At 38.3% G+C, this 72,089-nt stretch overlaps 3 protein-coding genes, 1 long non-coding RNA gene and 1 pseudogene across 6 annotated transcripts; 2 read left to right on the top strand and 3 right to left on the bottom strand.

Moving 5' to 3' along the window:
- The first annotated feature begins 12,797 nt into the window (after window positions 1-12,797).
- On the top strand, window positions 12,798-13,463 carry LOC105679243 (uncharacterized). The gene has a single exon (XM_012379153.1). The coding sequence runs from the start codon at window positions 12,798-12,800 to the stop codon at window positions 13,461-13,463; it is 666 nt and encodes a 221-aa protein (XP_012234576.1).
- Window positions 13,464-24,898: 11,435 nt separating this feature from the next.
- On the bottom strand, window positions 24,899-30,200 carry LOC105672077 (uncharacterized; annotated as a pseudogene).
- Window positions 30,201-38,214: 8,014 nt separating this feature from the next.
- Window positions 38,215-40,474, top strand: LOC105678711 (putative nuclease HARBI1). The gene is made up of 3 exons (XM_012378252.2): window positions 38,215-39,225; window positions 39,297-39,534; window positions 39,682-40,474. The coding sequence occupies exons 1-3, from the start codon at window positions 38,858-38,860 to the stop codon at window positions 40,387-40,389; spliced, it is 1,314 nt and encodes a 437-aa protein (XP_012233675.2). The 5' UTR covers window positions 38,215-38,857; the 3' UTR covers window positions 40,390-40,474.
- Window positions 40,475-40,863: 389 nt separating this feature from the next.
- Window positions 40,864-44,640, bottom strand: LOC105671815 (uncharacterized). The gene is made up of 6 exons (XM_067349818.1): window positions 43,086-44,640; window positions 42,636-42,762; window positions 42,320-42,559; window positions 42,044-42,215; window positions 41,882-41,979; window positions 40,864-41,221 (listed from the first exon to the last, which is right to left on the bottom strand). The coding sequence occupies exons 1-6, from the start codon at window positions 43,113-43,115 to the stop codon at window positions 40,986-40,988; spliced, it is 903 nt and encodes a 300-aa protein (XP_067205919.1). The 5' UTR covers window positions 43,116-44,640; the 3' UTR covers window positions 40,864-40,985.
- Window positions 44,641-53,441: 8,801 nt separating this feature from the next.
- Window positions 53,442-55,012, bottom strand: LOC105669661 (uncharacterized). Of its 3 annotated transcripts, none has more exons than XR_001100308.2 (3): window positions 54,893-55,012; window positions 54,354-54,775; window positions 53,442-53,953 (listed from the first exon to the last, which is right to left on the bottom strand). It is a non-coding gene; the product is annotated as an uncharacterized lncRNA (long non-coding RNA). The 3 variants fall into 3 exon arrangements; XR_010888337.1 differs by having other exon boundaries at window positions 54,354-54,508; window positions 54,893-54,911; XR_010888336.1 differs by lacking the exon at window positions 54,893-55,012 and having other exon boundaries at window positions 54,354-54,868.
- Window positions 55,013-72,089: the final 17,077 nt, after the last annotated feature.

The raw sequence follows: 72,089 nt of genomic DNA, 5'->3' as shown, positions 1-72,089 counted from the left end.
AGAGATAGCGAAAGAACTATCTCGTACCTCCTGCTTCGTTTCTTCTGTCCTCAGCTTTCCTCCAAAGGGCTGCAGGGTGTAGTTCTTCATTCACTGCACCTCACTGTCCGTCCACGTGTTCCACACGAAAGCCGGCCGGCCGGCGAACGGCACAAGATGGCCGGAGCACAACGTGGCGAATTTCCAGCCAAAGTGCCGCGTGCTAGAACGCGGGCGCGAGCACGTTCACGAGTCCCTCTCCTTTAGATGATCCGGCTCGAAGGACCAAATGTTTCGCGCGATTTCTGTTTCGCGAACTCGTCGCGACTTGCAGATGCAACACGACAGAAAGTGCCGATCAGCGAGGGGAGGAACGGAAACTCGAAGCAGCGAGAATGCCTTGTTGGAGCAAAAAATCTTTATTCGCTGGCGTAATTTAACAGTCTGTCCTTAACAGATGGCTCACGAGCAACGGGCTCACGAAAACCTTACACTCGCGTATTGAAAATAACACTCTGGCTTATAGTCGAAGCAAAAGGAGCTAGACTCGCAGAAAAGAAAAGGAGACCTTCGTCTTGAGGGACTTCCAGGAGCTCTGGCTTCGGCTCACGCGCGGCGGCTACTCGCTCCACCACCGCGCGTGCGCCTCTGCCAGGATTGCTAGTTATCACGCAGGGCGCAGGTGATAGCGGATTCGATTCGCATATGACGCGAACACAATGTTTTATTCTCTATTTATTATTGCAGGTACATTTCTCACACGATATGTGGGAAAATAATCGAGCTGATGGTAAAAGGAAGCTTAAAGCAAATGCTGTACCAACAATATTTGGAGATGAAGCAACGAACATCGTAAGTTTTAAAAGTTAAAATATGAAAAAAACAGTTGCAAATTTATGGAAAAGTATTATAAATTTATTAAAAAAATTATAATTAATAATGATCTTAAATATTTCATTTCAGAAAAATTATTACGAAAATGTCAGACGTGTTTCACTGAATGATGAGTGTTGCATTAACGAGCAAAGTATTGTACAAAGTAAAAAAGAAAACAATTGCGAAAATGAATTACAACTGGAAAGTGCCAGAAGTAAAAAAGATGAATTTAAAAATGCGTTACAAATAATAAGAAAAAAAGAACAAATTATATATGCACAATCACGTATAATTAAAAATCTCAATGCCAAAATGAGGAAATATAAAAAATGTTTGCTTATTGTACAACGTGATTTGAAAGCAAAAAAGAAACAGAATGACAGTCAATCAAATGCAACTTTATTAAGTAAGTTACAAGAAATCTTCACAGATGATCAAATTAGAGCATTAAAAAATAAAAGAAGAGTACAGAAGTGGAGCAACGAATCGGTTATAAAAGCACTCCGATTAAGATTTTCTTGCGATATAACTGGCTATGAAGAACTTCGTCGTCAGAAATTTCCTTTGCCAGGACTCCAAACGTTGCGAAGGAAAGTAGAAAATTTTAAATTCGAAAACGGAATTTCAGATAATATTTTCAATTTTTTTAAATTGAAAGTATCAAATTGGGATGAAATTGATAAAGAATGTTGCTTAGTATTTGATGAAATCTGCATTTCATCGAAGAACACTTTTGACAATTCTTCTCAAAGTTACATTAGTAATGTAACTTTACCAGGACATACAGGTATAGCGTCACACGCTATGGTATTTATGTTATGTGGTATTGCATGTCGTTGAAAGCAAATTATTGGCTACTATTTTACGGGTAATAGTTTTAATGGCGCTACGTTACAACCAATAATAATTGACATACTTCACAGAGCCAAATCAATTGGTCTTACCGTAAATTCTATTACTTCTGATATGGGACCCGGTAATCAAGCTTTATGGAAAGCGTTTGGAATTACAGTTGGTAGATATAACAGAATTGTAAATTATATCAAACATCCATGTGATCCTAATTGTAATTTGTATGTTATCGCTGATATACCTTACTTATTGAAAAATATAAAAATGTGCATTTTAAATAATAAGTTTCTCCTGCTACCTGAAAATATTGTACGCAAATATAATTTGTCAACAAATATGATACGAGCAAAACACTTTGAGGAATTAATTTTAGCGCAAAAAGAATTTCAATTTTTATTAACACCAAAAATAAGTATAAGCGATGTTGATACAAATAACAATTTTGAAAAAATGCGTGTTAATAAAGCAAAAAATTTATTGAGTCATGAAGTAAGCACTGCTTTAGAATTTTTAGCCGATGAAAATTCAAAACCAGAATACAATACTACAGCATTTTTTGTAAAAATAATAGTCAAATGGTATACAGTTATGACTTCAAGACATTGCAGCATTTCTCTGGGTATGAAAGATATGACAAAATATAAAGATACTGTTTCTTTTTTGAATTTATGGAGATATTTTGTCATCTTTATATTGGTAATAAAGGGAATTTTAAACCTGTTCAGAAGGGAGTAATTATATCAACTAAATCTATTTTAGACCTAGCAGATTGTGAAAGGAAGTTTCAATTTTTACTGACAGGTAGACTTACGCAAGACTGTGTAGAAAATCTTTTTTCTGTTCTTCGAAGCAAAAATGTAATACTAAATGCTCTACAACTTAAAAATAATCTTAAATTAATTACCACTTCTTTATATATGCGTCCAGTTTCTCGAGGTAATTACGAAAAAGATGATGTGGAATATGTAACAGATTTTTTAGATATAATTATCAAAAACAAATCCGAATTTTGTAATGAGTTAAATGCTGATTTGCCATGCGAGCTTGTAACTGAGGAAGCAAATGAATTAAATTCTACAGAAAGTAACATTTTATATAGTATCGCTGGATATATTATAACAAGCATTAAAAAAAATACAAAAATTTGTGAGCATTGTATTCAAAATTTAGGTTCCACACATCAAAATTTTTCACAATATGCAAGATTAGTACGACTGCGAAGTTATAAAAACAATACATTGTTTTATGTAAACAGTGAAACATTTGAATTATTTTAAAAAAATGGAGCATATATTTAGACAGCATCAAAAATCTACGTGCAATAATAATCCCGCTTATAAAAAGCTTTTAGTTAATAAGTTTTTGAATATTTTAAGTAATAGTCATATTTTATCATGTCATAATTTACATATAAAAATAGCAAATAGATATGCCGTTTATAGAATGAAAATAGCGAATGCAAAAAAAACTGTTAAACGTAAGAATTATGACAGTAAGTCAATGGCGATGCACAGTATAACAAAATAAAACAAATTGTTAAATTTTATTTACTTAATTTTCTCCTTCATCATCGAATGGTTAAATTTTTACTTTGCATTTGTCTTTCGTTACTCATTTACATGTTATACATCGTACACATTACATATTAAAAAATAATTTTATTAATAAAAATATAAAAATGCAATTAAAAATGAAATTTGCACGATTAATATTCAAATATTATTCGAATCGATGTTTCATCCGTGTTTCTGAGGTTAGTGATGTCTCGATTTTCGTGATCATACGCTTACGCTGAAGTTATCTCCACTTAGATTAGAGAAAAAAAGGCGGACCAATCAAAACCATATTTCTGATGGCCAGACTCTTATTAAAGGATCTCTACCCATAATATCTAGTAAGTTCATTTAATAAAAAAATTGGCGTACCAAGAGCATATTGGCATATTTAAAGTACGTACAAATCAAACAACCATCATTAATTATTGTTTACGATCGCGATGAGTATAAATATATTTTGCAGATGGATAAAATGAAAATTCTCTAGAATATCATCCCAAAAATTGGCAGCCATGAACTAGACTCTGTGTTTGACTATGCTCTTCTGCTGTGTCGAACCGTGCCGTAGCGTGTCATTGTTGGAAAGCACCGTGTCTGACACCGTGTCGATGTGTGTCGCCTAAATGCCTTGATGGAAAGCTCCCGATATGAACTATAAATTTCCAGCACTGGCAGCAGTAAATTTCGGAACGCAGCGTATGTGTAATCCTTCTCGGCAGCTTCGTGATGTGTATGCAAGCACGTGCATTTATAATCTCATATATCTTTGATTTTTGCAAGTGATTGCAGGAAGAACTTTATTGACCCCAATCCCGGGGGTTGAGCTACCCACCGGGCGCGTCTCCAAGGTGGCGGATAGGAGGACGCCCAGTAGGTGTGAGCTCTCTGAGGGGACTCAGTGCTGCTGAGTAGTGGCGGTTATAACCTGGCCCCACGGAAGTAAAACCCTGTAAAGGATAAGGGAAGACCGTTGCCGCGAACCAGCTCCCCAAGCCAAGTTGTAAGCCATCGTGGCGATGGCTGCATGTCACTGGGGGAGCAGTGTCGCGAACGATGCCTCTGGGGAACCGGGCGAAACCCCAGAGTATCCAGCCTTACCCACGCATGCGGGGCTCTGCGTGGGCGGACCGTGTAATTCCCTAGCTACTCGTGGGATCACTATGGACTTTCTTAATAATTTAAACTTAGAGGATGAAGTGGGAAATCAGGAGGGCTCGCGTGACGGGTCTCCGAGGGAAGGAGCTGGGACGGTGGTGACGGATGGGATCCTTAAGGGCTCCGGAAGTGAAGCCGGCCCGGCTGCGCGGCAGGAGGCTTCACCTCCAGTTAAGAAAAATCGGTGCGGGGCCGAAAGAAGGAGGGCGAAGCGGATGAGAGCAGGGGCTCTGGAAGGGGCTCGCTCTCTTCCCGTGGCTCCCCCTTGTACGCCGGCGAAGATGGTGAAGGGGCACACCGATGGTAAACGTCGGAAGGGCTCCAATGAAACCCCTCCATCGGGCGGCCCACAGTGGATCGAAACGTGTAAAAAGGCGGACATGATTCAATAATGGAACCAATTTTTGTAATTGTAAAATAAAAATTAGTACTCAGGGGTTTTCGAGGTCGCTGATTACGAATCTGATATAAAATGTAAAAAATTAAAAATGGCAGATCCTATATGGCGGATCGAAAAAATGAATAGTGATTAAAATGTTTGAAAATTGGTATAGTTATGTTTTTAAGATCGCTGAATTCAAAAATAAAACAAAAATTGAAATTTATAATAGTGGATCCAATATGGTCATGGAAAAAAGTAAAATTATTTTCATAACAATTCCTACACTATGCTCCCTAAGGCTAGATTGATTCAATTATTATTTTGTTTTTTATACTGCATTGCCACTATTTTCTTTTATCAAGTTCAAAGTTAGATTAAATTAGAATTAAATACTTGATCTCAGTCGAATCCAGGATCACGGCAAGGACGTGTCAAGTAGTAGATTCCGTTTTTTTCTTTTCTTTTTTTTACGTTTTTAAAAATTTTATTTATTTTTTTTTTTATTTTATTTATTTTATATTTTTTTATATTTTATATTTTATATTTTTTAAATTAATTTTATATTATTTTTTTCTGTAGTTCTGTTTCTTTACTAATAGTAGTTAATTTATAAATATTACATTAAAAGATCGAGAGTCTCTGAAAACATTTCTTGTTTTTTTCCTTCATTGAGTTTGCTCGTTGACTGGAAATATAAGGATCAGAAGTAATTAAGAGATGGTGCAAGAGGTCTTTATTCGTAGCGACTCTATTTATTTTCCTCGTATGCTCCTCTCTATACTTCCTAAATTCTTTGTTTCGTGCCTCGCTTGCCTCTTCCGACAGTTGACCAATAGGTATTAAAAAATTCGAAATAATTGCCTCTCCGTGCACCAAAAGTTTATGTACAGAGGAGGGCATGTAATACCATCCGTACATGTTAATACATTCTCTCGCTGTTTCTAGAGCAAAATGCCCGAACTTTTTTGCGTCTACTGCTTCTCCACTGCAGATTGCTTGTAAGATTATTGCAAATCTTTTTATGAGCGATTCATTTAACCCAGTGATTTTAGCAGTTGTACCTATTTCCGTAAAAAAGCGTCTGGCTGTATTCCCGTCATTTGTCGTCCCTGTACCTTGTTTTACAATATCGATAAGCAGGCCTAGCTCTTTTCTAAACTTGTCTTGAATATTTTTTTTCGTCTTTTGTCGTTGCTCTTTGAAAACTGGATTTCGTACAATCGATTTTTTAAATGATAGATTATAAGATATGTTAAGTAAGTACTCCATGCAGCGAATTCTTGCGTGGAGACTTGACAGCCCAAAATTGCATGTATTCTGATCAATGTTTCGTGTCACAACTTTATCAATATTGTTCATTTCGGTCGGTTTGGCACCACATAAATAGCAACTTGCGCTGGACAATGCTAAGTCCGATAAAGCGGTGCAAACCTTACCATCTATCATAGTAAATAACATTTCGTAAGTAATAGTCACATTTTCCCATTTCAATGCAACCAGATTCTTTATTTCAGTGTCCACTCTTTCGAATTCTTATTTAATAATTTCTGTATTTTCATTTATGAATTGAAATTGAATAGGTCGACAATATCGAGTAGAAGACGGAGTTGGATTGGTCCATAGAACATCATCACAGTCACTCATCAACTTGATGGGGACAAGACTGGTCATAAAGACAAAATTATCCAATGCTTTTTCGTCTTCAAATGCTTGCTTATATGAGCTTTGATTTGAAGATCCATTAAAGCCCCACTTACAAATTAACTTTAAGTTTGTATAAGACTGCAATTTTTCTTCACATACTTTCAGCAATTTGATAGTGGTAAGATCCAAGAGAGCTTGTAATTCGATAGAAGCATAAGTAGCAGTTGTTGGCACATGTGCTACGGGTTATGTTGCGACGAAAAGTCTTAAACTATAACATATTATAATATTCCAAGAAAGAATTTTATTATTTTTGATATTTTATTTTATTTTATTATAAGTTAATATTTAATATTTTTTTATTTTACTTTTTTATATTTAATATCTAATTTGTTACTTTTCGTTATATTAACTATTAATTTTTTTCGTGTACTACAATAAAGATAGTAAAATAATACACTACTGTGTGACCGTGAGGAGAATCTTATGACTTTGATCGTTATACGCTTCAGTATATCATCTTAGTCAGTCGTGTTTTTCTTCATTACTTCTGTTTATTTACAAAAATTAATTTATTTGAGAAATGGGCGGCTTGGGGCAGTCAAACTTTTTTGGTTTGTATAGTAACACTTTTTAAAAAAGTTATTTGACTATATTCAATCCTAACACACTTAAACATTTTTTGTTAACGAGAACTTATATGGATATGGAGATAAAAATTGCACACACATAAATTGAGAATAACAATTATCATACTGGGGTTATATTGTGAAACACAACATTTTTTTCTATACTACAGTATATCTTATTCAACACAAAAAAATTTGTCGCCAAAAATCTTGAAGGTGTACAAAATGTAATCCATTAAAGTAATGCAACGATGTTCATGGAAAAATAGCGATTCTTAGAACCCAAGATATATAGATAGTTTTGCTCTAAAAATCGAAAAGATTTTAGGAAATTTATATCATTTTCTGATTTTTTGACTATTTTTCTAACCTTATCCATAATTGGTAAATTATATATATATAAAAAAAAATTGAGTCAATGTCCGCCTTTTTGCATGATTCGATCCACTGTGCGGCCGTCCGTTGAAGAGGCAAAGGGCTTATGATGGGCACCATGCCTATGCGGACGCTGCTGACCCTCTGGCGAGGATGATTGTGGCGGAGGGCTACCTCGAGGCAGAGATCATTGCAGAGCAGTTGACTCTGTTGAGGGGTGCGGTCTTGAAAAAGATCGACGGGATCCAAGAGGATCCGGTGCCCAGATTCCACAGCACCTCTCTAAGGAGCGGTACGGCGGTGGTAAGATGCGCGGACGAGGCGTCGCTGGGTTGTCTTGTGTGGCGGATCGGTGGCATCATTCCGTGGGAGGGCGTCAAGCTCAAGGTGATGGGCATGGACGCGCTTCAAAGGCAGCACAGGGCGGTGGTTTGGGTCCCGGGACCTCCCGAGAGCGCGGCCACGGTCTTGAAGCGGCTGGAGAAGCAGAACCCGGGTCTTGTCACCGGGAGCTGGAAAGTGTTCGCGGAGGGGATAGGGGCCACCAAAAAAGGTGGGAACCTAGTCCTCGGTGTCCCGGAGTCTAGTGTCCTCAAACTGAGGACGCTGGACTTCAAATCATTCTTTGGGCTCGACAGGATTGCCTTTTGGGTAAGTGGGGCTCAAGGGGGGGGGGTAAAAGGGGATAAAAAGGAGTCCCCTAAAACAGTCTCGTAGTTAAATGGCGGGATCGGGAGAAGTGGCCTTCACTCAGATTAATCTGCATCACAGCAAAGGGGCCTCGGCTGTTTTGGCCAGGCAACAAGCTGGGAAGCAAACATGCATATCACTGATGCAAGAACCCTGGGTAATCCGGGGTTGCGTCAAGGGCTTGGCGGCTTGCGGTAAGCTCTTTAGGGCCCCATCAGTGGATCGGCCTAGGGCCTGCGTGGCCGTCAAGGGTATGGAAACCCAGCTAATACCTCACCTGTGTTCCAGGGACGTTGCGGCTGTAGAAGTGCATTTTACTGCTGACTCCGGTGACAGGAGGAAAATGGTCGCTTGCTCGGCTTACTTCTCGCATGACGAGGGGAAGGCGGTGCCGCCTGCACCGGTGATAAAACTGGCAGAATACTGCCAAGAGAAGCGGCTTCCCCTGATCATGGGATGTAACGCTAACGCGCATCACACTGTGTAGGGAAGCTCGGACACCAATGAAAGAGGAAGGAAAGTGTTGGAGTTCCTAGCATCCACGGATCTGGAAATTCTCAACACAGGAGACGAGCTCACCTTCTGCACTATAGCGAGAAGAGAAGTGCTCGACATCACTGTCTGTTCCAGGCTGTTGATACAGGAGTGGAGTGGAGGGTCTCGACGTAGCCCTCGCTCTCAGACCACAGGCAGATCACCTTCAGGATAGCTAAGGCTAGGGGGAAGGAGGTCAAATTCAAGAACCCGAGGAGAACCAAGTGGGACTCTTATAGGGAAGACCTGGCCAGCAGTCTCAGAGGCTTCCCTAAGAGGCACGGGACAGAAGACAAACTGGAGACTTGTGTGGACTACTTGCAGAGGTCTCTGGTAAACGAAAGTAATTGCCCTAAAAGGGCGGTTACAAATAGTAGAGGAACTTCCTGGTGGACCCCTGGACTGCAGGGTCTCAGAGTGGCGGCTTTTAGGGTCTGGAAAAGAGCTAGGAACACGGGCCGCCAATCCGACTGGGAGCTCTCTAGGAGGGCATAAAAAGAGTATAGAGACTCTGTGGTTAGGGCAAAACTGGAAAGCTGGAGGAAGTTTTGCGAGGAAGTGGAAGGAATGCCCGAAAATGCAAGAATCTGCAGGATCCTCGCTAGGAACCCGGATGCGACCCTGGAAGCCATCGCACTCCCTGATGGGACGGTGGTGACTGGAGAGCGATGTCTGGAGCATCTACTGGAAGTGAACTTTCCGGGCTTCCATAGGGAGCCGGGAGAGCTATTTGCATATAAGGAGCCGGGCTCACTCAGAAGAGCCCGACAAGCGGATTGGCGAATGGCGGCCAAGATTGTCATGCCCGAGAAGGTCAAATGGGCAATTAACACCTTTAAGCCCTACAAGTCAGCGGGACCGGATGGCATCTTTCCGGCTCTTCTACAAGAGGGACTGGAACAGATTGTGGGCCCACTGACTCGAATCTTAAGAGCATGTATCGCGAGGAGCTACACACCCAGCGCATGGAAACTGGCCAGAGTAGTGTTTATCTCAAAGGCGGGAAGAACGAGCTACACCAAGGCAAAGGATTTCAGGCCAATTAGCCTAACATCGTTTCTCCTTAAGACATTGGAGAAGCTGATGGATGCGTATCTGAGGGAGACAACTCTGTGGAGGCATCCTCTCCATAAAAATCAGCACGCGTATCGTCCGGGCTTTTCCACCAAAACTGCTCTACATCAGACAGTAGCGTTTATTGAGGAGCAGCTGGAAAGGAAGGGCTACGCAGTGAGTGCTTTCTTGGACATAGAGGGCGCCTTTAACAACACACCGCACGAGGTAGTGTGTGAGGAAGCCGCCAGAAGAGGTGTCTCGATGAAGCTCGTCGAGTGGATCCGGGGCATGCTAGGAAAGCGTGTGATGACTTCGCTGGGAACTGCGAAGGTTTGTGGTTGGGTGGGAAGAGACTGTCCGCAAGGCGGAGTACTTTCCCCACTTTTATGGTGCCTGGTAGCAGACGGATTATTAAAAGCACTGGAGAATAGAGGCTTCACTGCACAAGGCTACGCGGATGACGTGGCAATACTTGTGCGAGGCCCCTTTCTAGAGACGCTTCTAGAGCTCATGCAGGGGGCACTGGAAGTCGTAGAAGAGTGGTGTCAGAGGACGGGTTTAGCGGTGAATTCACTGAAAACCGGTCTTACTGTCTTTACTCGCAAATACAAGGTGGGCACCATTGTGGGACCAACTCTTGGAGGAGTAAGGTTAGTTCCGACCGAATCAGTAAAATATCTGGGAGTTATCCTGGATAGGAAACTGCATTGGGAGGAGCACCTTTGTAAGCTGGTGCAAAAGCTTGTGCCCGTATTTTTGTTTGTGCAGAAAGACCTTTGGCCAGACTTGGGGTTTGAAACCGAGTATAATACACTGGATCTACACAGCCATACTTTGCCCCAGACTCACATACGCAGCCGTAGTATGGTGGACTAGGGTGCGAAAGAAAACAGCCAAAGTTGCGCTGGAGCATGTCAGGGCTCTGATTTTGAGAGGGGCCCTGGGTGCTATGGTTACAACATCAGTGGCGGCGATGGGCGTAATGTTCGGCATCGAGCCGTTTCACTAGGTGGTGGTGGCTGCTGCAGCAATGGCGGCATACCGTCTGAGATGCGAACTAAAATGGAAGAAGGGAGCCTGGCATACGAGGCTGCCAGAAGACGTTCTGTTGGATCCGATATTCGAGATGCGACAGGACAGAATACCTATTATTCGGGCTTCTGATAAGCGCTTTAAAGTGCATATACCGAGGCCGGAAAAGTGGGAAAAGGAAGGTGGAAACTTAGGGGCTCGAGTGCGTGGAGGGGATGTCTGGTATACGGACGGCTCCAAGACGGACACGGGCTCCGGGGCCGGTTTCTTTGGCAGTCGAGAGGGATGGAAGGAGAACATTTCTCTCGACAGTTATGCCACGGTATTCCAAGTGGAGATTGTGGCTATCCTAAGCTGTGCTCAGACCGTGTGGAGTAGGGAAGAAGCGGAAGAGCACATCAGAATTTGTACGGACAGCCAGGCGGCCATCAAGGCGCTGGGGGCTCCGACAATAACATCGCGGTTGATTCAGAAGTGCAGAGGCGTTCTGGACGAATTGGCGAGAGAAAGAGAAGTCATCGTTACCTAGATGCCTGGTCACTTAGGCATCCAGGGTAATGAATGTGCGGAGCAGCTGGCAAGAGCGGGTTCAGAAATAACGATGGTAGGACCGGGGCCGGCTCTGGGAATCCCCTTTTGTCTAGGAAGGGGGAAGATCAAAGAATGGTCCCGCAGAGAACATCTAAGACACTGGAGAGTGGAATCTGAGTCCAAATGTAAATAGGCTAAAGCTCTGATGGGAGATACTCCTAATAGGGAACTGGCTTGGAGCATAAGGGCTCTGAGTAGGAGAGATGCCAGGACAGCGGTACAGATACTGACGGGTCATGGCACCTTAAACTATCACATGTACAAGCTTGGGCGTAGCGCCTGGATACATCCAGGTGCCGGGCATGTGGAGACGACGAGGAAACAAGCCTTTATGTACTCCGCGACTGTCCTGCACATGCAGTGCTGAGACACAAGATGCTGGGCTCAGCACTACTTGGGCCCAAGCAGATCAGGGAGCTGCCGGTGAGGGATCTGATTCTCATTTGGAGAAAAACCGGTCTCTCATGAGTAAGCTTATGAGGGGAGGCACAATGGACAATGTCTGGGTGCCGTGGGCAGTGCTTCGAAAGAGGAACGCCCCCCCGTTATGTTATGTTATGTTATGATAAACTAAGTACAGCACTTACGATAGGGAACTTCTCGCCATATATTCAGTAATCAAATATTTCCGCCATCACTTGGAAGGACGTAAATTTACCATCAAAATGGATCACAAACCATTGATCTATGCCTTTAATCAAAAAAGTGCTAAAGCTTCACCACGCCAACTCCGACACCTAGATTTTATCGGACAATTTTCAACCGATATAGTACATATTTCTGGACCAGACAACATAGTCGCAGACGCTCTTTCAAGAATCGAATCCATCGTTACACTTGTTATCATCAGCATCGATGACATCGCCGACTCACAGGCAACCGACGAAGAACTTCAAGTTGCTTCGAAAAGATTACCTCGCTGCAATTACGACGTATGTCTTGTGGAGACAAAATTATCCATTGCGACATATTCGGTACCAACGTTCGACCATATATACCAGCTAATCTCCGGAAGAAAATCTTTGACATTGTTCATAGTCTGTCACATCCCAGTGCTAAAATAACCAAAAAACAAATTGCAAAAAAATTTGTGTGGCCAAATCTCAACAAGGACGTAACTGCATGGGCCAAGAAGTGTATTCCTTGTCAACGTAGTAAAATACACAGGCATAACAAGAGCATTCCTGAACACATTAAGACCCCTGATGAGCGATTCTACCAAGTACATCTTGACTTCATTGGTCCACTGCCAGAATCCAATGGCTACTAATACTGTCTAACGATGATCGATATACACGATTGCCGGAAGCCATTCCAATCAAGGATATCACCGACGACACCTTGGTATTTTACACACATTGGGTATGCAGTTTCGGCACACCTACCATTATAACAACTGACAGAGGAACCCAATTCGAATCCAAACTTTTCCAAGCCCTTATCAGAATGATTGGAGCTCACCGTACAAGAACCACCGCCTACCATCCACAATATAACGGCATGATAGAGCGATGGCATCAATCGCTAAAAGCTGCTATCATGTGCCACGCTCAACCACCAGGGAACTGGACGGAAATCCTGCCCACTGTTCTTCTCGGACTAAGGACCAGCCTTAAAGAAGGCATCAACGCATCAACAGCGGAGATGGTGTATGGCAAAACGCTAAGGATACCCGGCAAATTTTTCATCGGCAAAGAACCTTCGATTGAACCGCAAATATTCCTTGAAAAACACCGACTTCACATGCGGAAGATACGTTCTGCACCTAAAGCTCATCACAACAAAGCCAAGTCATTTGTACACAAAAACCTTCACACTTGCACTCACGTATTCGTCAAAACCGAAGGAAAAAAATTTCTCGAACCGCCATACAAAGGACCGTACAAGATCATCAAACAAATTTCAGAGCGAATTTTCAAATTTGATATCAATGGAGAACAGAAAACTGTCACCACCGAGCGAGTAAAACCAGCATTTTTAAAAAACGACGTCTCAGAGCAACAATCATCTACTCCATCGACTTTAGATTCAGCAAGTCGATCTATTCTAAAGACTTATCCAAGTGCCAAAGACAAAACAACTACAAAAAAAAGTGTTCAATTCGCGCTGTGATAGTTCTAAATAAGATTAACTAACAAAGTGCAATTATATCATAAGCGTAAACACAATTAATTCTAAGAACATTTAAGGATAACAATTTAAGATAATTACTTCTAATTTTTAACCAGTACAAATTTTATACTTAGTATCGTTTATTTAAATTTAATAACTATTACATTCAAAACCATGAAGTAAGATATAAGGAGACTCCACTCATGCTAGCCAGCCCGCGGAAAATGAGTCAAGTTTGCATCGAAAGTTTAAGTTCCGATTTTCGCCACTCGCAGCGCTTGTGAACTATTAAGTGTGCGCACAAAGTGCGTCGCAGCAAGAAGAAAGACATATATGTAAGAAGAATATCTTTCTTTCTGACAAATATACGCGAATTTATTTTGCAATGCCATCCTGTGGTATTGTGCCTGGTTGCAAAACTGGGTATATTAAGAGCGTGTATCAAAATAAAATCAAGAAGAAGCTGAGTTTGTTCAGACTACGTACAGTAAGTTCATAATAATTTTAATTAAATATGTCGAAAAAATATATATTAATGTATATGAATATATATTTTGTATTTAAAAAAAATATTTACAATAATTTAAAAAACATTTTTTATTCGCAGGATGATATGTTACTGAAGTGGCGGCAGGTAATCTATCGTCCTGAAACAAAACCATTATTAAAATCCCATGGCGTTTGTGAATTACATTTTAAAGAAGAGGACATTGAGAGATACTATGTTACTAAGTTGAGTAATGGAAGTACTTTTAGAATGCTAAAAGGTAAACCGAGTCTAAAAGTAGAAGCTGTGCCTTTTGTGTTACTAAATAGTGATGCAGGTACGAGTCGTCCTTTAACGCCTGTTTATAAGTGCGAACTTGCGGTTAAAGACCCCATCGCCGAAGAGCAGCTATTATTACAAAATAATAATAAATTAAATGTGGCAGACTTCGTCCCTGAAGCAGGACCATTATCATCGGTGCACAAATGTGTCTCGCCGTCTGTGGATGAGCGATTTAATATGGCACGATGTCAATATTTAACAGTAATTCTTCCATCAAAACTATGGTTTTCACAAGTCTTTTTCGATAAAATCATATGGGCCCAGTGGAGTGACCGATGCAATACTGCTTTCCGTGTAACATTGTTACAAGATATGAGTCTTGAAGTAAGGACAGTTGTTCATATGACATATACGTATGACAAAAATGTAATTGAAATACTTCTTGCAGATCTTCGTTGATGATAAACGGATATACGACGTGCCTACAGGACTAGAAAAAGTCGAAACCATCACCGACATGTCTGAGGTTCTTCAGCGAGTTTCAACTTTACTTGCTTGTAGTGGAGTAGGAGTAGGGACTGAAGGAAAGTGAGTATATTGCCATATGCGTTGTGTAATGTTTGAAATAGTCAAGCCAGTGAAGCCGTGTGCTTATTTCGTAGGACTATCGAGTGCAGCGGTTATGTACTGAAAAGAAAATATGGTACACCCGGTCCTCAAAAACGAAGATGCAAAGTATGCACAAAAAGACGAAATAAAGTGCTGAAAAAATCAAAACATCGTTCAGACGACATTAATACATCACTGAAAATAAAACATAAAAAAAGACTGAAGCAGTTAAAAAACGCTCTTAGACGTAATTTTAGATTGCGAGAGAAAGTAATTACAAAAGTCACCACTTGTAACTCGAAAATTGACAAAATTTATCTTATCTTATTTATTTATCTTCAGTATTTCCATTCTTTCAACAGGTAAAAAAGCTTCAGTTGAGAATGAAAAGCTTGCAACACCAATGTGCCAAAGCAAAAACGGAAGCTGTACAACAAGCTATAGCAAATTTGCCGGACAATCAAAAAACAGCAGTTCGTGCATGTTTATCTGCATCACGACTAAAGAGTTGTAAAGGTATGAGATATACTAACCAGTGGATTTTCAAATGCCTCCTTTTAAGAATAAAAAGCAGAAAAGCATATGAACATATTCGTAATCATAAGATCCTCGTTCTATCAAGTAGTACAACTCTGGATCGTTATATTACGAATATCAAAGGCACATATGGTAGTAGTATGTTGGCAGGTATGGGGCGTCACAACAAACCCCCACCACCTACCCCGTCTAGGCCCCCCGCAGTGGGTCTGGCGCCAAAACATTCCCCCACTCCTCTCTGACGGGATGGGAAAAAAAGATGGCGGCTACGGGTAAACAAGATGGCGGATGTTGACAAGATGGCGGAAATTTTTATTTTTCCGAATTGAGAAAATCCAAACGGGGTTTGAACCTGGATCGCTGGATTTCTAGTCCTGGTACTAGTCTGCTGGGCTACCTATAGATCTAATGAAGCAAGTCGTAGGGTCGTATTTATAGTAGGCACGGGATGACGTAAATTTTTTTTTTTCGAATTGAGAAAATCCAAACCGGGTTCGAACCTGGATCGCTGGGTTTCTAGTCCTGGTCCTAGTCCGCATGGCTACCTATAGATCAAATGAAGTAAGTCGTAGGGTCGTATTTATAGCTATGGGGCCTGGCAGGTATGGGACCTGGCAGATATGGGGCATCAAAACAAACGACGTCACACAGTCGCCTCTAGTCCGTGAAGGGAAGGGACGTATTTATGGTGGGGCCGCGTCTACATGAGGTACCCCGGACTCTCTGGCAGGTATGGGGCATCAAAACAAACGACGCCACACAGTCGTTCCGTGAAGGAGCGTATTTATGGTGGAGCCGCGTCTATATGAGGTACCCCCGGACTCTCTGGCAGGTATGGGAAATGTAAACAAACATCGTCAAGGTGTCGGGCGGGGGATGATAGAACTACGACCTGTGAGCGGGCAAGTATGGGAGAACAAAAGAACGACGGAGTCAAACGGTGGATTCTGCTAGACCGATATTCGACGAGATAACGACTAAGGGGGTGCAAACGGTATAGAGCGTGCACCGGTATAGCGAACAAAAGAACGCAGCGACGAATGATCGGACGACTTTTAGTCTGATATTCGGCATGCTGGTTAAGGTGGCAGCGATATCTCGTGAACGGAGTGAGCCACCCCGCGGATTGAGCGAGCTGTATGGATTGGCGAGTGCAGGAACATGCGAAAAGAGGAAGGAAACAAACACGAGAAATGGAATACAAAATCGTTTATTTGGAATTTTTCTTAAGAATACATAATCGAACATTACAGTCAAAATATAAAAATATTTTATTTGACTTACTGAATACGTTTTAAAAATATTATTTCAAAGCATGCATCGAGAAATGTTAAATATATAAAATAAAATGTTTTATTTGAAATTTTTAAAAATACATCGTTAAATATTACAAGTACTTGTACGTACTTTCGTTTGCTCATTTTTTTTACAATGAAAAATTTTGCGATATAAGCATACTATCAGTCTGTCGTTTTGGTTATAATTATCGGTGAAAAGACGAAGAAATTGCTCAAGGTTGTAACCAAGAGACAAATAGTAAAGAAACACGTAACAATATTGGCCGCATGTTTGCGAAAAAAATCCTTGTAGCTGCACGGTGTTCCATCGATACGTGGTGGAATTTTGTCGAAATCGCAGATGAAATCGTTGATCCGAGTGTGGCGGGATTCCGTAACTATCGAAATATGTGCCGGTACCGTGCTCGTCGATGTAAAAGGCGACCCAGTGTCTTCCGGGGCGATCATGCTCGTCTGTATTAGCGACAATGGCTGTCGACCTCGTCCACACCCTCGGTAGTCTGTCGGCAGGATAGACTCCCGCATATCTGACATTGAGACGACGCAACGCGTGTAAGATTTCCAACGAATTCATTTGTCGCGTAACAAGACGGTGCTCGTGCGCGAGGAATTATTTGTATAGTAGAGTCGCAGGGGTTTATCTCCTTACGCGTAGAGTAGACGTTCTCGAATGATTGTGCGGAGATGGTTTGTTGAGCGTTGCTATCGGTAGGATATTTTTCTTTCTTTACACACGGTATATCTTTTGCAATGTAATTACGTGATTGATTCTTGTCTTCTTCTTCTTCTTCTTCTTTTTTTTTCCGTACGCCACGCCTCGATATTGCGAATTATATCGAGATTTTTATTCTTTTTCATAAAAACGCCGCTGTCAGCTTTTTCGCTTATGCTCCAATTTTCATGAGAAAGATCATCGCAGCTCGAAACGATGCTACACTCACTGCTTGTGTTTTGAGCGCCTATCCAACGTTTCAATTTGCCGGCGTTGCGTAACGCGCAAAGAAATTTGTCTGTAGAGCAAAATCGAAAACCGTGGTGAGAGCACCGATGTCCGCTCTCTTTGTCTTCCGGCAAATTTTTAAACGCCGCAGAAATTCCTTCTAGATTATATACGTTTCTGGAAAGTAGACGCCTCAGATAGCGGGCCTTTTCTTGCCCCCTGCTATAGATGTAGCGCACTCGACGTGTTATTTCTCGCAGTTGTATTACGAAACATTTAAGATCGGTTTCGCCATCGAACCACTCGATTCCGTGATAATTTCGCGAAAGCCAGTTGTTTTCTCGTCTCGATTTTTCAGGTAAATCGTCAAAGGGATAGGGAGGCGTCATAATCCAGTGTCCGATGATTGCGGAGTTAAGCGCGACAACAGCCACTTCTTTCGGAATAAACTTCTCGTCGGCATCGCGGAAACCCTGTATATCGATGACTATATCCATGGTTATGTCCAAGTACTCGCTCTTTCTTTTCAAACGAAGCGACGCCGTTCGCGTCTCGAACAAAACTGAATCTCTTTCCGTTGCTTTACACGTCATTTAAGAAAACAGACGTTAGGGAAAAATGTACGTAGTAGTAGTAGTAGAGGTGGGGGGTTTGACGTTATAAAAACCTAACCGCCAAAATCGACGATAACTTGTCGAGAGGAGTCTATTTCTAGAATATTGTCGAACTCTGCATAAACGATACAATTAACGGTCGTGGTAAGCGCCTTATCAAATTTCACTTCTAATCGCAAACTACCATGTTTCGCGAGATTCCAATGTCCGGCGCAATGAGCGGACAAGTCGGGGGTAAGATCAAAAGCAAAAAGAGTGTAGCCCTGGGCATAATCCTCTCTACTTATAGAATTTCCCTCGTTCAAGAAGTGAATGCCGGTTCCCGAGAAGAGCGTGTGGTAGGCTTCGACGTAAAGCTTTTTGTCTTTCGAGAAGTTCGGTTGTAACGGCCTACTGGGAATTTGCATACCATCGGCATACAGAGAAAAGAAATTTATACCGTAGTTTTTGAAATTAAACGGATTCAATTTTCTATCGCCATTAAACGCTCTGTTATCGACAAAGCCGACTATTACACGTTTCGGCAGTTGTCCGAGTATTACATTATCTATCGATTCTCCTACGAGTCCGGCGTGAATCGTAAATGTTTTAACCTCGACTTTTGTGAGAGGATATTTGGCGGTGGTTTTACTCAACATTCTCGCGTGCGAGAGTAACACACCGGGGCTTATCTTTGCTCTTCTAACGAGCAGACTAGCGTCTAGAAGGCGTATTTTTGACACCGAATTAGATTCCATGAGGCAAAACGAATCTTTCGAGCGAACGAGCCTCATTCTAACTTCCACCCCGTTGATTAGGAATTTATCCTGATTGAAAACGTCGCAGTGAAGATGACCTATAAGATCTAACGCCTGTCCGTCTCGAATGTAACGCGAGCGTCTCACGAGAGCCTGATTCGTGGCTTGCGACTCTAGGAGAGCGTCCATTAAGCCAGGGGTATCCGCGTCCCACAGGCAAGAGGTCAGATGAGAGTTTTTTGCGGGTGAAGAATAATTTAATAACGCCTCGATGTAAGCCCGATACGCGTAAGCGTTGTTTGGTGACACGAGTTTTTGATTGAAATATATGTCGATTTGGTTGAACATGGAATGCAGTAAATGATTTACAGGGCCTACTTTGAACTCGGGGGTGCCAGCGGCGGTACCGCCTCCTGCTAGGGGGGAAGATTCTACGCGTACGCGAAGACTCAACATGGTGTGTGTGAGATCTAGATAATCTTCCCCATGGCCGGGTATGACGAATTCTATAGGCGCGTCGTCCGCGAGCGACGTTACGGGTTTGTAATAAATCCATTGATCTCTCGATGCTGGTTTGTGTAGGCGGTAAAGAAAAGAGATCGAGTTCACTCTTTAAGCACTCGTTTGAATGTGTATGAAGAAAGGACATGCTCCGTAAATTCCTAATTCACACGTCGATTAAGAGAATATGTCGGCTACACTGCGTTTCTTGACTCGACGGCAGCGTCCTGTGGATGGCTTTTTTTTGTTGTTGGTCTTTCTACCTGCCGTGCGTATTTTCTTCGTTGCCCTTTTTTTGTTCGTGATTTTTCTTCGCGCGTTGCTATTCTTCGACGATTTCTTTTTGTTCGTCTGACGACGACGACGCTTAGAAACAGCGTTGCGTCTTACGTGACTGAAGAAAGGAAACTGAAGCGCAGCTGTTTTCGCGGATACTTTATAACCTGTTCCCTTCATCAAGCTAGTTATTTTTTCTTTGGATTTTCTTTTGAGATTTCCGCTCGATTCCTTGAGACGAGATTTGACCGCCTCCTTGAACGGCGTATTATTTTTGACATCCTCCATCACGTTAACGCCGGCTCGTAAAGCTTCTTTACCAACCGCTCGTACACCTTTACTCAGATAAGGAAGCACCCTCCTGAATAATCCTCCGAGAAAACTACCGATTCCGTGTCCTCGTTGATAGGGTGCTCCGACGAAAACCCTCGTGATTCCTCCGCTCCTACCTCCGCTATCGTAATATTCGTGGTCCTCCGGTCTAGCCATAGCGAGCGGCTTTTCCGACTGATTTTTTTTTACTGGAAACGTCTAAGTGCAACGTCACCGTTAGCGTTCCCGATTGGAATGGTATTCTTTTTCCGAATTGATCTTTTATATCTATTTCAATCCTGCGGAAATACGTTTGTCGTAATGGGATATAATGCGGGACGGAGAAATGTTTCACTTTATTCGCGCCGTACGCGTAATAATGTCCGTAATATTGCAGCTCGACCGGTACTATTCGAAGAAGTGGAGTTTGCACATCGCCGGTTATATAAGGTTCGCAAATATCGCAATAAACAAAGAGTTTATCGAGAATACCACGCAGCAATCCGTGCAGTTCGACGGTATAGAAACTTCCAGCGCGCACTCCTTGTTCCGTTTTAAACCCAAGTTTAATAAAAGGCGCTGTAAAAATATCTTTGGAATTAGGTTTAGTCGCAGTGAGCGTGGTATAATATGCGGTTTGTAGGCGATTGCTAGGCGTTGGTATGGCCTCGCCGCAGCCGAGTATTCGTAGAAGATTATCGGAAATGTTCATATGATGAATCAGATTGCATTTATTTTCATCGCATGTAATGTTGAACAAGATTTTACCGCCGTTAGCGTCTTCTAGTTTTAAATTAATATGCGAATTCGCATCTTTGCAAGCCGAATTAATAGCGGAGATAAGTTCCTCGATATTTTTGTAAATACCATTCGGTATTACGCCTTCCGTCGACGTTAACGGCGCCCCGTTTTTCCTTGTCTCGTGTCCATTTTCAATATCGACGAATCTAATGACATTTTCAACGTGGTTTATGTGTAAAAAAGTAGTGGGAAATTGGATCTCGTTAAGCGCGACTTCCCATTCGCCGTGTAAGTGTATAGGTTGAGGTAATTCTGTGGTGAAGGAAGTGGTTGCATTGTGCGGAAAATAACGCATGCTGCTATTGCTGGGAAGAATCAAGAGAAATTGATCCGTCCTCATTTTGAACAAGCGGGGTTAAACTCGAAGCAGGGATCCAAGAATCAAACTTACTGGGATAACCACGCCAGCTAACCAGCACCTGCTTATTATTACCGCGACCCCGGCTTCTTATCACACGGACGACGATAAACTCCTCCTCCTGCAAGTTTTTCTCAACCCGAGCCAGTTCTTGTTCGTAAAAAATACCGTCTATGACTTCTCCCGCTAAATCGCTCAGCTCGTACACACGTGGTTTTCGCCAATCGAGTATACGATGAATTCGAAATATGTCCTCACTCCACCGCGCCTCGTATCCTTTCTCGAAGACGACTTTTGCTCTACTGATACAAACGTGATCACCGACGTGGTATTTAGCCTTTCGGCGTTTTTCGTTCGCTTTGCCGTTGCTCCTCCATCGACGCGTTATATTTTCACGCGCGATACGCGCATTTTCTCTCATAACAGCATACGGTTGCATTCTGGTGCTCGAATGACGGGTGTGATTATAGGCGTTTACGATATTCTGCAAAACATCGATGTAGCGTCGTGTATTTTTATGCGTAAAATAACGCCACATTCGTTCTTTCAACGTTCTGTTGAAACGCTCGACGATGGCGGCTTTGACATCCGGATTGCGGGCTACGCAAAAACGAATGTCATTTTCTTCCAAAAACTTTTGTAGCGATCGCCCGACAAATTCTATACCCTTGTCCGTTTGTAGGTATACGGGCGCGCGTCCGTTACTTCTCGAGAGCACGTTCTGAAAAGCTCTCATTACGGAATTACTCGTTTTGTCGCGCAATGGTTCTACCCAGACGTATTTACTAAGTACATCGATAATCACGAGTAAATACGAATATCCCTCGTTGTAACTTTTGAGATTTCGGAGTTCGATCAAATCTGCCTCCCACAGATCGTCGATATTCGTTACGTTGTAATGCATTCGCGGAAATTTCCGTCGCAATGGACGATGCAGCGTGTAGGCGTCTTGCGCTTCGAGCCATCGCTCGACATTGTTACGAGGTAAATTCGCCGCGCGAAACAGATTATCGACAGCCGAATAGCCGGCATAATGCGCGGGATCGTAGTACAATTTTTCAAGAGCCGTCATTCCAATTTACTCCATTCGAACAGGCGTCTCGCTGGTGGAGAATCCGTGTTTCTCTGAGGAGTGAAACTCGCCGCAGGACCGGTAAGTTTCGCGATATTTTGCGAAGAACCGGCTGTTAATAATTTTTTATTTCTCACTAGTGCGGAGGGAATGTTCAAGTCGTGAAGTAATCGCGCGAACTGAACTCTTCCCGCGGCTTTCACGGTTTTTCTATCGCGCATCGCCTCGTTTATCAGGTCTGAGATATTTGAATCTTTTACGACGTTACCGTCTATGGTCACGACTCCGTACTCGTCCCAGTTAATTCTAGTCGACGATGCTTTATCGAGCAAGCGTTTCGTCAGTAAGCGAGCTTCGGCACGGTAAGATTTCGGTACGCTTTCCACTATTCTTTCGACGCTTTTCATCACTCCGAGACTCACGTCGTGTTCTTTCGGGAGGCTTCTCGTACGACTAGAGCCCGGAGCGAATGAGTCCGTGAGATCGCTCGGCGGTACTTCTTCGCGAGTGTCCATCGCGTCTTCTTCCTCTTCTTCTTCCTCGGCGTTACGCGCTCGTCGTCCGTGTGCTACTCGTACAAAGTGAAGATATCGCCAAAGAACCTCTTTGTACATCTTCCATCTCTCGGCTTCGTCGTTCGGATAGGGCGAATTAAGAATTCGACTCATCTCCGCATCGAGTCTGGATAGAGCGGTTCCGGGTGTTTGTACGGAATTATAATTATTATTATTATTTGCGCTTTCGTCCGGTGTGTTTTCCACGAGCGGTGCGCCGTAGTCGGTAGTCGGTTGATGCAATTGACGCTGCATTCTCTCGAGATTTTCCGTAGAAATTAAAACCATTTTTTTCGCTCTTTCCATAACATTCGATATTATTTTCTCTCTTGTGTTTTAAGCCGTCACCTTGTCTATGATTCGCGAAAATAAGGCCTCTAATAGAGGAACGATAATATAGGATAAGAATCCACCTCGTTGTACCAATAGCTTTCTTTTATTCTTCCAATTTCCACGCTTTGACGCGATACGACGTAGCGTCGTTTTGTATTTGCTCAGACGATTTTTTTCGCGCCGTTCGAGCGCAACGTTACCATTGAGCGTGTTGAAAACGCATTCGCAAATACAGCGAATAAATTTTTCGTCCGCGGTTGGCAGGAAGGGGCTGCGTTGATTTTTGTTCAGATGACACAGCACCTCTAGAAGACAAACGTTTCTCTTTCCGATCGAACGTCTAGCGGTTTTCGTTGCACCGTCCGACGCCGCTTCTTTCATCGTGAGAAAGTCACTCGCAACTGTCGTCACGCGAGCGATGGTGCATACTTTTTATACGCTGGAGAACGATCTGCGCGGTACGTAGACGTAACGCAACGCATCGTCGGGAAAGATGCTTGTCCGAAATCGATATTTGTCCGGAGTTGATTGTTTCAGATCAAGTAATAAATATCCGTGGGGGCGTGAGGTTGCGTCAAAGTATGCTTCTTCTAGAAACTTTGGGTCATCGGGGTACACCTGTCGCGCGAGATGGCGAATTTGAGCGCGATCGCGCGGGTTCTTGAAGACGACGATGTAATTGGTATTAAGCGATATGTCGCGCTGACAGCGTCCCTGGTGAAATAGATTTTGCGTGATAAGTATAACGCTGAGATTCTTATGGTGACTACCCTTTGTAAAAAAATCCACGATGACGTCGCACGAGGATGATTCTCTCATAAGATCGTCGATTATCACCAACTTTGGTGTGAGAGGATCGTGGGAATAATCATGCGCTTGTGGCAACCCCTCGCGAAACTCGATTGCATTTTTCTTTATTTTTCCCGCAGCGTTCCTTTCTCTTTTCTCAAACGCGTATTGAAGTTGTCAATAAGCATCCTGCCATTCGGCGTAATAAAATAAAACTCTTTGGAAAGAAACATCGGCCATTTTGGATAGATATTTGAGAAAAGTTTTTACAAAGACCGTTTTGCCGCATCCGGTGGGACCGTTGACGATAGACGTCCAAGGATGTTTCCAGCGTATGTCCATCTTGCGAAATGAACTCTTCGCCGTTCGCTCGCGCCTTCATAAACAAAAAAAATCAGCGAAACACTATGACGCGATAAGCTTACTACCCCCTGACGGCGGCGGCGGCGGCGGCGGCGACCGCTTGCTCGCGCTAGCGTACAACTCGCGGACTCGAACAAGCTGATTCGGTCCGCGGAAACGCTGGACAAGCGCAACCACCGAAATTGCTCGCGCCAGCGTCCAAGAGTGGAAACGCTACTTTGCGCTTTTTTTTCTCGGAAAAAAATGAGGGTTTTATACGGGAAAGTAAGTTAGGAGAAAGAAAAATCTTTAAGAAAAATTATGCGAGAAAACATTTATTTTTACGAATAAAAGTACATGATTTGAGAAAAATAAAAATATTCGTTTTTATTTCTTAAATTTTTCATAGTTTTTACATAGTTTTTATACAATTATACATTTTACATTTTAAAACTAGCAATATTTTCTTAAATTAAATAAAAAAATTTTTTATTTATACTTTTACAAAAATTTATAAATCTACTTAAAGCTATTTATATAAAGTCGGAAAACACACGCTAACCGTCGACAGCGAAAGAACAATTTTGTAAAAATTATCGAATCGCGTAACCGTAAGGAACGGAACAACGACTATTGAGAAATCTACGTTTCAATAGCACAGGAGTACAAGCTTTCACTTCGTCGCGAGTTATTAACTCGTGAAAAGCCGTACGCCGAATTGCTCTGAAACGTAGATTTATCGATGTTCTATGTGACTTTCCTTCTTCTTCTTCTTCTTCACTTTCCTCTTCTCGTCCTTCTCGCTCTTTTTGCAATATTAATTCTCTTATACTATTAAAATTAACTAAGCATGAGTTTGCAAAGTTTAGGGTTATACCCTTTACTTTGCAAACTTCGTGCGTGAGTCCTTCCGGTGTGCGAACAACGTAAGCATAAAATTTCGGGCCACCGGATACAAACGCCTTGATGTAACTACCGGACCCATAGCTTTCGAGTTCGTTCGTCATATCGCCCAAAAAATTACCCGTACGCGGCTCGTATTCGGAAGGATCATCGCTGCTTACATAAATGCAAGAATCGGTATCGTAATATAAAACGCGTCGATCTAAGCGTTCTAAATATTTATACAACACTAATCGCGCTAGCGCCGTCGTGTACGCCGCTAAAGCGACGTTGGTAAGAGGCGAGGGAACGTCGGCCTCTTCCCGCAGTCGCCATGAAACATACATCGCATCTTCGTTTACCGGCAGTATTTCGGTTATTTCATGTTTGGGGCTTGTGAGCAAACTCGTTAATTGTTGCTGAGTTTTTACGATTTCGGTATTCGTTAGGTTGGGTCGTTGGCCGAATTTCCCCCAAAAAGAATTTAAACACAACTTCGCGACCGAACGTAATCCCGAATTTTTCGCGATATTGTTACTTTCGAGAACGATACCTTCGGTTTCCTCGTAATCGCGAAGATATCGTTCTTTAGCCTCGTCATCGGTACATTCACTCGGCCACCCGCTGGCTTCTTGTTTTAATTTTAAAAATGTATTAATATATTCGGCGAATAACCCACCCTGCCGCGTACCGTGATCGTAGCGTGTTGCGTTGTACTGCCAAATCTCGCTAACCTCCGACACGAAATAACCTTTTTCAAGCGCTTTGCGCAATTTGCACGATACCCATGTACCCGTAAATTCACGTTCGGAAGGCACGTGTGTACAATCTTCGCGTGAAAATGTTTCGCAGCAACTGCGGCACAATTTTCCTGAGGGACCAACGCGAATAACAATTTTCCGCGTACGCGATACGGTAACACGGGGTGAAAGAGATCGCGCGGTGCGAGTACTTTGCAACGTACGAGGCCTTCGACGGAGTCGAAATTGTAATTCGGGCCTTCTCCGATTAGCACCGAACATTCCTCCCCGACATACACCGTGGGATGTCCGATCGGAAAAGTACCCGTTTTTAAAACATACGAATACAGAGAACATACATCGATGTATCGTATCTTCTCTGTACCCGTAATTTCATATCGAGTCGCGACATTCCCCGTACGGCCGCCGTAAAACGCATCGCGCGGATTGAGCGGTTCGTTTTCAACCATTTGATGGTGCTGTAAATATTCCCGCATTACGCTATTTACAGCCATCGCACGATCGAAATCGCACTCCCATTTCTCCGTCACCGTGTATCCGCGTTTTCGAAGACGATATATCGTTGCGACGGTATGCTCATAACGCAAATCGATCGTATCCCTACGTTCGCTGTTTACGGAGAGGTTACTGTCGCGGTTGATTCTAAAGCACGACGGGCAACCGTGCCAAAAGCATCCGTGAAATTGAAACACGTGATGTCGCGTTACGCCGTTTTCTAACGATTCGTAATATCCGTCGACGAGTGTGCCGTCGAGTACGCGATATTTGCGGGTACGCCCTGCGTGAATAATGGGATGACCGAGCTCTCGCTCCATCCACACCAGCCAACGCAGTGCTTTGCGCGATTGCGTATTTGCGTGTCTGTACCCACCCGATGGAATTATACCAATCTCGCTTTCACGCAGAAAGTTTTTTCTAAAAACCCTCATACACGTGGAAGCGATTGTTGTACATTCCTCGAATGAGCACACTTTTCCGCGCCTCAGGAAAATTTTCCTAAAAGCCATGCACGCTCGTCTAAGAATATCCACGTCGTTGCGACAATAGCGCGATATCTCGAGTTGAAAATCAAAAATATAATTCGCCCGAGTTAACTCGTCGTGCCATGCTAAAAACTGTTCGCGTTCTTTCGTATTCATAGTTTCCGGAGAGTAATACTCGACGCCCGGCAACGGTCCTACATAGAATTGATTATCGAGTGTGTTAAATAAATGCGGAAAGACGCCTTTATCCAAAGTATTCGCCAGCCCGAAAGCCTTTGGTAATTCGGATAACCGCATCGGCATATAATTAACACTGTCGATAAATTTCGTATTTCCTACCGTTAGTAAGTACTATGATTTTAGTACCGCTCAAAATTACACGAGGTTCTGTCGAAATACCGCTTTCTACTAAATATCGGAGGATAAATTGCGCGTCGAACGATTTTGCGTTATGAGCAATACAAATTATTTTTTTAAAATATGTCGTCGGACGCGTCGCGAAATTTACAAATTCTTTAACAGGATCGTGACGAAATGTAAATTCGCGGATACCGCACCAACGACACCGCACCGACATATCTTCTATTTCCGCGCACGATTCGCAAATCTGCTGCGCGACGCAGAGAGTGGGCACGTGAATTTTTACATTAGCGGTACCTCGAAGCGTTTCATCCTGTCGTGTTTCGAAATCGTAAAACACGAATGCGGAGCGGTTTTCTGTTTTCGACACGTGTTCATCTTCATTTTGATCTTCGAAATGCTCTTCCGAAGAGCGACCCACGATGCTACTCGAAGCTCGATTGATCGGCATCATGCAGCAATAATGATTTAGCGGTTGGTGAGAACGACACGTGAAACAGAAAGCCGCGCCGCATTCGTGCTGTTTCTTTCGTTCGATTACACGACCGCACTCGCTGCAAAATCGTATAACGCTACAAACGCTTTGAAGCGAATGCCCGTCGTACGATTTTTGCGCGCGATGGCGCTCGAGGCACGCGCAATTAAAAAATTCGCGATTACATTCCGTGCAGCGTATTCGCTCATGTTCGAATCTCTCGCAAATTGGAACCATGTTACAACGCGGGCATTTATTAGAGCATCGATGCCCTTTCGCGTCACTGCGATAAGCTACGTTGCACGGAATGCAATACCCTCTACTTCCAGCAGCGGCTCCTAAATTTAAAATCACGCTATAATGACACGATTCGGCGACAAATAAAATATTTAATCGAGATATAGGTTCTCGATGTAGAGAGGCTAGCACCGCTGTTCCGTCGAATAAAGGTTTATCCCCGCGACCAAAAGTGTCGGAATTGTAAACTATTATCGCGACATTTTCCGCGGCTAAATATTGTTGGAAATGTTCGATTTCCCTAATTCCGCAGCCGACTTCCGGAATCGCGATACCGACTTTTTTCGTCAACTCGCCGGCGAGTTCGCGTTGCAACGACGAATTTCGTGTTCTCACCGCGTTCCATCTCGCATGCAACTCGCCCGTACGCACATTTCCACGCTCGTTATAAATCTGTGCCGTCACGAGCGCGCGAGGAAAACACAGATTATCGTTGTTGTTTATTGTTAAAATCGAACGTTTACCAACAATATCTAGAGCGTTATATCCACGTCCCGTAGGAGGGGTGATACGAAAAACGCGAATATTAAAATCTTGCGCTACGTTTAACCCCCTTGAACTTTGAGCTAATAAACTCACGAGATTCCAAATGTTCTCGGGAGTCAAATCGTTCGCCGGACGGAACGATATTCCAGCGGGGCCGTGAGAAAGAGCCGGAGAGTCGAAAGACAATCCAACATAATCTCCCGGTACGCATGAAAATATCGCGTAAGAGTGAATTTCGCGAAACGCGTTTTCCAATCGTCTGTAAACCTCCCCTCCACCCTCGGGAAACGGAAGTATACGGAATCTAGCTTCTCTACCCTCTATCCCGAAATTTCTAAACCTACGCGTGTTTTCCGATACTAATTCTATATAATTAAAATTATCGCCGACCTGATTATTATTCTTTTCCGCCGCCGATGCTGCATCGATATCCTCCGCTCGTCTCGTTTCCTCCTCCTCCGTTCTTTCCTCTTCCTGCGGCGCTCTTTCGTCAGTTTCGCCAGTCGATTCCACGCCCGACCGAGTTTCCTCCGACTCTTCTTCTTCTCTACCGCCACCTGTTTGAACTGCAAAAGTCAAAATTAAAAAATTAGCGAATTAATTAAAAAATTTGATAAAATATTATATTTTATATCTTCATGCTCGAATTTTATTTGCAATAAAAATCGAAAAAGTGTTAAATCAGCTCACCTCTAGATTTTCTTCTTTTTTATTTTACACCCTCGTTTGATAATTGTAATCGGGAGAGTAAGAAATCACAGGGGGACTGTATCCTGTGAAAATTTTAATGTTTAATTTTAATGATTAAAAAATAAAATTCGAGCATAAAATCAACTGTAAAAATTTGCAATCTTTCTTACCTCTGTCACCCATTTCCCATCCGTCGTGGCTTTGTTCATCCTCTCCTTCATAATTCCTCTCCTGTAATTCTTCTTCCTGCTCTTCTTCTTCGTCTTCCTGCTCTTCCTCTTCCTCCTCCTCCTGCTCTTCCTCCTGCTCTTCCTCTTCGTCGTCAGCCCCGGGTAATATTACACTCTGTTGACGGTCGTTATCTAAAAATTTACGTTATTAATTTTTCAAATTTTTTAGTTATTTTATGCTTCTGCTAAGATAACTTTTTTTATCACTTACTATACAAAGGACTGAATATTTCCTCCTCATCGAACGAGCTCACTTCGCGAGGAGCCGGTTGACTCATCGATTCGTTGCTCACAAGATCGACAAGCTCCGGCGTAAGAATAATTCGCGCGCGAGCTAAAACATTAAATTTTTTGAAAAATTTCCTAATATTAAATCAATGCTGTTATTTCATATAAATTACTTTTACGAAGGTCTATTACTTACACGAAGGTCCAGCCTCAGGCGAGGTATCGTCTCGCCGTCTTACCTCGCGGCGTTGAGTAGCTCGCTCTTCGACATAATTTTGACGCACGCTACGCACCACACCCTCCACCGCCATGACTTTTTTCGGCTCGTGACATTGTAGCGTTCCTAAAAAATAATAATTTTAATTTTTTTTAATTTTGTTTTAAATATTCATAATAAAAAATGGAAACTTACCATTTTTTACCGCACCACGATAGTAATTCAGCAGGCCGGCGATATAGCCTCCCGCATCCTCTTCTTCGTTGTCGTTAAACACACGTCTCATCTCGACTATTTCGCCGGCAATAACCAAAAGCTGGAGGTAAATCGAGAAATGCCCCAAACGGAATAAAACCGCGAGCACCGTGCTAGGGCACGCACCCGCAAACTTTGCGAATACAACATAATTATTATCGTCGTTGTCGGATAACGACGATAAATAATTATTGATGCAGAGCCCGTTTAAACTACGCGTCAATCGCAAACACGATTCGATAATTTCCCGCAAACTAGACATTTTTAATTCAACGTGGCTTCGATACGCAGTAAAATCACACGAAGACGGAAATACAGATCGCTATGATCCCGAATGCGCGAGAAAATGTGAAACTGTGCGATTTTTTAGCGTCTTCCCGTTTTATACCAGTTTTCCCCCACCTTGAGAAAATTTAGGAAAAAAGCATCGTTTTCAAATATTTTTATTACACCTCCTTTGAAACCGGACAACGGTCCAGGTCCTTTCGTCGTACAACGTTTCGCTCGTACTTTTCACGATAATCCTATTATTCACCGAACGGTACTTCAAGATAGGAGAGCGAGGCGCCTCGGAAAAAATAAAAATAACAAATAATCGAATCGGGATAAGAATAATCCTATAGTATTGAACACGTAGTAAAAATTCCGACGACGCTTAACTTGTTAAGAAATACTACGCGACGGGTAGAAATTCTGTTGTTTGAATAAGAATAATCCTCTATATAACAATCGCGTAGTAAAAACCACAATAAAGTGCAAAAATTTTTTTGTTGTAAAATCATGAAAATTTATTCCGTAACATGTCGCGACATGAAAATCGAAACTTTCTTTATCTAGTAGAATTTTCGTAGAAATTCGGAAAAGTAAGTTTGTCAATGCTTCGCCTTTGCGGCCAATCATAGTGCTTAAAAGTTTATATGTGTTCAAATTTCCCCCACCGTTTTTCCGATTTTCTATTACGCGGAAGATTGTAACATTTTTCTCATTCGTCTCCTAGCATTCGAACCTGCAAGTTCAACAGCGAACAAGTTTCAGTTTTCGTGTTTTCGTTTTGCGTCTGCGTATAAAAATCAGTGTCATGGATAAACGCCGGGAAATTGTGAAATCCGAAAAACCGACAAAGTGCAGCGACACTTCCAAAGCAAGATGCGACATCACCGAAAAAATTGTGCAGAATTGCATGCTATTGTCTACAACATATGGATTGAATTTTTCTTATACGAAGAAAATTCATGTTGGGCTGTAAACTTCAATCAACAGCGACGAGTTTGATTTTCAACCTTTCGTTAAATTTTCATCCAAGGGAGCCGATGGTATTTGCTTCAACATGACGGAATGGCAAAAATTTCAAGAAAATATGAAGCAAATGTCGGATTACTTAAATGGAAATAGTATTACGGCAAACTCGATTATTATCAACAAGATAATTATAAATTTCACCACTGCTTATAGAGCAAGAGCTTTGTTATTGACATATCGAGAAAACGGACAAGAAGTTCAACCTTTGGAAAATACCACGACTAAAGAAGAAATTCATGCTCCGAAGAAACGCCGGACTTATTCGCTCGCTATAGCAATGCAGAGAGCTAGTTTTCTGGGACTAGAAAATATACTCGAATGTGTAAACGCTAATTTGAATCGACTGAATATAATCATCACTAGTGCCAATGATTGCGCTAAATATCTTATTAATAAAATACAAATAAGACTACCTATCGTGGGTTATATCGAAAACGATATAATAAAACTCGCGTTCAAATCTAATTGTCACGAAATACAAACTAATGTACGTACGCAACTAAAAGATTTAACATTTCTCGACGATCAATTTAAAATTGTATTTTTAGAATTAATTGCTCTTTACTTCGATCAAATTGTACATATAATTAGATTTCAACAAAAATTGTAATTCATACATTAATGTATACTTTTATCATTTATAATTAAATTTGATTCTATTGAAAATCATAAAATGTATAAACTTTATTTTGTCAGTTCAATTATGTATTCTTAAGAAAAATTCCAAATAAACGATTTTGTATTCCATTTCTCGTGTTTGTTTCCTTCCTCTTTTCGTATGTTCCTGCACTCAACAATCCTTACAGCGCGCTCAATCCACGGGGTGGCTCACCCCGTTCACGCGATATCGCTGCCACCTTAACCAGCATGCCGAATATCAGACTAAAAGTCGGCCGATCATTCGTCGCTGCGTTCTTTTGTTCGCTATACCGGTGCACGCTCTATACCGTTTGCACCCCCTTAGTCGTCATCTCGTCGAATATCGGTCTAGCAGAATCCACCGTTTGACTCCGTCGTTCTTTTGTTCTCCCATACTTGCCCGCTCACAGGTCGTAGTTCTATCATCCCCCGCCCGACACCTTGACGATGTTTGTTTACATTTCCCATACCTGCCAGAGAGTCCGGGGTACCTCATATAGACGCGGCTCCACCATAAATACGCTCCTTCACGGGACGACTGTGTGACGTCGTTTGTTTTGATGCCTCATACCTGCCAGAGAGTACGGGGTACTTCATGTAGACGCGGCCCCACCATAAATACGTCCCTTCCCTTCACGGACTAGAGACGACTGTGTGACGTCGTTTGTTTTGATGCCCCATACCTGCCAGAAAGTCCGGGGTACCTCATGTAGACGCGGCTCCACCGTAAATACGTCCCTTCCCTTCACGGACTAGAGGCGACTGTGTGACGTCGTTTGTTTTGATGCCCCATACCTGCCAGAGAGTCCGGGGTACCTCATGTAGACGCGGCTCCACCGTAAATACGTCCCTTCCCTTCACGGACTAAAGGCGACTGTGTGACGTCGTTTGTTTTGATGCCTCATACCTGCCAGAGAGTACGGGGTACTTCATGTAGACGCGGCCCCACCATAAATACGTCCCTTCCCTTCACGGACTAGAGACGACTGTGTGACGTCGTTTGTTTTGATGCCCCATACCTGCCAGAAAGTCCGGGATACCTCATGTAGACGCGGCTCCACCGTAAATACGTCCCTTCCCTTCACGGACTAGAGGCGACTGTGTGACGTCGTTTGTTTTGATGCCCCATACCTGCCAGAGAGTCCGGGGTACCTCATGTAGACGCGGCTCCACCATAAATACGTCTCTTCCCTTCGCGGACTAGAGGCGACTGTGTGACGTCGTTTGTTTTGATGCCCCATACCTGCCAGAGAGTCCGGGGTACCTCATGTAGACGCGGCCTCACCATAAATACGTCCCTTCCCTTCACGGACTAGAGGCGACTGTGTGACGTCGTTTGTTTTGATGCCCCATACCTGCCAGGCCCCATAGCTATAAATACGACCCTACGACTTACTTCATTTGATCTATAGGTAGCCATGCGGACTAGGACCAGGACTAGAAACCCAGCGATCCAGGTTCGAACCCGGTTTGGATTTTCTCAATTCAAAAAAAAAAAAATTTACGTCATCCCGCGCCTACTATAAATACGACCCTACGACTTGCTTCATTAGATCTATAGGTAGCCCAGCAGACTAGGACCAGGACTTAGAAATCCAGCGATCCAGGTTCGAACCCCGTTTGGATTTTCTCAATTCAAAAAAATAAAAATTTCCGCCATCTTGTCAACATCCGCCATCTTGTTTACCCGTAGCCGCCATCTTTTTTTTCCATCTCGTCAGAGAGGAGTGGGGGAATGTTTTGGCGCCAGACCCACTGCGGGGGGCCTAGACGGGGTAGGTGGTGGGGGTTTGTTGTGACGCCCTATACCTGCCAACATACTTCTTTTGTTTTTCAAAAAAATATATTCCACGTATTAAAAAAAAAGATTGCATGTATGGAGCGCAGAGAAACTCATAGTATTGTTTTTTAATTTAGACAACAGGAATTTCTTTTTAACTTTTTAATTATTACGCGTATTTAATACAGTTATTTTAATAACAGGAGTCTTATTGATCGATGAGATGAAATTATCGGAGGCAATATCATTTAATCGTGCACGATTGGAAATGCAGGGATTCACTAATTTAGGAAAATACACCCCCCTACACCAGCAGGGAAAAAAAGGCGATCATGCACTCGTCATGATGTTCCAGCCATTTCAAAGAAAATGGGTTCAATCTATAGCCTGTTTCCTCAGCAAAGGCTGTGCCTCTGGAACAGTTCTACATCATCTTATTATATAGAATGCATCATTCTTGCAGAACAGGCAGGGTTACATATAGATGTAATTACAACCAATGGAGCCACTTGGAATCGTTCGATGTGGCAGAAATTTAATATAACCGAAGAAAACGTTAGCTGTGAACACATTGTGAACCCATCTCGCCGGCTATGGTTTATTTCGGATTTTCCGCATCTGCTAAAATGTTTACGGAATTTTATACTTCAACGTGCGGAAACATGGGTAAGAATCGAAAAATATTTAATATTCAATTGTTATTTAAATATTATTTATTTAATTGAAATTAACAATGTATGTTCTTGTAAGTACAATAATATTTTTGTTTACAGACACCTGATGGTTTAATAAAACTTATACATTGGTATACTTTGTTGAAAAGCGAAAATCCTACAGGTTTTAATCTAAAAGCTGCTTACAAGCTGACCATCAACCACATTGAGCCTCGATATTATCAAAAAATAAATGTTGCATTAGCATTTCAGATTTTTACTCAATCTTCACATCTAATTAAAATATTTAAATACACAATATATTAATTAGGCTATTCGTCATATAATTTTAGCTTTTTGGAGTAGCAGATTTGATGCAATTGCTTCAAGAGGAACACGATGAACTAAAAGACTCTGTAACAACGCAGTCGTTCTGCCGCAGAATAAAGAAGCTCATTGAAGTTATGAATTGTCGAATACCAAAAGGTACTATGAAGCCGGATAATGAAGCTTGGAAAGTAATTAATTATAGCTTAAACAGATGCACAATCTTTGTTCGTTACTTGAATATACTACATGCTATTTTTCAATCTCAATGGTTACAGATAGTAGAAGAATTTTTGACGTACATAAGTACTTGGGAAACGGAAGCTACTAAAAAAGGGTTCCATTTCATGTCTGACTCTACATGCCTTGGACTCAAGATATCGTTGAAAGGTACTCCTCAAATTTGCCAGTATCTCACGGAAGACTGTGGATTCAATTACCTTATGACAGCCAGACTAAACCAAGATGCTCTAAAGGTACTATAACAAGAAATAGTAAAAATGATTATTTACTAATTATTTCATACATTTGTAATGAAAGACTAAAAGCATCTTTTTTTATCAGTTTAATCGAATAATAAAAAAAATTCAACATTTGTTTATTAAAATTTAATTAATTTGTTATTGAACATTGAAAAAATGTACTTATAGAAATGTCATTAAAACTTGCATTAATATTTTAAATTTGCTTGAAATTTCATCTAATGAACAAAATTAACTCTACATGAACATTTTGTATCCCTCCGCCTGGTGCGTTGGTATAAATGCGCTATTATTTTGAACATGTAAATAATTTGTCTCTTTAGACAATAGTTAATATTACTAGTACTGAAAGATGTGTTCTTATTTCAGCGATTTTTTGGAATGATGCGCAGCTGCTGTGGATCGAATGACCATCCAGATTCCACGTTATTTGTGCAATTGTACCGACTAGTATCGACATACTCGCTTGTGAAGCCTCCAAAAGGAAGTAACATCTTCGGAGGAGAAATACTGAATGTCCTACTAAACATTAAAGATATCACGAACACGACAGAAAGAAGAATGCAGTGGGATGCTCAGATAGATACTATACTGGATCGAAGAACAGATGCACAAGTACTCTCACAAGCAGCGACAATTTTTGAAGAGCATGATTATTTTAAATGTACTACTTCAAAGTACGTAGTTGCATACATGTCAGGCTACGTGGCAAGAAAAATGTCACGTTTTGCGCTTTTTTATATTGACAAGAAGCGTGTGCTATGCAACGACTGCGTAGAAGCTCTGCAATTGTCTTCATCAGATTCAGTTCCGGAAAGCTATAAGCTCATCACTCTAAAGTCCAAAGGCAACCTCATGAATCCTTCAGTCAAGCTGCTGGCTTTAATTTCACTTCTTGAAAAGGTTATCTTGGATACTCTCAATGTAAACGAGTTAAACATGGAAACTATTTTTGAAATTACGAAGGCTGTTGAGAATCTAGCACCCTTACCATGAATTGGATGTTGTAAACACAATAGGGTTCTAACCCATAGCGTTGTTCGTTTTTATCTCACAAATCGGATGCATTTTATCTGCACGCAAGAAAATAAAAACAATGACATACAGAATCAGCAGACTCGAAAAAGAAGGAAAGCTGCTAAACTGACATCTCATAAGGAAACAAAAAAAGTTGAGAAGATTAAATCGAATGGAGCAAAGGCAGCTAATACAAAAATAAAGAAAGAAAGAAATGTAACATTAAGAAAATATAATAAAAAAATAAATACAAAATTATAAGCAAATTTTATTATTTAAAATATGTGTGATCTTTTTACATAATTTCACCGATTCTTAGGCCACACAAGTATCGTATGTATTAATCGAAAGTTGCAGCGACAAACAAACAATAATCAGTATATTTATATATGATCATATACCTATATGCATATTTTAACATTCTTTTTTGGAGTCTACCTACGATGATTACACATGTGTCAAACCTTGTGTCATTTCTTATAGCCGCAATACATTTAAAATTCAATTCAATATACAAAAATTATTAAAAACTAATTAAAAATTATTGAAAATTAATTACAATTAACACGCAAATTACAGGTCACACTGTATGCTCACTGTTCGTTTTACAAGTTATTCATAAATTCAGTCTGTCCACGTCTCTGAGAAGACGTATTAATTTAGCAATGCATTTGACATACATATATCGTGTTAAAGGAAAAGTTAAACCGTTCATAAAAACTCTCAGGTTCATAGTAATTCTCAGGTCCGAATGCACAATCACTTTCTTTCTAAACTGGCTAGTGCGTTTTAATTGGTGAAAATGCACAGATTCGTTTTTCTTTAAATAAATCCAATTATCCGATGGTAATTGAAGTACATGCAGCTGCTCCTGTAGAGATTTAAAAGTAAAGCCTGCATCAGTTGTTGTTCCTCGAATGCTGTCCATCATGTTTCTATTCTTCTTGAATCTCCTGAAACACAAGTACATGTACTTTGTAATAACATTTACATTCCAAAAAGTTAGATCTCACAACAAAACGTAAAATAACTATACTTCTTAGACTCAGACAATTATAATTTGACAAACGCAAATATACTGACGCGCATTTTTTGGATTATAAAAGTACAATAGAATACTTTCTAATTAAAACATAAACAAAATGAAAATTTACTTCAGCTTACCTTTTTTTTCTTTCTTGGTTTCTGGTGTCTTGATATTTACTCCAACAGAAATATAGCGCCTTTAACCTTTATTTCAACAAAACCGTTAGGCTGCAAAAAATAATGCAACAATAGCTGCATTCAGCGGACTCAACAGTTAGGCAACATTACTAGATTTTCCGCTGAATGACACTTCGCTCAGTCGTTACATGTCAGGTTGAAGGAGCGGACGCCATATTTTGTAGCGATTTTACTTTACGCTACCAGAGCGAAAAGTGTTACAATTCAACATGGCGACTTCTAGTGAAAAAGGGCTTATCGAAAAAATATATGAATATAATGGATAATTATACAAAGTAATTGAAAATGAAGATTTTCATACGCGTCTTACATCAGGTAAGAAATAATAAAAGAGAAATGTTTAATATAAGTTAAGCCACTAATCATACTACTTGAGGGTTAGGAAATCTTGTGCAATGCAATATTTTGCAATAAAAAGTACTTTTAATGTAATAAAGTTTATAATTGCATAATTTTATTAAATGTAACATTTATATATGTTTAATTTTAACGTTTTAGCAATAAAAATCTAATTTTCATCTATATATGATTGTCAAAGCGAAGCCCCCATTCATATCAACAATCAGATCATTCAGCGGAAAATTCATAGCGGAGTTTGATCCATCGAAAGCAGATATCTCAACTGTTGAATCCGCTGAATGCAGCCAATGTTACTCGTAACACGACCCGAAACCAACTCTTCACTCTTCACTCTTCAGGTTATGTTCCGAACCAGTGATGCGATCTTTCCCACAGCGGTCCCGGCTCCGCTGCCTCACACAACCTTAAGCCTTGTGTCCACGATACTAGAACTCGGTCCGAGATCTCGGACTGAAGCCTTGTGTCCACGATACTAGAACTCGGTCCGAGATCTCGGACTGAGGGAAAGTTACTAGAACTCGGATCATGTACACACTGAATATGGATGTAAAACTCGAATAAGAAGCTCAAACGAAAAAATGCGTTGCGTCCCATTTTTCGGTACGAGTTAAGGTGCCTACTGATGGACGCGGCAAGTGCCGTGCGCGGCAGCGCGGCACTTCAAAAAGAACTAGATTCTAGGGGCTTCTAATCCTGATGCCGCCTCCCGTGTCTGCCGCGTTAACGCGACGTTTTATCGCGTTTGTCGCGTTGAAGTGAGGCAATATAACCTCTATATCTCAATTCTCAATTATATTGGAGCAAGAGACCCTGTGCTATGTAACTATACAGAATAGTTGAAGGCTAAAGAACGTCCTCAGTTGGAGCTGTCGGGATTATAACTCACAATCAGTTTAATCAGTAAATTATGTGTGCGAAAATGAAAATGCATGAATGGTTAGTACAGTGCACTCATGTAATTAATGAACAGAATGCAGAAGCAGATCGACGTGACAAGCTACTCGGATCATTAGCTTTGTTATTAGCTAAAAAAAATAAACGGGTCAAGAAAAAGCGTTTCTGGGTTGCGCCAATTTTTAAAAAACGTTATGAGCATGGGTTTTACCATGCCTTGCTGCCAACACTGAAATTGGAAGATTTGCGATTTCATAATTATTTTCGGATGTCAACTATGCAATACGAAGAGTTGTTAGCCATTGTAGGTCCACATCTAGAAAAACAATACGTCGTGCGAGAGCCGATAAGTGCAGCAGAACGATTAACGTTGACATTACGGTAAACATCTTTTATTTAAATTGTAGTTATATGAATGTAAATGTTGTATCACATTAATCATTATGTTTCAGATTTCTGGCAGCTGGTGACTCTATGTCTTCAATGACGTATCAATATTTGGTAGGCTTGACGACTGTAAGCAATATTATTACTACAACATGCAAGATTATTTGGGAACATCTATGCCCTTTGGTCCTTCCATCTCAACTATTTGAAGATGATTGGCGGAACATAGCAGAAGATTTTGAAGATATATGGGACTTTCCACATTGCATTGGAGCAATTGACGGAAAGCATGTAACTATTCAAGTAAGTTATATACGTTTATTACGATTTTTTTCAGGCATTATTTAAATATCGAAAACTATCAGGAAATAAAGAGAAAAAACAATATATGAACGGACTCCAATTTCCTTGCAGTATGTGAAAAACATGTAATAATCTATGTAATTTCAGTGTCCGGACAATGCTGGCTCCAATTTCTACAATTACAAAAACAGTCATAGCATTGTACTATTAGCTATTTGTGATGCCAATTACATTTTTCGATTCGTCGATATTGGTGCGTATGGCAGGCGAAGTGATGGAGGCATCTTTCGTGAAAGCCGGGTCGGTCAACATCTTGATGCAGGACAAATGAATATCCCAAAATCAGACAGTTTTTACAAGGGAGGACCGTCTTTGCCTTACTGCATTGTCGGAGATGAAGCCTTCCCACTGAAGTCGTATTTACTGCGGCCATTTTCTGGAAAGAATTTGTCCGCCGAACAGAGCATTTTTAATTATCGACTCAGCAGAGCCAGGCGAGTGATAGAGAATAGTTTCGGAATACTTGCTAGTCAGTGGCGAGTTTACCGAAAACCGATCATTAGTAGCGTAGAAACTGCTATGAAGATTGTGCAAGGTACAATCTGCATCCATAACTGGCTCCGCAGGAATGACATCGAGAACCGCTACATTTCACCAGATATGCTAGATAGAGAGACAGCAGAGAATGAACACATACGAGGTTTGTGGAGAACTATTATGGAAGATGGTTGTGCATTAGTGGACATCTCAAATTGTAGCACAAATACAAGTACTCGGAATGCCATGCTTATTAGAGATGAATTTTGTAAATATTTTAATAATGAAGGCTCAGTAGCATGGCAAAATGATAAATGATATTACATTTGTATAAAAGTTTTTTTTATCGCTAATAATCGTTATTTGTATATTACACGTGCAAAAGAAATAAATTACACCTTTTAACAAATTATTGTTTGACAACTTCTCTTTTCTACTTTTCCAAATAATTGTAACTTGACAAATGTTTCTTGGTATTCCCAGTTCAGGGTCTCGATTCTTGAATTTATGCGAAAAATTTTCGTACGAAAAAATGACGCTACATGATTACTGATTAATATATATTTTTAGATTGAAAAATATATACCAATCAGTGATCTTGCAGTACCATTTTCGCATATGGAAATTTTTTGCGTGAATTCAAGAATTGTGACCCAGGAAGTTGATTCTATATCATGCAATGTAGTTAACATTACAAAAAGTACTAGTAGTACTAGTAGAGCAAATGTACTAGTTGTTGACTAATATAATCTAATTAGATACTTTAAATTTCAATTATTTTTGTAAATTTCGGTATATTGCATGATACAGAATCGACCTCCAGTTGAATAATAACTATTTGAATAAATACATCTCGGCTTCATTATACTATTAAAATCATTTTTGTTTTATTATTATGAATACATTAATACTACTTAATTACTGTCATCACGCAATAACTCTGTATGTAAAAGATGGTGAATTTTTAACATTATTTCGCGTCTGCGGATTTGCGAGAAATCTCGTAGCTGGCTGGCGATCATCGAAGTGAAGTTATCAACTTCATCAAGAACAGGAGGAGTTGGCAATGGCAATGCTGGTCGTGGAATCTGCAAGGCTTCCGCTATCTGCTTCATCACATCTTGTTCGCAACTTTTTCGTTTTTTTTTTACTTTTGAAAATAAAAGAATACATTTTACATTATTGAAAAAGTTACTCCTGAGATTATAATAAAATTAATTTTAAAAAATTATTACACTAAAATAAATAATATAAATAAATAATTTTTTAAATATTAATTACAATATGATATGAAAAAATCAAAAAGTCTTTACCAGGATTGCAAGAATTTGTAGTTAAAATTTTACTCCGATCCGATAAAAACTTCATCGCAGGAAATTTTTTACATTATAAAACATTATATATTATGTATTTATGTTATAAATGGATATTTATAGATATATTTGGTTTATTATAAAAATACGCAATTATAAAAAAGAACATAATCTAGGAATTTCAATTTTTATCGAAGACATACTCGTTCCTGAACGAAACGCTTCCGTAGAAACAATGGAAATTTAAATACAAGGGTTTTATTTTATTATTGCATATTCTTACTATTCTCTTTCTGTTTTTAAATTTGTTCATTGGCTTAGTTTACATCGATCGTTTGGTACGCGTATCAAGTATCAAATCTGCTTCTCTGATTGATTTAAATCGTTTAAGGTAAAATCTGCACCAATCAGAGAAGCAGATTTAATATTTGGTACACGTACTAAATGATCGGTATAAACTAAGCCATTTGCCAGTACACCTTATGAGCAAAACGTACCTCTCGATGCATCAACTGCATTGGAATTTACTTCTCCATCCACTTGGATTTCTACATCATCGGGATCTTCATCAAGACTTGTAATATTTGAAACTGTCCTGAAATAAAATATATTGATAGTAACTCTCACTAGTATTTCTGTAAATTTGTGAAGTAACTAACTCTTTTTCCAAATAGGTATCCCGTAAGAAAGACATCGAGTCATAATGCTGCCACTTCCTACGAGATGGCTTACTGGCTGATCCACTTGGCAAATTCTCAAGGGAGATGATTTTCATATAGCGATCCCTCAAGTTTTTCCATTTTCTTTTTACTTCTTCAGCAGAACATTCATCTGTAATAATAAAATCGAACATTTTGTACTGTTATATCACTTCCTCTCTCCTCTCTCTTTCTCTCTCTCTCTTCTTCTCTTTCTTCACACGCACACATATATACCATTCGTCGCATCAGCCACTTGCTGCCAAAGCTGTTGTACAGTTTGTTTGTCACGTTTCACAATATTACATTTTTGATTCCATAACAGTTCTCGTGCCGACACTTCTGCAATTATTATTTCTTCCAAGTTTCGCCTTTCAAGGTTCGATGTTTGCGGTTCTTGATTAGTCGGAAGATGCGACTCCGTAACAAGCAACTCTGCTCCATCAACCGCACTTCGACGCACAATGTCTCCATTCTCTATAATATATTTAAATTGCTATATTTGCTCAAATAATATTATATCATTTATTTTCGCCTTTTATATTTTACTTACCACATTGGGGATACAAATAGAAAGTGTTCTCGTCATAAATAAGCGTTGGATAATTTACAAAACATTCATGGGAAGATATTTCTTCTTCCTCCAGAATTGTCTCGCACATTCCGCATGTATGTACTTTCTGCAATAAAAAAAATATGAATTATATTAAATATGAATTGTAACTTGGTGTATCATTATCTGGTATGTCATTATGTGTCATTCAAAAGTTTGGTTTCAAGTCATGTGTCATTCAAAAGTTTGGTTTCAAGTCATAAATGTTTATAAAAATTAAAAAAAATTTCTAAAAATTAAAAAAAATTTTTTTGCATAAATTTGTTTTCCAAAACCTTTTAAACATAAACTTAACCTCCAATCTTGATGATTATAAACAATTATATATATTATTTTCGTAATTGCTATTTTAACATTTTTGTATTAAACATATTATGAAAATACACTAACCTGTGGAATCTCCACATGTTTTCCGACCATTCTTACAACTTTTTTTTCAAATTGATTCTAACCACTTTTGCGATATCGCAAATAAAGTTGGATTAATCTAACTTCAACCGGCAGACACGGGAGGCGGCATCAGGATTAGAAGCCCCTAGAATCTAGTTCTTTTTGAAGTGCCGCGCTGCCGCGCACGGCACTTGCCGCGTCCATCAGTAGGCACCTTTATTGCGAGTTATTAGATTTTACTAGTTTCTTTTACTATCTGTCAAGACAAAATATAAGATACTTATAGTGATACGAGATACTGTGAACAATATAAATAATATTTTAGTAAGTAATTATAGAATTGAAAAAATAAGAGAAATATAATTCTTAAATAAAATAAATTAATAAGATTAATAATTAATAAGATTTACATAAATAGTTATTATTAGTTTTAATGCAGATTAAATTAGACATTAAAAATATATTATAACCTATATATACATATTATTTTTCAAGAAAAGTATAATAATATATAAAATTGATTTTCAGAAAAAACTTCTTTTATAATAAAAAATGGATAATAAGGAAAATGTTAAAATTTTATTAATGTTATATCAACAACATTCTTGTTTATATGTTACAAAAAGTGTTGATTATCATAATCGTATGAAACGAGATCAAGCTTTACAGATAATCTGTAATCAGTACAAAGAATTAACAGGACAACCACTAACAACTGAAATTGCAAAAAAAAAAATTAATAATTTAAGATCACAATATCTGGACCATCTAAATAAAATAAAACATTCAAAATCAAGCGGTGCATCACTTGATGATATCTATAAACCAACTTGGTGGTTGTTTGAAGATATGAGTTTTCTATAACATAGATCAGAAAATCATCGTAAAGAATCGTAACTCGATTACAACGCTAACTATATTCAGCCAAGTATAAATATTATTGTTTGAGGACTCGGACCGAGATCTTGGATTGAGTTCTAGCATCGTGGACACAAGGGCTGCGTTCCCATTTCGTCTCACTCAGTGCAGTATCCAGTGGCCGCCATTTTGCTGGATACTGCACTGGAGAAGCGTTCCCAATTTACTGAACTGGCTAGTGGCTAGTGACAGTCTCGCACACGTATTAGCTCATAACCTAAATAAAATTGTTACTTAATATGTAAATAGTGTTGAAGCTATTATTGTTAGTAAAGATTATTATATCGGTAAGTAAATATTTCAATTAGCAATGTATTAATAAGTGTTAGCGTTATTTTTAAATATTATAACGACGATTATACCGATTATTTGCTTGTATAACTTCACATTTAAAAACAATCAATTATTGTATATAATTATTGTACATAATTTTATTTTTTCAGTACACATTGATTTTTATTATTATTATTATTATCATTATTATTATTATTTATTATTTACATTTCCCGGCCGACGACATTCTGAATGAGGTACGATTGTCACTAGCCAGTCCAGTAATTTGGGAACGCTTCTCCAGTGCAGTATCCAGCAAAATGGCGGCCACTGGATACTGCACTGAGTGAGACGAAATGGGAACGCAGCCAAGGCTTTACAGAAGCGCTACGTCACGTATCCGTGTGAGCTCGGCCGTTCAACCAATGGAAGAGAGCGAACGCTCCCTTCCACCGAGCCGACACAACAGACGATAAATGCATGCTACTTGCATGTTAAAAGCGAGCGTTTCTGATTCAGAAAAGAAATTCTGAGGCGAGTGGCTGGAATATTAGAGATCACCTGTTCGAGACCTGCTTCGTGCAACTTTTTTTTCTTTTTTCCACATTTGTTTCTAATATAGTAAATCATTAGATAATATTTTTTTGCCCAAAAAATAATATTTTCTATTTATTATTAATATTCGCATATGTTAAACTAACAATTTTAGAAATAATACAGATCTGCTATTGTCAATAGAAAAATAAAAAGTTATTTTACAATGTTGCAACAAAGTGCTAATTTAACATATGCAAATATTTTTAATAAAGATAAAATAATTTTTTTTAGCCAAAAACATTATCTAATAATTTACTTAAAACAAATATCGAAAAAGGAAAAAAAGTTACAAAATCACAGTTTTCAAACACGAGATTTTTAATATTCTTGCCATTCGCCTTACTCGTTTAGCCATGCTTGCTATTTTACATTTATCAACATGAAAGATTACACACCTGCAAAGCTTTTAATTATTTATTTTAAACTACTGCATACTAGCAAGAGTTACTGCAGTAACTACATATACATGTACTGTGGAGATTAGTGGAGGAACATATTAAAAATGCAGTCAAATAGATGTAAGATTAGTAATTTTATTAGTACTATTAATAAGTAGTGGTTTTCCGCACCACCTTTGAGGTTCCACTAATGGCGCGTTCGATTTTTTTTTAAGTGGATCGTCGCCTGGAGCCCTATTGTACCACTTTTTTTACACCTGTTATTTACAGGTTAAAATAATTTACAGTAGTTGACACTGTATCTTTGTATCTATATACTTACTGTACTTTGTATACTCACTATACTTGTACTTTTGCGCGTTGCGCGTATATTGGCGAGTTGGGAAAATTACTTACTTTATAATTTTGTATAAATACAAAATATATTTTGTATTTATTATGCCTGCAATGCTTGTAAAATGTTTTATTATTTTATTTAAAAATTATTATATGTTATTTTGATATTGACGGTCCAGCAACATCATAAATATCTGCAGCACATATAGCCCCAAGTAGCAAATGAAACTTTAAAACGTCTGCGATAACGTTGTCGCAACTTAAACTGCAGCATTTTTGTCTAGCACAACTACTGCCACAACGTCACTGTGTCGTTTTGACAAAGTTGTAGCAGCAAAAGTGGGACAACATTTTTAGGCTTTGAAAACGATATCGCAGCTATTTGGCCGCACAACTATTTTGCTATAAAAAAGTTGTCATAGCCACATTACAGCAGTGGCAGTAAAATTACGTAAAAATATTCAAAAAAAAATTTTTTTTTAATTTTGGCTTCAACTGGCATTGAACCTATGACATCCCGTAACATTCGCCTCACTAAACTTAGATAAAATTTAAAGATTAATTAATCATTACAAATTATTACAATTTATAAAGTACATTATAAGTATACAAGCGCGGACGCAAATTCATAAGAGACTGATTACAGAACTACACATAGATCCTTAAGTATTAATATTAGAGCCGCATAAATGAACGCATAGGTCCGCTTGACCATCGCTGATACATGCTAAATTTAATATAAAACTGATAGTCACGTTACTCTGCTTTTGCTGTGACATACAAATTACAGCCAAATTACAGCTATTTTGGCTATATTTTAGCTTCTATCCATGCGCATGCGTGGTAACAATTTACGGTGTACGTGCATAATAAATTTCTCAAATGGCGCGAAGCACATATGTTTATACAAATGCCGATCACAACGTGATTGACATTACAGCCAAAACTGACTATCGTTTCGTGCTGTGTGGTGAAAAGAAAATATATATACCGAAATTAATTCGTTTGGTGAAAACATTGGAAGATAGTTTTTCATTTACATTATACTCGTGCACAAAAATAAACTATAATATTACAAATAGAGAACATGAACTTTAAGGTACATCTAAATATACACGCAAATCTTCCAAAAAAAGTTGTTGTATATATAAACACGCAAACCTTACAAAAAAGTTGTTGTGTATTTTACCTAACAAAAAAGTTGTTGTATATTTGAAAATCAACAAATTACCTTTTTAAAAAAAGGTAAAGAAAAGGCGCCAAGTGCACGCAAATCTTCCAAAAAAAAGTTGTTGTATATATAAACCTTTCAAAAAAAGCTGTCGTATATATTATATATTAACCTTCCAAAAAATTTATCTTCCACAAAAAAATGTATATATATTAACAAATAACAAACCTTTCAAAAAAAGTTGTATATATAACCAAATAAAAATTTGCTATATATTCTGCCTATAAAAGAGGTGATATCAGAAAATGACGCCAAGTTTAAATAAAAAACCTTTCAAAAAAACTTGTATGTATATATTTTAAAAAAAGTTGTATATACCAAATAAAAATTCGCTATATATTCTGCCTATAAAAGAGGTGATATCAGAAAATGACGCCAAGTTTAAATAAAAAACCTTTCAAAAAAACTTGTATGTATATATTTTAAAAAAAGTTGTATATACCAAATAAAAATTCGCTATATATTCTGCCTATAAAAGAGGTGATATCAGAAAATGACGCCAAGTTTAAATAAAAAACCTTTTAAAAAAACTTGTATGTATATATATTACGAAAAAGGATTATATTTATTATATTTAATTATATTTATTATATTTATTTATTAAAAAATTTTTCAAATTTAATCAAAATAAAAAAATATTACAAAATTTCGCAAAAAACTTGGCGCTGCTGTACTGAACTACATGTTAAATACATCTTAAAATATTATAGAGAATGAAAATGAGCAATAATTTTACAATTTACATGATTAAGTGTTATAATGACTCAAACTGACCAGAGCGGCAAACGGCGACGCGATAGCCAATTAAACTCTTGTTCTTACGGTAAAATTGTAAGTTGATTGGCTATAGCATCGTCACTTGCCGCTTCGTCGCTCTAGTCTGTTTGAGCCGAAATTTGTTTGCATCGCTTGCTCTAACATGCTCCTACTCGTTCTAATACTCCAAACTAAACTATAGTATTACGTCACATGTACTATAGATTAAAGTATGTTGGAATGATTAGGAGCATGTTAAAGTATTGCGATGCGAATCTTATGTAAGTTAATAGTTTAGTACAGCAGCGCCAAGTTTTTTGCGAAATTTTGTAATATTTTTTTATTTTGATTAAATTTGAAAAATTTTTTAATAAATAAATATAATAAATATAATTAAATATAATAAATATAATCCTTTTTCGTAATATATATACATACAAGTTTTTTTAAAAGGTTTTTTATTTAAACTTGGCGTCATTTTCTGATATCACCTCTTTTATAGGCAGAATATATAGCGAATTTTTATTTGGTATATACAACTTTTTTTAAAATATATACATACAAGTTTTTTTGAAAGGTTTTTTATTTAAACTTGGCGTCATTTTCTGATATCACCTCTTTTATAGGCAGAATATATAGCGAATTTTTATTTGGTATATACTACTTTTTTTAAAATATATACATACAAGTTTTTTTGAAAGGTTTTTTATTTAAACTTGGCGTCATTTTCTGATATCACCTCTTTTATAGGCAGAATATATAGCAAATTTTTATTTGGTTATATATACAACAACTTTTTTTGAAAGATTTGTTATTTGTTAATATATATACATTTTTTTGTGGAAGATAAATTTTTTGGAAGGTTAATATATAATATATACGACAGCTTTTTTTGAAAGGTTTATATATACAACTTTTTTTTGAAAGATTTGCGTGCACTTGGCGCCTTTTCTTTACTTTTTTTTAAAAAGGTAATTTGTTGATTTTCAAATATACAACAACTTTTTTGTTAGGTAAAATACACAACAACTTTTTTGTAAGGTTTGCGTGTTTATATATACAACAACTTTTTTTGGAAGGTTTGCGTGTATATTTAGATGTACCTTAAAGTTCATGTTCTCTATTTGTAATATTATAGTTTATTTTTGTGCACGAGTATAATGTAAATGAAAAACTATCTTCCAATGTTTTCACCAAACGAATTAATTTTGGTATATATATACACTCACCCGAAAAAAAAGCGGTACACTGAAAATGTGGGAAAAATTCATCAAATTTCAACTGACGATAACTTCGTAAATAATAAAGATAGAAAGTTCTATAAAATATGGAAATGAAGCTAAAAATCTCTACTTTAAGAATCAATTTATTTCAATGTTGCAAAATAAATTTATTGAAAATGGCGGATGACAAAGCGCGAGCATGCAAAATTGAAAAATAATGGTTCGAGTTTGCGACGGTGCACGGTATAAACAAAAAATTGTAGCTTATTGGGATCAAAAGCGTACGAAAGTACAGAGTCTCCTCTTTAAAATGCTTTTTTATGCATCTCGATACGATGATTTTTCGCCGAGAGATTCGCATTTGAAGAAAAAGGCAGATTCTTACTTCAAATGCGAATCTCTCAGCGAAAAATCATCGTATCAAGATGCATAAAAAAGCATTTTAAAGAGGAGACTCTGTACTTTCGTACGCTTTTGATCCCAATAAGCTACAATTTTTTGTTTATACCGTGCACCGTCGCAAACTCGAACCATTATTTTTCAATTTCGCATGCTTTTGCTTTGTCATCCGCCATTTTGGAGAAAATTGTTGCACATTATTGCGTTATGAATTTTCGAACACTAGACATCCAAACTTTTAAAATGGTTTTTAAAAAATCCTGCTAGCTGTATTACGTGCCGAGATATTCAATTTTGAACCAGACCGAATTGCAAGAATAAGAATTCCGTGGTCATCAGCTCCGCGGTATTTTAAAACTCCAAACTCTTCTTACGGTTGTAAGTGTCAATTCTGCTTTTAGCGTTACCCAGGATCAACGGCGTGGACGTGGCAGAAATCTGATCCCGTGTGTGTGTGTGTGTGCGTGCACCACTGGGATAAGGACCTCATGGCTCGTCAGGTCCACGATATTTAACGACTCCAAACCCTCCCGGTGGTGCGTGTACAATTGCGTGTGCGCGCGCGTATATTAATAATGGGTATGACCTCCTCGTGCGCGTATTACCTCATTCATGCGACGAGGTATACTCCTTATTAATGTTCTAATTTCAGACTGCGTAATGTCATTCCACTCTATTTCAAGAACTCTTCGAAGTTCTGGCAATGACTGAGGAGCAGGTATATGATTTCGTACTTTTCTGTTAATATTGTCCCATAGGTGTTCAATGGTATTTAAATCTGGACTCATTGCTGGCCATTCGAGTCGATTTATGCCAACTTCATCGCAGAAATCAAGCACTTTTCTCGCAATGTGCGGTCGAGCATAAACAAAAAGTCAGGGCGGAGAAATCACAAAAGATCTGCAGACATCTCCTTCGGATGCAAAACAATTGATTGAAAAATAATGGTTCGAGTTTGCGACGGTGCACGGTATAAACAAAAAATTGTAGCTTATTGGGATCAAAAGCGTACGAAAGTACAGAGTTTCCTCTTTAAAATGCTTTTTTATGCATCTCGATACGATGATTTTTCGCTGAGAGATTCGCATTTGAAGTAAGAATCTGCCTTTTTCTTCAAATGCGAATCTCTCGGCGAAAAATTATCGTATCGAGATGCATAAAAAAGCATTTTAAAGAGGAGACTCTGTACTTTCGTACGCTTTTGATCCCAATAAGCTACAATTTTTTGTTTATACCGTGCACCGTCGCAAACTCGAACCATTATTTTTCAATTTTGCATGCTCGCGCTTTGTCATCCGCCATTTTCAATAAATTTATTTTGCAACATTGAAATAAATTGATTCTTAAAGTAGAGATTTTTAGCTTCATTTCCATATTTTATAGAACTTTCTATCTTTATTATTTACGAAGTTATCGTCAGTTGAAATTTGATGAATTTTTCCCACATTTTCAGTGTACCGCTTTTTTTTCGGGTGAGTGTATATACACTTATACACTTATTTCACTTAATACGAATTTCTAACAAATTTGGTCACTCGCACTACACTGCTCTGGATAAGCAGTCTTATTAAGTGTGCATAGTGCGAGTGGCCAAATTTGTTAGACCGAATTCACTATAATTACTTTTTTTTTATTTTAACACTTTCTGAACTGAAAGGTTATATAAATGCCAAACAAACGTAAGCGCGCGCCGCGCGGCTTCTCAGCGCCATCGGCGCACCTAACGTCAGAAACTTGCAGATTCCACCATCTGCACAAAGTCATAGAACTTATAGTAAATGGAAGAGGAATAGCGTATCTAAACAATGGGTGGAAAGTGTGAGCAACATCTAAGAGACAGAAGATGTATTTCTGTCCTGCTCAGTGACTTTTCTTCTCTCTGCGCATGTGCCAAGCGAGACGCGGTATTTTAATTGTCGAGTTCTCTGTAACCTCTGCTTTAAAAAATATGAAATAATTGCAAACTATCATATTAAAAAGGAAAAACCATTTAATAAGATATAAGAACAAAAATAGATAACGACACAAAGAATACATAAAAATAAATACAATATGAGATATAATGTTGAAAGAAATATATGATATATGTATATATATAATGGAATTATCAAGAAACTTATAAAAAAGTACTTATAATAGATAATTTATTGATGATAAAAATGTATTATTTTCGAATACTTGTGGCGTATGTATTGTTTTTTTTCAGCATCACTTGAGAATTTTGCTTCGTGATATAGACGTATTTTAACATATATTTCAATGATACATTTTATCAACTGTATCTTATGATTATCAAAAATATCTTGATTTCTTATATGTTCAAACATAGCATCGTGCGTAAAACTATAATCAATCACAGCATTAAAGACTTTTAACGCTAAAAAATCTTTAATATTTTTTTTAATAAAAATAATATGGTTATTCTGTCTTATAATTTTTTCGCACGCGCTTGTAATTTTTATTACATCTTCCGAGGGAATTGTCAATTTTCCTCTATTTTTAAATGTAATTAAATTTGAGGTATTATTCGTAGATGTTAAAAAAGAGGCACATGTCTCACATATTTTTTTATCACGGGTCATTTTTTTTACTACGAATCCACTGATATATTTTACAACATCTTCTACGTACGAACTAAGAGACCATAACAAAGCTAAATAATCATGGTCAAACATGTCGATAGCAAAAATTGTTTCAGAATCATATGATTCGGTGTATATTGGTTCAGACTCTGAACTTCAGAGTATTTTTTTGTTGTTGAAGGTGCGTACAATATATGAATATCGTTAATTAGGCAATTTCCTTTTTCCGACGCACTAATTTCATGCCTGACCATCAACCTTTTGTATGCTGCTTCAAACTGTTGAGCGTTAGGATTGTTATTGAACCCTCCCCGACTTCTCAGAGCGCTAAAAAATGTTTCCAAATGATCTTGATTAAGTTTAAATGTTAATAAATAATTTAATTTTAATTGTTTTAAAACATTCCACAATTGAAATATATTTTTTAAACAGATAATAAATCCTAGAAAGCCAGTTTTTCTACTACTTCTTAGAATAGATTGATTTTGTACATTTTTTAAATCGCTTATATATTCTATAATTTTATCAACATGAGCTTTTAACTCGTCATAGTTTTTATTCGTTAAAGGTACTTTATAACTCGTTCCTCTTGAAAACTGACTACGCACGTTCAAGATATCAAAAGCGTTATTAAACACCGAGCAAAATTCAGCCGTTTTTTCTGGAGAATGGAATTGCTTATAATTACTTGTGTGCACATATTTGAGGGCAAAACAAACACTTTCACTCAGTGTTTGAGCAGCTAGCTTAACATTCATTCTATTGTTTTGATAGAAAATGTGTTTTTTTGTTAATTTTGTACCAGCACGCAACCCTTCTTCTTCCTCAAGCTTTTGCAGGAGCACAATATCCTGCCAATGGATATCTGCATTTTTACTTTTCATAATTTTTTGATCACCCAAAGTATTTCGAACTAATTTTAACATATGACATGGATCAAAAAAACAAAAGATTTTTTTTTTTCGTTACAGGATTGATAAAATATGGCTTAAAAGCAGTTCCTAATTCAAAATTTGCACCTAAATATTTGCACATATTTATGTTAACGCTAGCTCCATCAAAAGTTACGAAATGCACTTCTACTCCTGTCATTTCTATCAACTCCAGGCATTTTTCTAATAAACTGGCTCTCTCAGCTCCATTTAACGAGTTCAGTAAGAAATATCCTACAGGAATTTTCCAGTGGCCGTTGATCGCGACAAGCATGAAAACTAGGGCGTTTGCTGCTTTAAGTGAATGATCTACATGAAAAGCGTCATTATGATCAACTCCGAAATCAATAAGTCCATAGTATCTTTGTCCGTCATAAGTTACTTGTTGTCGAATCGCTATTTCGTCTATTACGATATTACAAATAATCGGATTATCACTTTTTTCAACTTGACACTTTAGAGCTTCAAATGCTTCTGCAGTAAATCCAGGGCGTCCATTCAATACTGAATACCATTTTCGAATTGTAGAGGGTTCAGGTAAAAGATTACAGAAACTCTTTCGTACGTAATTGTAAGCTTTTGAAGAATAAAAGTTTAACGTAAGAGTAAATGCTCTTAATTCAGGTAAATATTTTTTTTTCTTAGTTTGCTTGCGTTTAAAGATTTCTCGCATTGGGTCAGGTAATTGTGTCTGAAAAAAATCAACGTGTATACGTGATTACATTATTTTATTACGCTTGTGCACTGAAAATTAATCTTATTACTATATACAATTTTTTCAAAGGTTGTATTCATAGTCCATTTTTATTCTTAGATTATCTTAAATACTGTCTTAAGATACTAATATGACTTTTTAATCGATTCATAGCATTTTAAGATCATATTTAAAACAATCTTAAATATAAGAACGGATTATGAATACTGTCCAAAATGTACCATTAAGCAATCGACAGCATTATCTGATATGAAATTCTTCTTCTTGAGGTGATCTATTAAGTCTTTTATAGTTTTAAGACGCTTTTTCAATCTACCAGTAGTTTGTTGTAATGTTAAAATTTGTCTTCTTTGTTTCTTTACTACCAGCTTTGCTAAATTAAAAGCTCTCTTAGCTCTTCGTGGTGTAGCTAAATGTGGTGTCTTAATATCACCAATATAACGTGGTTCATTATAACGTGGAGAGTTTGGAGGAGTTACATTTATCAATGAAACTACATCAATGGTACCTGATAAATAATAATAATTAGTGAAACTATTTTCTCATGTAATGAATAATTAAAGCTTGCATCAGATTATGCAACTTGTTGCAGCAATTCACAAGCGATCTAATAAATTACTAGTATACACTATAGGTCTGTTCTTTATAGCTGAACTGGCTGTACTAGTTCAGAGTTTATCTTTTTCCTTCCACATTGGAAGGAGAAAGATAAACTCTGAACTAGTGCAGCCAGTTTAGCTATAAAAAACAGACCTTATGTGTTGTATGGTTCATTTTTAGTAATTTACTAAATCACTTGCGAATTGCTGCAACAAGATGCATAGTCCAATGCAGATTTAAGATTTTACTTGTGAATATGAAATGTTAAAGTGATACTTCATAAATCATGACACATTTAAAAAACTCACTGTGATGAATTTCTTCTTCATCTGGAATTAGTTCATTCAAATTTTCATCAGCTATATGTTGAATTGAAGTATATGCTTCCTCTTCACAGATATTTACCATTTTGTTCCGTTTTATATCAATTTCCTCATGTTTGCAATCTTTATCATTATGGCTCCTAAAATTATGTTTTATATATATAACTAAATCAAATAATTTGTTTTACATAATACAGTTTGTCTTTTCATGTACATATCTTTTTCTACTTTTGATATAGTAAATAGATGGTATGCTTCTATTTTTTAAAACTTTATTTTTTGTTGTGAGAAGATAATCTTTTTCTGTGAAGTGATTTGAGCATAAAAAAGTGGAAGTTTTGAGAACAACTTCATCAAAATTACAAAATTTTAGCCATTCTGGTCTTATTTGCACATTATTTGGAAATCTGCAAAAATTGGAATGTAATTTTATTTAACCTAAAATATCATGCAAGCATAAAACACATGTATTTATTAGAAGCTGTTATTATTAATATTAGAAGCTGTGAAATACATTTACTTACTTGTGATAAGATACTGTTTTGTCACGATTACCACATAAAACACAATACCGAACCATTTTACATTTAAAATTAACGTGCACAGAAAACAACAAATCACAAAAAACTGTGAAAATTGATGAAAATATTACGATCATGTGTTGTTCTAAAATCTGAAATTTTGATTGGTGGAACTTGGTCATGCGCATAGAGAAGAATAGTCATTGAGTAGGACAAAAAGATACTTCTGTCCTTTAGATCTTGCTCACAGCTCGTCACCCCGTATTCCTCTTCCATTTACTATAAGTTCTATGCACAAAGTACACTTTCTGTCCACTAATTATCTAACTACAGAATACTGAGAGTGTACACTTCTGCACTTTAAGATCGAAAAAAATTTTTTTTATGAAGAATACTATTATTTTTGATATACACTATCTTTATTCGTCTCCACAACACGTTATATATAATTTTACGACCGATACTAATATATAAATGTAATTAATATATACATCAAAACTGCGAGCTGACAGGTCTGAGCGCCGCCATGTTAGAATAGAAAATGATGACGCTGACCAATAAGACACGAGCGACATACATCTCAACGCGACATACATCTCAACGCGACATACATCCTAGCGAGATGATTTTCTAGATTTCTCGACTTTGAATGCATATATTTATTTTTATAAAGCACACAGAGCAAAAACAAGCAGACTTTTCTTATGTAATTTGGGTATGCGCTATCGATTGAGCCTATTGCCAACTCAATCGGCCCAGCCGTTATTGAGATCCGATAATCTCGGCTTGTCTCAACTTTCGGGCTCGCGTAAAGATACACGGTCGGTCTTGCGCTGCGCGTGAACTTGGCGCGAGACACTACCGTGTCTCTTGATGTTTATAATCGTAAAAACGATTGAAGATGGCGAAGTAAATTTATGTGTTGTGCCTGAGAGTTGGGAGAAGAATGGTATTTTATTTTGGCCACCAGGACGAAAAGGATTGAACCTTCGAAAAGTGACAGCATTTTACCAGACTGTAATAATTGGTCAAAACAAAAATGCACCGTAAAGAGGAAGAATTTTACCACATTTCAAGCCGCTATTAAAGCGGAAAAATATTTAAGTCGGTTTGATGATACTGAGGATGAAGAAAAGTAAGTACACATACATATATTGAAAATTATTGTCACTGTAAGTTAGTATGTATATAAAACTGTACCTTCAAACAAAATTCATTTGACTATTCTGATTTATATTCCTGAAAGATAGATTTGTATGTGTGAATAGTTCTATCTTTAAAAAATGCATTACATTTGTACGTATATAAAAAAACGTTTTAGAAAGTTCTTTTAGCAGAAACTCTCGAACTGGATAGTTTTACTAATTTGTGCATTAGGTTTAAGTTATCAAGTTTAAAAATTATTTAAAACAATATTTGTTTTAGTTATTTGGCGCAAAATTCTTTAAAACAAATACAATGTTCCCAGAATAAGAATAATATTGATTTTAATAATTTAATAACAGAAAATAATATTATAAATAATTACATAGACATGACTGAAAATATAGAAAATCATTCAATCGATAGTGTTGCAACCTTCGTTCAAATTCCAAAGAGTGGTTCTTCACAGGAATTGGAAACTACGATGGAATTTACAGATGCAATTGTGATTGAGGGTGATGGAAATTCTACAATACCCTTGAGTAATTCCCAGAAACTGTTAGACGCTGTTCAAAGTACACTCAAATATTTATCTATATGATGTTGTCGTATAACACATTGGAAAATAATGTTTTGATGTTTCTTTTTGAGTGCAAGAAAAATTTGATACAATAAATTTAAATTTGGAAAATTTGAAAAATTATATTTTTCGAGATATATCTGCGTTACATGTAAAATTTGACAAATTAATCGATCTTTTAATTAAAAATCAAATTAATAATATTATTGAGAAATCTCAAAATAATCACAATTGATGCATCACAATTGCTCCCACAGTTGAAATTTACTCTCTCGTGCTCCGATTCATTTTTAAACAAATTAGAACCCAATACTGCCGATTCTTCAATATCCTGCAGTGAATTTGATGTTGACGCGATACATTTTTTATCCAACGTTGTAGCTCTTTCAAAATTTGATTTTACAACATCAGTTTTCTTCATACGATATTCAATTTTTCTGTAAAAACTACTACTCTTTTTGAATTTTCTAAACTTTTCCAAGTCGGTCAATAGTCTTCTTTTCATTTTAAAAACTTGTCACCTATTCACTTTTTAATGTCAACAGTAATAAAATGGCTGAGGTTTTGATTTTTCTTTATAGTTATCATAATGCTTTTACAACTATTCATACAACTAAAATAGCTGTGATTGAATTTTGGCTTTTGTTATTGCTGTTACAGCGACTTTATATCAATTAATACAGCTGAAATAGCTGTGGCTGAATTTTGTCTTTTGTTATTGCTGTCACAGCGACTTCATGCCAATTAATGCAGTTAAAATGGCTGCGGCTAATTTTGGTTTTTTTAATAGCTGCCACAGCAATTTTATAGCTATATTAATACAGCTAAAATAGCTGTAGCTGGATTTTGGCTTTTATTATTGCTGTCACAGCGACTTCATACCAATTAATGCAGTTAAAATGGCTGCGGCTAGTTTTGGTTTTTCTGATAGCTGTTACAGCAATTTTATAGCTATTAATACAGCTGAAATAGCTGTGGCTGAATTTTGTCTTTTGTTATTGCTGTCACAGCGACTTCATACCAATTAATGCAGTTAAAATGGCTGCGGCTAGTTTTGGTTTTTCTGATAGCTGTCACAGCGACTTTACAGCTATTAATACAGTTAAAATAGCTGTGGCTGCATTTTGACTTTTTTATTAGTTGTCACAGCGCTTTTGCAGTTAAAAGTTTAGCAAAATAACATTTGCTGCCAAATAGCTGTAATTAAGGCTGGCAGAACGTTATACTAACTACATTTTTGCTGTCGCAGCGAATATAGCTAGACTGTGTTACTTGGGGCGTTATATTACTTTTTTTTTTTCATGGGGCTACTAGCATATAATGTCTTTGCCGACATGAGAGACAAATGGTTTTCATCAATTACCATGTTTAGAACCGTTTCTTTTCTAGACTTTAAAGCCGATTTTAGAACACAAAGAGCATTACATTGGTAACCGAAAGTTTATTGCGTTTTTTTGTTTTTATATCTGATAAAACAGAAAACACTTTTTCTGAATCAGCATTTGAATTTGGAAGTAATCTAACAGCATTCAAAAAAGATTTTAAATTGGGATATTTTGCAATGTTAATAGAGTTCTGACTTTGTAAAATTTCTTTCTACATGTCATCAAAATTTAATTTTGAAAGATTTTCTTTTTCTACTTGTGTAAAATCATGATATAAAAGATACCATTCTTTCTTTAAACCATCTTCGTCAAAACCACCAAAAGTTTGAGCGATAAAAGAGACATCATTGAATGATATTTTTCTGTCACTATCCGATAAAGCTACGTTTGCTTCTAAAACTTTCAATTTAGACAAAAATTTGTCATTAATTGGTAATCTTTTACTAATTTCTTCTGCAGCAGTGACGCAAAATTGCAAACAATTCTTTCGAACATGTGCAACTATGTCTGTGTGTCCTTCTTTCATTAATTTATCGAGATATTCCTCACATTCGAATCCTAAATTTATTTCATTTAGAGATTTTTGATTCTTTTGTTGAGAAAATTGAATATTATTACATACATTTTTTAACAATTCTGGTTTCAAAAAGTATTCACACATTGTGGTTAGAAATTTTACTGATTTTGGTTGCAATAAATGAACTCTAGTTTCCGCTGCTTGAAAAAATGCATTAAATGAATTAAAAATATTTAAAATATGTTCTAAAAATAAAAAATATGCTTTTACATCATGACGTTGCATTATAAGCATTAAATTTTCTGCAGACTTTGATTTTTCTGTCAACACCATATTAGTAAGAAAAAGCTTGAGAGAATCCCAAGACTCAAGAATTCTTTCAATACATGAATGGTGAGAAAGCCACCGTGTATCGGACAATCGTAAAATTTTGCGACTTGTTTCCAAAAAGCAATCACTAAATTTTCTATAAATAACCAAACGCTTGGGACTACTGTTAATATAACTTGAAATCGTTTTTACAAATTCTTTGCAATATTCTGGTATTTCAGCACATGCAGAATGTGCAACCAATGCAGCGGAATGACATGGACATGAAATAGTTAATAAATGTTCACAAGTTTCTTCCAACTTTCTTTTAAATGATATATATTTTCCTGTCATAACAGGCGCATTGTCGCATGACAAAGCAATAATATTTGAAAATGGGATCATTAATTTCAACATCTTACAAGGAGAGGACGCGGACTTCGGGTCACCGATTTCAAAGAAATTTTTATATGGTATAGTATTCTATCAGAAGAGTACTTGAGTAAAAGGATAGGGCGCAACGCTTAGCCGTTTTCGAGAAAAATCGATTTGAAGTTCTTATGGCGTCCCTTATATTCCGGTCCTGTTGGATCGGTTGTCGACATGGCGGCGTAGCTCGGGCACTTAGGCCCTGGGCTATCACGCTGTTGACCTGGGTTCGATCCCTGCCTATTATACTTTTTTTTCATTTATTTTATTTATTCTAGCGAATATTTATTCATTATATTATTATAATTAAATAAAATTATTTTAATTAACAATTTTGTTTTTTTTTAATTTGCACTTTCACTACTATCATATAAAAAATAGAGTAAAAAAAACGTCTACGATTTAAATAATATTATAATTATTATTTAATACCAAAAATATTTTATTAATCATAATTTAATTTGGTGTGTAGGAATATACGTTACAGAAGGGAAGTAGTCTGAAGGGAAGCTAAAAATTGTTAGCAGTTACCTGATGTGAGAACATTAGATATACAAATGTTACAAATGTTACAAATGAGGTTGGAGCAATAAGTAACTCAACAAAGTTGAGTGAAAAATTACATACCAAATTAAATTATGATTAATAAAATATTTCTGGTATTAAATAATAATTATAATATTATTTAAATCGTAGACGTTTTTTTTACTTTATTTTTTATATGATAGAAGTAGTAAAAGTGCGAATTAAAAAAAAAACAAAATTGTTAATTAAAATAAATTTATTTCATTATAATAATATAATGAATAAATATTCGCTAGAATAAATAAAATAAATAAAAAAAAAGTATAATAGGCAGGGATCGAACCCAGGTCGACAGCGTGATAGCCCAGAGCCTAAGTGCCCGAGCTACGCCGCCCTCTCGACAATCGATCCAACAGGACCGGAATATAAGGGACGCCATGAACTTCAAATCGATTTTTCTCGAAAACGGCTGAGCGTTGCGCCCTATCCTTTTACTAAAGTATTCTTCTGATAGAGTACTATACCAAACTATAAAAATTTCTTTGAAATCGGTGACCAGAAGTCCGCGTCCTCCCCTTGTTAGTTTTAAATGCATTAAATATTTTGTCCGCACTGCTACTTTTTGCGTCGATATTAATTAATTTTACTAATTGCGTGCAAATATCTAATGTTTTAGGATCAACAAACCGGACAAGAAACGTCATCCATTTTTCATTACAAATATCAGACGTTTCATCTATAAAAATGGAAAATTTAGTATTTTGAATGCTGTTCACCACACGGTCTGTTTCAATCGGACATAAAACGTTAGAAATAATATTTGTACATTTCTTTCGACTCATACACATTTTTTGTAATATGCTAGAATCTTTTCCTATTTCTTGGAAAAAATTGAGAATATCTTTCGCAGTTTGAAATGGAAGATTTCTATCAGCGATTAACGCAGCATATCGAATTTCTGCTGATTTTCTTCGCTCTTCAAAAGATAAATATTCAAAAGATAAAAGCGATTCGTCTCTCATGTCGCCATCTTCATTTGATATTTTTCTTTGTAATTTACATTGTTCGTTGTGTCCTTTGGAATTTTCATGACGATAGACATGCAATATATCACCCATATAAGATTTATTACAAAATGTGCAAAAAAATAAACGCTCGTCATGTGACACTTCGCGTAACCATGGCCTAAATAACTCTATATCTAACCATTGTTGCTGAAATTTAAAGTTGCTGGATTGTCGTGATATTTTTGTTCTCGGACTTACATCATTATCTGATAACGATGATAAATTTTCTTTAATTTTATTCTTATGACACGTAGAATCCGCATGTCTTGCAACATGCGATGTGGAGCATGATATATTTTTATCGCATATAGTACAATAAAAAAGGTTTTCATCTGATGATACTTTGCGTATCCAAGATTTAAAACGATCATCATGAAGCCAAGATTCCGAAAAGCTTCGCTTACGTGTATTTTTTTATTTATCATCCATTTTTCAATTAAGTGAAAAATAGATAAAAACAGTAAATTCGAGAACAATAGAGAAAATAAATAATAATTCGAAAGACTTACAGTCGGGATCCTTGCAACGCGAGTCAACTGTCTGAATACAAAAATGTTACAAATACATATGTAATATGTTTACTTGCCAGTATAAGGTGACAAAATTAATTTTTCGCCAGTTTCGTTTCAACAGCAGCACGCAGTGGAACAATGTCCCGTAAGTAGAGAATAAAATTATAATTATTCGTATATAGAAAAATATTTTATACATGTGCTTATATATAAGAACTAAGATTTTCAATCGACCGTAACCGACGGTAACAACTAAAAAGTGAACAATGTGTTATGATATTAGGCATTATATTATTATTGATGTGTACAGAGTGCAACTAAAATTATTGGTTTTGAAGACTGAGGAAATAGAAGAACAAAAGAATAGTTGATCTTGCAATTACGTTTTACTTGCGATGCCTAAAGACAGGAAAGAAGATGCCGTTGGGGTACGGATTTTGCGAAAGTAGTACAAAGACTGTCACACTAATGCGGTGTGTGAAACAATGGTTGATAAATATTATTGATTGTGGTTTAGCCACATTGATTGTGGCCAATAGCCACAATATGCGATCAAGGAGTCTCAAATATTGCCGTTTTAAACACTTTGATTAGCGAAAGTAATAATATACGTACAATGAGAAATTTATGTACAAGTAAGAAAATTATTACATGAACTACACAATTCGTTTTTTCAACAATCGTGTAATTTAAAACAAATATTCTAGAGCTACTTCTAAAAAGTATATAAAATGTGCATCTATTTCAGATTACAGTTTCCTGATAAGAGGATATGAAATATTCCCAATGTTCGATTATGTACATTTATTAAAAGGAGTCAGGAATAATTTGTTATCAAAAGACTTGTGTATAGACATTAACAAGAAACCTGAGGAAAAAGAATATGCTTTTTGGGATGATATTGTTACAACATATAATATTGACAAATATTCTTTACTAAAGCAACATCAAATGCCCAAGCTTACAGATAAGCATGTTATATCACATCTCATTCCGAAAATGAGAGTTAAGTATGCAGCTGAAGTATTAAGTAGGACTATATCTAACTTTATGGATATCATATTACATTTAAGTGGAGGTAAAATTAAATATAAAAACTGAAAACGTACAGCATATAAATATTTTTTTTGTAATATATATTTTTTATAACTTGACATTTTTGTTATTATTTCAGGAGTTGTTCAAACACAGCAAGGTTTATTAACATCACCGAAAAGCGCTGATACAACTTCAAAAATTATATTATTTTTTAACGATTTATTCGACTCCTTTAATGAGACAAAAAGCCAAGGTTTAAGCAGCATCTTATCTTTAAGCAGTGGGCACATTAATTTCTGGAAGGATGCATGTAAACAATTAAGAAACATGCAGTATGTTGAGAAAAAAACTCGACAAGTTCCAAAAAGAAATAGCCCAAAATGTATAAAAAACTGGCTATGGATTATAAAGGCTGTGCAAGAAATATGGAAAAAGAGTTCAAAAAGCGCAGTTTCAATCATTAAACTTGAAGTTTCTTAACCAGGATATTATAGAAAATTTTTTTAGTCAAGTCCGAAGTTTTGGAGGTGGTAACAGGAATCCTAATCCTAAACAATTTCATGAAGCTTTTAAAGCTTTGTTAGTGTGCAATTTGATATCTAAACAATCTTTTGGAGCTAATTGTAAAGAAGAGAGTGAAGGAACATCGTTAGCTTTATCTGGATTGATAGATCTTAATGAAGAAGCAAAAAGAAAAAAACTTCTTGAAGAAGTAGAAGAAACTGATTTCACAGAAACAGCCATACCTCAAGCTACCACAACTGAAATTACAATAGATCCTAGAAAAATGATACAAATTGTTAGTGGAAATAACATAATAGCTGAATGTCAAGAATGCACACATAATTTGAACAATGCACAACTAGTACAATTTATTCAACATGTTACTAAAAAAATCGAAAGAGCATTTCCGGATATTTGTTACGAAATGAAAGTAACAAAAAAAGTAAGAAAAATGTTAAAAGATGAAGAATACTTATTACCTTGCTTATCTCAGTGCACACATCTCAAAACAGCTCTTTTTACAACAATTGCATGTGAATTTATTAAAGCTTGGTGCGCGTTTATTAACAAAATTTTATGCAGAAAAATAGAAATAAATTCTGATAATTACATATATGTATAACACAGCAAAACGCTTATCCAAAAAGTACATAAAAAAAGCAAGTGAAAATAAAGAAGAAAAATAAGGTAGATATTAAAATATTTCTTATGGATTTTGGATGACATAATAGATGTTAATAAAACTTTTATTTTTATGTGCAGAAAATCATTCATCGAGTTAAAGACTTTAACCTCAACTTGGCACAACATGTCATTGACGGATTACTGTAATTGCTTATTATGAGCAAGATTGCTTATTATGAAGATGTTCTCTTCGGAGATTCGTTCGAAGACATTCGTATCGATTAACAAATATTGTATTTATATTCTGGCATTAATATACTATTCTTATTTATTATTTATATGTAAACTGTACATTCTTGTGTATAAATATATTTTACATTTTTTTCAATTGTTTTTGTGTTATTAATTTTAAAATTTAATTTACTTTGAATTGCAATAAATGAAATAGCGGCTTATTTTTATTGATCAATACTTAAATTTTGCTATTTAGTTCATTTCTCTTAGAGTTAGACTTTTAGATGGCGCTAAAATACTAGTTAATAATTTAATATGAGAGTTTGTCATCCCTGGTATAAAGGAATGGCTGTTTCATATTATTGGGTGTGGTTTAATACCAGTGGCCACAGTATGTGACCAAAGTACTACTAACATAGCAGCAATAAATGTTCTAATAGACGAGATTAATAAGACTCGTACTATGAGGAATGCGCACTCAAGTAAGTACAATTATGATACTATTAAATAATATTTTTATGAACATTCAGACAAAATTTTTGACGATTAATAATAAAATTGATTTTGTTTCAGACTGCTTTTTCATAAGAGGACAAAAAATTATCTCAATGTTCGATTATGTGCACTTAATAAAAGGAATTAGAAATAATCTGTTAACGAAAGATTTATGGACGAATACGAATAAAAAACCTAATGAGGAAAAAAAATATGCTTGTTGGGATGATGTTATTACTGCATATGAAATCGATAAATTTTCTTTCCTCAAAGCACGTCAAATGCCGAAACTAACCGATAAACATATTTATCTTAATATCATTCCTAAAATGAGAGTGAAACATGCGACTCAAGTATTCAGTAATACTGTTTCAAACTTTATAGACGTAATCCTAAATTTAAGTGGAGGTAATATTATATTTAAAAACTATGAAATTATGTGTAATATACAAAAATATCGTTTTCATATATACTCTATAACTGCTTATTTCAGGAGTTGTTCAAACGCGGCATGGTAATATAACATTCTCTAAAAGCGCTGAAACTACATCCATTATTTTGTCCTTTTTCAACGATCTATTTGATTCGTTCAATGGAAAGAAGAGACAAGGATTGAACAGCATACTAACATCAAATAGTGGGCATATTTCCTTCTGGAAAAAAGCATGCAATAAATTGAGAAACATGCAATTCGTTCAAAAAGGAACTTTACAAATTATTAAAAAGAATGGACCAAAATGTTTAAAAAAGTGGATTTGGAATATTAAAGCTGCACAAGAGATATGGTACATATTGCAGGATGCCAATTTTGAAACATCGAATTTAAAATTTTTTAATCAGGATGTCATCGAAAATTTTTTCAGCCAAATTAGAAATTTTGGAGGCAGTAATAGAAACCCAAATCCGAAGAAATTCCAAGAAGCATTCAAAGCAGTGTTGCGATATGGGACCGGTTGTATGCGCATGTGCGGCAATACGGCGTCAGTACAGTGTCTCATACAAGTTAAACAAAGCACCGTTACCCCGCTACATTAAAAATAATTCTAAATTTTTTTAAATTAATTGAAATTTTTTATTTCTTGGTTTTTAGCTGCTGGCTCCGTAGATTCCATGCTTGTAAATAAATAAATCTTACCTTATTTGTAGTCACCAGATCTTCTCATGTCAAAACGTCCCGCCATACGGTCAACACACAACATATAACGGCACTGGATCTCCATCACCGCACATGCGCAGAGCCGCACATGCGCATACAACCGGTCCCATATCGCAACACTGATTCAAAGCTTTGTTAATATGCAATATAACATCAAAGCATTCCTTTGGAGCAAACTATGCGGACGATAATGAAGGACAATCTTTAGCTCTATCGCAGTTGATGAATTTAGGTGAAAGGATATACGAAACAGAAGCACAGGAAGCACAAGACATAGATACAGACCAAGCAGCCATTCCTCAAGTTACAAGTAATGAAATAATAATAGATCCTCATAAAATTATAACAATTATTAGTCATGATCAGAATGTTATAGAATGTCCAATATGTTCTAATAATTTAAATGCTGTAGAACTTTTACACTTCATAAAACACGTGATTGCTAAACTTGAAATTAAATTTCTCGAAATTTGCTGCGAACTGAAAATAGCAGAGAAAGTACAAAAAATTTTGGAAGAAGAACAACATTTATTATCATTATTATCGCAATGCACACATTTGACAACAACACTTTTTACATTTGTGGCACATGAATTCATTAAAACCTGGTGTACGTTTCAACAATATTTTAGGTAAAAGAATAATGATAGATAGCGATAATTATATGTACAAAGCAGCAAAACGAATGTCAACGAAATATATGAAAATCAGTGAAAATAAATAAATTTATATATATTATCTTAAAATTGCTCGTGTTTCTTATTTTTTCATTTTGTTTTAAAATTTAATTAATTTAATAAATTAAATACAAAAAGCCAGTAAAAGCTTCATCCATCTTTACCGATCGGTAAATTATGTTGCAACGTAATTCATACATTATTGGGGTCCATATTTTAGATGGCGTTAAAACACTGGTCAAAAATTTTACATGGGAGTTTAACAACCCTGATCATATCACAGTTATACAAAGTACCAATCACATTTATACGAAATCGCACATCATACGCAACATACACAAACATCCGTACGGATCATTTATACCAGCCATACATCGCATACACACTGTCGTCTAACACTTTTATTTATTGAATAAACAGATTATCTTACTTTCATATCAAAACGAGAGTTCTTATTGGCGTACTCCCAACCAAATGAACCCGGATCTCGGCGAGCTATACCGCGCACGAAAAAGCTCACACGGTTTCACTGTTATTACAAGGTATATTTATATTAACGGCATCAATAGTATCATTTATCTTATGTGTATTAATAGTCTTAGTAGAAAAATCATTCTTGAATTTTTTTCAGTGCTTTCATTATTATTACCCATACAGCATAAAATATCCTACATATCCTTAGGATATCTTGGGGAAATCTCGATGTCCTCAGAACATCCTTGGGACACCGAAATATCCTCGATGTTCTGAGGATATCCTGAGAATGTTTTGTGCTGTATGGGTAGTAATTCCCGGGGGTTGAGCTACCTACCGGGCGCGTCTCCAAGGTGGCGGATAGGAGGACGCCCAGTAGGTGTAAGACCCCTGAGGGGACTCAGTGCTGCTGGGTAGTGGCGGTTATAACCTGGCCCCACGAAAGTAAGACCCCGTGGAGGGTAAGGAAAGACCGTTGCCGCGGACCAGCTCCCCAAGCTAAGTTGTAAGCCATCGTGGCGATGGCTGCATGTCACTGGGGGAGCAGTGTCGCGAACGATGCCTCTGGGGAACCGGGCGAAACCCCAGAGTATCTAGCCTTACCCACGCATGCGGGGCTCTGCGTGGGTGGACCGTGTAATTCCCTAGCTACTCGTGGGACCACAATGGATATTGACATGTTAAATTCAGAGGACAAAGTGGGAGATCGAGAGGGCTCGCGTGACGGGCTTCCAAGGGAAGGGGCTGGAACGGCGGTAACGGACGGGACCCTTAAGGGCTCCGGAAGTGAAGCCGGCCCGGCTACGCGGCAGGAGGCTTCACCTCCTTGTAAGAAGAACAGATGTGAGGCCGAAAGGAGGGCGAAGCGGAGGAGAGCAGGGGCTCTGGAAGGGGCTCGCTCTATCCCCGTGGCTCCCCCTTGTACGCCGGTGGAGGTGGTGAAGGGGCACACCGATGGTAAACGTCGGAAGGGCTCCAATGAAACCCCTTCATCGGGCGGCCGTCCGCTGAAGAGGCAAAATCAAAAGGCTCACGATACGGGGCACCATGCCTATGCGAACGCTGCTGACCCTCTGGCGAGGGCGATTGTGGCGGAGGGCTACCACGAGGCAGAAATCACTGCAGAGCAGTTAACTCTGTTGAGGGGTGCGGTCTCGAAAGAGATCGACGGGATCCAGGAGGGTCCGGTGCCCAGATTCCACGGTACCTCTCTAAGGAGCGGTGCGGCGGTGGTAAGATGCGCGGATAAGGCGTCGCTAGGTTGGCTCGCGGGGCGGATCGGCGGCATCATTCCGTGAGAAAGCACCAAGCTTAAGGTGATGGGCATGGACGCGCTTCAAAAGCAGCACAGGGCGGTGGTTTGGATCCCGGGACCTCCCGAGGGCGCGGCCACGGTCCTGAAGCGGCTGAAGAGGCAGAACCCGGGTCTTGTCACCGGAAGCTGGAAGGTGTTTGCGGAGGGGGTAGGGGTCACCAGGGAAGGTGGGAACCTGGTCCTCGGTGTCCCGGAGTCCAGTGTCCGCAAATTGAGGACACTGGACTTCAAACCATTCTTTGGGCTCGACAGGGTTGCCTTTCGGGTAAGTGTGGCCCAGGGGGGGTGAGGGGGGGATAAGGAGGAGCCCCCTGAAACGGTCTCGTAGATAAATGGCGGGATCAAGAGGGGTGGCCTTCACCCAGATTAATCTGCGTCACAGCAAAGGGGCCTCGGTTATTTTGGCCAGGCAACAAGCTAGGAGGCAAACATGCATATCGCTGATGCAAGAACCCTGGGTAATCCGGGGTTGCATCAGGGGCTTGGTGGCCTGCGGTAGGCTCTTTAGGGCCCCATCAATGGATCGACCCAGGGCCTGCGTGGCCGTCAAGGGTATGGAAGCCCAGTTAATACCTCACCTGTGTTCCAGGGACGTTGCGGCTATAGAAGTGGATCTCACTGATGAATCCGGTGACAGGAAAAAAGTGGTTATTTGCTCGGCCTACTTCTCTCATAATGAGGGGGAGGTGGTGCCGCCTGCACCGGTGATAAAACTGGCAAAATACTGCCAGGAGAAACGGCTTCCCCTGATCATGGGATGTGACGCCAACGCGCATCACACTGTGTAGGAAAGCTCGGACACCAACAAAAAGGAAAAAAACTGTTGGAGTTCCTAGCATCTACGGATCTGGAGATTCTCAACACAGGAGACGAGCCCACCTTCTGCACTATAGCGAGAAGAGAAGTGCTCGACATCACTGTTTGTTCCAGGCAGTTGATACAGGAGGTAGTAGAGTGGAGGGTCTCGACGGAGCCCTCGCTCTCAGACCATAGGCAGATCACCTTCAAGATAGCTAAGGCTAGGGGGAAGGAGGTCAAATTCAGGAACCCGAGGAAAACCAAGTGGGACTCCTATAAGGAAGACCTGGCCAGCAGTCTCAAAGGCTTCCCTAAGAGGCACGGGACAGAGGACGAACTGGAGACCTGTGTGGACTACTTGCAGAGGTCTCTGGTAAGCTGCTACGAAACTACACCAAGGCAAAGGATTTCAGGCCAATTAGCCTAACATCGTTTCTTTTTAAGACATTGGAGAAGCTGGTGGACGCGTATCTGAGGGAGACAACCCTGTGGAGGCACCCTCTCTACAAAAATCAGCACGCGTATCGTTCGGGCTATTCCACCGAGACTGCTCTACATCAGACGGTAGCGTTTATTGAGGAGCAGCTGGAAAGGAAGGGCTACGCAGTGGGTGCTTTCTTGGACATAGAAGGCGCCTTTAACAACAAACCGCACGAGGTAGTGTGTGAGGAAGTCACCAGAAGAGGTGTCCCGATGAAGCTCGTCGAGTGGATTCGGGGCATGCTAGGAAGGCGTGTGATGACTTCGCTGGGAAAGTCTGTGGGTGGGTGGGAAGAGGCTGCCCGCAGGGCGAAGTACTTTCTCCACTCTTATGGTGCCTGGTAGCAGACGGATTATTAAAGGCACTGGACGATAGAGGCTTCACTGCACAAGGCTACGCGGACGACGTGACAATACTTGTGCGAGGCCCTTTTCTAGAGACGCTTCTAGAGCTCATGCAAGGGGCACTGGAAGTTGTAGAAGAGTGGTGTCAGAGGACAGGTTTAGCGGTGAATCCATTGAAAACCGGTCTTACTGTCTTCACTCGCAAATACAAGGTGAGCACCATTTTGGGACCCACTCTTGGAGGAGTAAGGCTAGTTCCGACCGAATCAGTGAAATATTTGGGAGTTATCCTCGATAGGAAGCTGCTTTGGGAGGAGCACCTTCGTAATCGGTGCAAAAGCTTGTGCCAGTATTTTTGGATGTGTAGAAGGACCTTTGGCCAGACTTGGGGTTTGAAACCGAGTATAATACACTGGATCTATACAGCCATACTTTGCCCCAGACTCACATACGCAGCCGTAGTATGGTGGACTAGGGTGCAAAAGAAAACAGCCAAAATTGCGCTGGAGCATGTCAGGACTCAGGTTTTGAGAGGGGCCCTGGATGCTATGGTTACGACACTAGTGGCGGCGATGGGCGTAATGTTCGGCATCGAACCATTTCATTAGGTGGTGGTGGCTGCGGCAGCAGTGGCGACATACCGTTTAAGATGCGAAATGGACTAAAATGGAAAAAGGGAGCCCGGCATATGAGGCTGCCGGAAGACGTTCTGCTGGATCCGATATTCGAGATGCGACAGGACAGAATACCTATTATTCGGGTTTCTGATAGGCGCTTCAAAATGCATATACCGAGGCCGGAAGAGTGGGAAAAGGAAGGTGGAAACTTAGGGGCTCGAGTGCGTGGAGGAGATGTCTGGTATACGGACGGCTCCAAGACGGACACGGGCTCCGGGGCCGGCTTCTTTGGCAGTTGAGAGGGATGAAAGGAGAGCATTTCTCTCGACAGTTATGCCACGGTATTCCAAGCGGAAATTGTGGCTATCCTAAGCTGTGCTCAGACCGTGCAGAGTAGGGTAGAGGCGGGAGGGCACATCAGGATTTGTACGGACAACCAGGCAGCCATCAAGGCGCTGGGGGCTCCGACAATGACGTCGCGGTTGGTTCAGGAGTGCAGGGGCGTTCTGAACGAACTGGCGAGAGAGAGAGAGAAGTCACCGTTACCTGGGTGCCGGGTCACTCGGGCAACCAGGGTAATGAATGTGCGGATCAGCTGGCAAAAGCGGGTTCAGAAACAACGATGGTAGGACCGAGGCCGGCTCTGGGAATCCCCTTTTGTCCAAGAAGGGGGAGGATCAAAGAATGGCTCCGCAGAGAACATCTAAGACACTGGAGAGTGGAATCTGAGTCCAAGTGCAGACAGGCTAGAGCTCTGATGGGAGATACTCCTAATAGGGAACTGACTTGGAGCATAAGGGCTCTGAGTAGGAGAGATGCCAGGACAGCGGTACACATACTGACGGGTCATGGCACCTTAAACTACCACATGTACAAGCTTGGGCGTAGTGATACATCCAGGTGCAGGGCATGTAGAGACGACGAGGAAACACGCCTTCATGTACTCAGCGACTGTCCTGCACATGCAGGGTTGAGACACAAGATGCTGGGCTCAGCACTACTTGGGCCCGAGCAGATCAGGAAGCTGCCGGTGAGGGATCTGATTCTCTTTTGGAGAAAAACAGGCCTCTCATGAATAAGTTTATGGGGGGAGGCACAATGGACAATGTCTGGGTGCCGCGGGCGGCGCTTTGAAAAAGGAACGCCCTCCCGTTATATTATTATTATTATTATTATTATTATTATTATTATTATTATTATTATTATTATGGGTAGTAATTACAAAGAGCATATTATTTACTGTTGCCACTACTCTTTAACGTATTTGGCGTTTTCCTACATATGGACTTTTTTTATAAACTAATTTTTGTTTCTTATAAGACATATTAATTTTAATTAAAGAAAACAAATATAATATTAAATGAAAATGTAACAAAACCAAATTTTTACGTTTGTCTTTACATAGCATTAAAACTAAATTTAAAATATTTTTAAATTTAAATATTATTTCTTTGAATTGTATATCAATAAGCGCTTTATTAGTTACAATTATTATAAATGAAAACAATAATAAACCATTATTAATGATTTCTGTTATTTTGTAAACTTACTTTGGAACGTTGGAACGTTGCATGTTTTAACCATACTTTCAATATATCCTCACAATATATCCCCACAACGGTCAGTTGCATCTGAATGACAGATTTTCACAGCATCTTCAATAATATTGCAAAAAGTTAATAAAAATTATTTATAAAACTTGCAATAAAACTATTATGTAGCAATAAAAATAAAGCAATAGACATTACTTACTTATAACTGCTGTTTTTAATAAATACTCAGAAAATGGTTCTTTGTTGTCGCGTTTCCCGTAAAAAAAGAATTTTTTGGCTAAATTATCAGTATATAAAAATTTCATAATTCTATTAGTTAAAGTAGTTATGTTTTTACCGCCGAAACTTGCCAAATACAAAGTCTGGAAAAAAATTTTAAATTAAGTTTTAAATAGTTTCAAAATGTAATAAGTTATGTAAAAT

The sequence above is a fragment of the Linepithema humile genome, chromosome 2, assembly GCF_040581485.1.
Source record: "Linepithema humile isolate Giens D197 chromosome 2, Lhum_UNIL_v1.0, whole genome shotgun sequence".
Lineage (NCBI taxonomy): Eukaryota > Metazoa > Arthropoda > Insecta > Hymenoptera > Formicidae > Linepithema > Linepithema humile.
The sequence above is the reverse complement of the archived record's forward strand: the minus strand, read 5'-3'. Positions and strand labels throughout refer to the sequence as shown.

Bases quoted from the DNA above. Each gene is read 5' to 3' on its own strand.
- LOC105671815 (XM_067349818.1), bottom strand. From the start codon at position 43,115: ATGGTCGGAAAACATGTGGAGATTCCACAG. The intron at 42,763-43,085 runs GTTAGTGTATTT...TTTTTATTGCAG, and splicing joins AACATGTGGAGATTCCACAG to AAAGTACATACATGCGGAAT. The intron at 41,980-42,043 runs GTTAGTTACTTC...ATTTTATTTCAG, and splicing joins GATACCTATTTGGAAAAAGA to GACAGTTTCAAATATTACAA.
- LOC105679243 (XM_012379153.1), top strand. From the start codon at position 12,798: ATGATTGGAGCTCACCGTACAAGAACCACCGCCTACCATCCACAATAT.
- LOC105678711 (XM_012378252.2), top strand. From the start codon at position 38,858: ATGTGTGCGAAAATGAAAATGCATGAATGGTTAGTACAGTGCACTCAT. The intron at 39,226-39,296 runs GTAAACATCTTT...ATTATGTTTCAG, and splicing joins CGATTAACGTTGACATTACG to ATTTCTGGCAGCTGGTGACT. The intron at 39,535-39,681 runs GTAAGTTATATA...ATGTAATTTCAG, and splicing joins GAAAGCATGTAACTATTCAA to TGTCCGGACAATGCTGGCTC.